Raw genomic sequence first — 72,089 nt, 5'->3', positions numbered from 1 at the left:
GTAGGACCCCCCTCCTCTCTCTCCTCATCCATAGTAGACTGGGGAAAATACGTTCCGTCCCATACGGTAAAAAGTTATAAAAGTATAAATGTAAGGGAAGAAACGGAGGTTAAAGTGTTTATAAAACACGTTAGTCAGGTGAAAGGTTTTCAAAGCGGAGAAAGAACAGCTCCTCGCTGCGACGAACCGTTCAGATGAGGAAGTAACTTAGCTGAACCGACCTCTCAGCACATATCACATGTTTTCTGGGAAAACGAATGTGTGTGTGTGTGTGTGTGTGTGTGTTTGTGCAGTGTGCACGCGCGCGCACACACACACACACACACACACACCGAACTGTTTGAAGGGGAAGTACTTGAGGAACCGAGAGAGAGCAAGAGAGAGAGAGAGAGAGAGAGAGAGAGAGAGAGAGAGAGAGAGAGAGAGAGAGAAGAGAGAGAGAGAGAGAGAGAGAGAGAGAGAGAGAGAGAGAGAGAGAACAGCAGAAGTAGAGAAGGAGGGGGATAGGGAGAACACAGACAGCAGCAGGGTCAGTGAACTAGTATATTCTGCATTTCTGGTGTGTCAGTTATAGATTGTGATTGAATATAGATATATCACAGATATTTTGAGCCACAAGCAAATTGAAATGCCACATTGTGACATTAATTCAAATCCGATCCAGTTAAACGTTAAGTACTACTGTAATTAGTTTCCATTGCAGTGACCCGAGTAACCACCAGATGTCCCCAGAACACGATAAAGACCGTTCGGATGTTCACACTCAGGGTTGTTTAGGCTGGAAGTGCGCCACATGTCCTGGACCGATCCAGAGGGGTTTTCCATCAACCAAGCTAAAGGCAAAGCCAGTCTTATTTCGCTTAGCCTTGCTACTTCCAGCTAGAGTTGCGTTCCATGAACCTGACTTAAGGGAATCTCCGCTAAGTAACCAGTGCAATTTAACCGACCAAACTAACCTGCTCGGTACCAGGCCAACTGTCAGACTTTCTGGAGCGGTGTTTCAGAGAAGTCCATCTGTCGGAAACAAGTGTATCATTAGAAGGTTCCGCCAAGCCTAGTCCTCAAGATTTTGTCATAAATGTACATATATGAAGTACAAACAGCGTATATTTTCACTGTCTAAGATTAAATGATGCAAATAAAATAATTAAATGAATTGTTATCTATTGTTATCGTGGATATTTTCTCAAGACATTTTTATACAAATGTATGTATTCTATCGAATTTATCAACCAGCAGTAGAGTGAGTGGTCTAGCATTTGCCCTGTAGAGCGGGTTTTTCGAGTTCAAGTCCTGAGTACGTCTTTGAATTCTTGGTGTTGAGTTACTTTTGTAATTTCCTTTATATCAGAGAAATTAGGCCTAACAATTGACTTTTTACATAATAAATATGTCTTACAATATCGCTAGGAACAAAATATAACTTGCAAAAACCCATAGTAATGTTAATGTTAATATTAATGTTCCTGTAGTGAAGCCTTTGTCACAATGACAAAGATACTGCTGCATGGGAAATTGTCAGCCACATAAATTCTATTCATGTGAGTTTCTCGGCAGGCTGCCAAGACCACCTCTGTTGAGATAAATACTATGGTCAGTCCAGTGGTTCATTTGAGCCGGATCCTGCCAGTACAAGATCCCGGACCTCTTAAGTTTGCCCTCCCTGTGTTCCGGTACTTATTTGGGCAGATCCGGTACCTCACATAAAAAAAGAAAAAAAATAATTTACAGAACAAATCCCAAGAATTTCATGTTGTTTATTAAGATTTAACGTATTTTGAAAGTGTCAGAGATCTGTTGACGCACTGAAAAGCTGCGGGCCAACAAACCACGCCCGACACTTCTGAAATTCGCCGCGAGAGGAAAAAACGGTTACCATGCATGACTACATGTGCGCCACGCACAAGTTAATAGAAATTATGATAAATGATATATCCCAGAGCAGGATTGTGAGCGTTTACAATAGCTCATGTCAATTTACAATAGGCTAAATGTGTCAGCATTGGCTGACTAGCTCTTTTTAATTATGATATTAATCCTGCGCGCCTCCTCTTTGCAACGGAATTTGTTTAAGATATAAAACCGTTTAATTGAACATATACACACTAAAACAGATATTTTTGTTTTTATTTAGAAACGAAAATTCATGTTTCCCGCAGTGTGCGTCTCTTTATTGAGCGGGTCGGCAGGAAGCAGGGTCACACTCTGCACAACCAAGTTGGTAAAAAAGTCACGGTCACGCACGACTCCGTAATCAACGCTTTCCAAGCATCCGTGGTGATGGCGACTTTCTCCGCTAAGGACAGGATCTCACGGAGGGAGGCTGCTGCTTCGCTGTTCATTTTCTCCAGCCGCACAGTCATAGTTTGGCGACATGGCACTGTGTAATCCGCCTCGAGAAATGCGTTCAGATCACGGAAGACTACATCACGTCTCTGGCAAAGGCTGCCGTATATAAAATAGCATGCATATGCATCAGTAATATTCTCAATTAAATTTACAGAGCATTCCCTACAAAGTATTTAGGTTAACTATATAAGAGACTAGGTTTAGTTTGTGTCTGACAGAGGGCGTGCCATCACGATGGTGGCCCTCCATCCTGATGTCAGTCAGCCATCACGACGGAAGATGACGTCGTCCATCGGCACAACCCTAGTAGGCAGTGTATATGTTTTTGTTCCATTACCTCTAACCCCCGTACTAAGTCACCGGATCCACCCCCCCTCTGCGTTCCGGGACCTCCCATTTTACAAATTAAGCACTGGGTCAGTCAATTTAGAATATTTAAAGAAATAGAAAAAAATGCCATGAAAAGTTCTTTGTTTTCCACAGTAATCCTTCCTAAACTACAAATTGCGTGGGGATTGAACCCCAGACGACCGGGTGCAAGTCCGACCCGCTACCTCGAGACTAGCTCCCTATTTATGCATCCATGGTCAATATTCAATTAAAATATGCAGTCAACCGATCGGCGAGTTTTTGCAAGATATCCTCCCTGTATTTATGAATGGTTACGGTGGTCCCTTTTTGAGATATTATATGCTTGTACTTGTGGTATTTGTGGGTATCGTTTACTTAGTTTAGAATGAAGAGACGGAGCTTCGCAGTATGTTGCTTTATTGCTGGAGAACTAACAGAATCCGCCACGTACACATCACATCCGGTACGTGCCTCTACTACCGTAATGACGTAAGCAGTACGTGCAAGCTTATGGTAAATATTAACATGTATTCAGACAACTGGCATGATCTGAATACTACATCACTTCTTTTTTTTTTTTAAACTTTAACTCAACGTTGTCTGTTACTTCCACTTCTGGTTACTTTGAATATTCATTAACTAACTAATTAACGTCCACTTGGTCTGTAAACAACAATAAACCATTAGGCAAACAACTGGATTGCTTCAGTCTAATGCATCACATAAATGCTTTCTCAAATATCATTTCACCTATGGAACATAGAATCAACTTTGCAAACACTTTCAAATACAAAATTTGTCTGGAGATAAATCTCATTTTTTTTCATTGCTGAACACTCTTTTCAAACTTTAGCAAATTCAGTCCATTTCACAGTCCATTTTTTAATTTATTTTTTTTTTTTCAGGCCGTATCAAAGTCCTTGAGGTACTGTGGAGGCAGTCGGTGCCTAGCAGGGTACCTTCCTAACACTGGGATTGTGTCAGCGGTGACTTCTCCATCCTCTACTTCTGTTACAGATGTGTCGCGCAGGCCATGGTTGAGCTTCTTGAAGAAGGAGGAGTTTCTTGTCACTCTGTGTCCAGTCCGCTCAGCTGTGACCATAGAGCCTTTGACGGTGGTCACTCTGTACGGCTTAGGATTGTAGGCTGTAGTAAGTTTATTGTGTCTGGGTTGAGAGCACAGCACCATGTCACCAGGTCGGAGAGGGTAAGGCGCAGCGTGACGGCAAGTGTCTGAGTACGCCTTCATTTTGGCTTTGGCCTTAAGGTATCTCCTGCGAAGATCCTCATCTGGTCTGATAGGTGTGCTCATTGAAGGCATCTTTGTGTGCATCCTGCGGTTGAGCAGCAACTCAGCAGGTGATGTTGTTGTTGTGCTGTGTGGTGTTGCACGGTACTCCCGTAGGAATGTGTAGAGATGCTGCTTCCAGGGGATGTTTTCCATGTGGGCAACACGGAGACACTTTCCAAGTGTTCTCATGAACCTCTCTGCAGTTGCGTTTGCCTGGGGCCATAGTGGCGTGATTTTCCGATGGTGAAACCCCATGTAGGCTGCAAACTTGCTGAACTGCTCACCGTTGAAAGGGGGGCCGTTGTCGGTCTTCACCGTTCTGGGGATGCCAAGCATCGAGAAGATCTTGTCCATGACAGGGATGACCGAATTTGCAGAGGTGGAGTGCATGACTTCCACTACAGGATACCGGGAGTACTCGTCCACGATAACTAGCAAATGTTCACCTGTCGGCAGTGGGCCGTAGAAGTCTGCACTGACATCTTGCCAGACTGTGTCGGGGAGTTCTGACATCTGCAGTGGTTCGTTGTGTGTTTCTGGTGTATTAGCTTGACATGCCAAACAGTTTCTCACCATCGCCTCAGCTTGTCGATCGATGTTTGGAAACCACACCCTCTCTCTCAGGAGTGCCTTTGTCTTTGTGATTCCCTGATGCGCCTCGTGTGCGAGCTGGAGGACCCTGTGCTCGAGTGCGGAGGGAATGACGATTCTGGAACCTTTTAGTATAATGTCATTTTCATGTAACACTGTGAGCTCGCTTTTCACATGTTCATATTGTCTCAGTACAGTGTCATTTGTGACTGTGTGCCACGTATTGTTGCGTATGAGAGTACTGACCTTTTGTAGTGTTTCATCTTTGAGTGTCTCACACTTGATTTCATCCAGAGTCATTGCTTTTGGTGTGCTGTTATGCATGATGAAGTTCACGTATTCTTCAGCTACTTTCGTTGCACGGGTGTTCTTGGTAGGTGCTTGTGCAGGGATTGGGTGACGGGACATGTAGTCTGCCGGATTATCAGACCCTTTTCTGTATTCTACTTTGAGGTTGTACGGCTGCAGTCGAAGTCCCCATCTTTCAATTCAATTCAATTCAATTCAATTCAATTTTATTTGTATAGCCCTTAATCACCATTACAGTCTCAAAGGGCTTAACAAGTCAAATATTTATGACACCCCCCTTTACCCAAGCCCCCACAAGGGCAAGAAAAAACTCCCTTGAAATTAGCAAGGAAGAAATCTTGAGAAGAAACGCATAGTGGGGGATCCTTCTTCCAGGGATGGTCAGGAGTGCAATGGGTGCCATAATTGACATACAGGTAAATACATGCACAAAAATGGTGATGTGGTGCTGGCCGGTTGACCATGAGGAGAGTCCAGGCATCCAGTCCAGTCACCGCAACATGCTAGAACAGACAGAATAGTGAATTAGAACGGAACAGTACATAGCGGGAATGTATACTGCATTAACAAAACACAAACAACCAGAGTGGTCTTCACTTCGCATTTTCACAATCGTTTTCACAATCCTATGCTCCAAATGCAAGATCGTAGAGGTGCGTTTTGAGCTTTCCTTTGAATAGCTCCACAGAGTCAGCTTCCCTGATCACTTGTGGCAGCCTATTCCATAGGAAGGGGGCTCGATAGGCAAACGCTCTCTGTCCTGCCGATTTCTTTTTAACCTTCGGCAGTGAAAGAAGGCCAGCTCCCGAAGACCGGAGGGACCGAGATGGACTATAAGGAATAATCAGGTCCTTCAGGTAGGATGGAGAAGATCCATGCACGGCTTTATAGGTTAGCAGTAGCACCTTAAAGTCCGATCTGAAAGTTATTGGTAGCCAGTGCAGAGAGGCGAGAATAGGTGTGATATGATCAAATCTTCTCGTTCTGGTCAGCAGTCTAGCTGCAGCATTCTGTACAAGCTGTAGACTTTTTGTGGTAGATTTTGGTAGTCCCGAGAACAGTGCATTGCAATAATCCAGTCTTGATGAAACAAATGCATGAATCAGTGTCTCTGCATCCGCTGCAGATAACATTGGTCTGATTCTTGCAATGTTTCTCAGATGGAAAAAGGGAATTCTAGTTATGCTTCTAACATGTTGGTTGAAGCACAGTTGAGGGTCGAACAGGACCCCAAGATTCTTGACTGATGCACTCTGTAGGATGGCGAGTCCATCCAACCAGAGTGAGACATCCTCAAACTCTCTCCGGTCCCGCTTCGAGCCGATAATTATCAGCTCTGTCTTCCCAGTGTTAAGCTGGAGGAAGTTTTGTGACATCCAGCCCCTCACCGCAGCTAGACAGGACTCAACCCTCTGGATCTGGGGCGAGTTCCCTGAATCCACTGGAATGAAGTGCTGGGTGTCATCCGCGTAGCAGTGGAAACTAATTCCGAAGCTGCGGATAACGTCGCCCAAGGGAAGCATATAGATTGCAAAAAGTAATGGGCCAAGGACCGACCCTTGTGGTAAGCCAAAGCGTAGTTTGCAGTGTTTTGATTCTGAACCCTCATGGAGCACAAATTGGGTTCTATCTGTGAGGTACGATTCAAGCCAACCAAGAGCCGTACCCCCGAAACCAACATAGTGCTCAAAACGGTGAAGAAGAATGCTATGGTCGATCGTGTCGAACGCAGCACTCAGGTCCAGCAGCACAAGCATTGAGCTTGTATTTTTATCCAAGGCAAGAAGGATGTCATTTACAACTCTTGTAACAGCAGTTTCAGTTGAGTGGAAATTCCTGAACCCTGAATGGAAAGGTTCGAAGAGATTGTTCCTCGTCAGATAATCGACGATTTGCTTTGCTACAATCCTTTCCTGTACCTTGGACAGGAAGGTCAGGTTCGATATAGGCCGATAGTTCCTGACTAAGTCAGGGTCTAGGCCAGGCTTTTTGAGTTGCGGTTTTATCACCGCAGCCTTGAAATTGGAGGGAACAATTCCTGTTGAAAGCGAAAGATTCATAAGCGAGAGGATAGTAGGCCCCACAGTTGGAAGAAGTTTTTTAAGAACCTTGGAAGGGAGAGGATCCAACACACAAGTTGTTGGTTTCGATGCCTTTATCACCTTTTCAAGTTCCACCAGAGGAATTGCCTTGAACTCCAAGAAAGTTGCGTCAGAATTCCCCATCCTACTAGGCAGGACCCCATCCTGCCCCACAGGATGTGTAGGACAAGCTGCACGGCAAGCATAAATTTCCTCTCTAATCGATTGAATCTTATTCACAAAGAAATCCATGAATTCACCTGCCATGATGGAAGAACTTACTGTCTCAGTCTGATTCTGAGTCAGACTCTTCACCGTGTCAAAAAGAAACTTGGGATTGTTTCTATTCAAGTTGATGATACGGGAAAAGTAGGCGTTCCTGGCAGTAGTCAGCGCACCCTTATAGGTGAGCAGACTGTTGTGCCATTCAAGATGAAAGACCTCAAGTTTAGTCGAGCGCCATTTGCGTTCAAGGATTCTGCAGCTTCGCTTCATAGTGCGCGTTTCTGCATTAAACCAGGGACCTGGTTTTTTCAATGATCGTTTTTTAATTACGAGCGGGGCAACTGAATCAATGGCAGCAGACAGGGCAGCGTTGAGGTCATCAGTAAGGCAGTCCACAGAACCCCTATAGTTACAAAGAGGAGCAAGTGAACGGGGTAACTTATCTGCCATCGCTGTAATGGTTGCAGGTGTGATGCGGCGACAGCTGAAAGTAGCCTGCTGATCGTTGCAGGTGCAGGATACCACCACCTGGAAATTGAGCAAATAATGGTCTGATAAAGCTGAGGTGTAGGGAGAGACCACTAGCTGTGAGATGTCTACACCGCAGGTCAAAACGAGGTCCAGCGTGTTTCCACCGATGTGGGTTGGGTGCTGGACGAGCTGTTTGAAGCCAAGCGTATCTGTAATGGACAGAAAAGCCCTTGCGAGGGCATCAGATGGGTTATTCACATGAATGTTGAAATCCCCAATGAGCAAAATATTGTCTGAATATGTAGCCAGATCAGCTGCAAAGTCAGAAAACTCATCAACAAAAAGTGAATACGGTCCTGGGGGACGGTATACTATAGCTGAAACGAAAGAGTCTGGAACTCGTTTCGCTTGTCGGGGAGCTGAGGAGCAGAACGCAAGCACCTCAAAGGATCTGAATGTATATCTTTTCTTTGGCTTTAAGTTAAGCTTAGAATTAGATATCAGGGCTACTCCACCACCTTTCTTAATTTCTCTAGATACTTGAGCGCTGACGTAATTGGGGGGAGTAGCTTCGTTTAGGGCTAGAAACTCATCTGGTTTTAACCAGGTTTCACAAAGGCCCAGTATGTCGATCTTATTATCAACAATTAGATCATGGACCAAGAGCGCCTTAGATGAAAGCGACCTTATATTCATGAACCCTATTCTGAGTGCTTCCATTTTATTATTTTCAGAGGGAGTCCGATTAACACTCAGCTCTGAAGCGATCAAGGGGATGGTGCGATTTCGACATACTGGTCGCGGCCCTTGCCTGCGGGTTTTACACCTCAAGACAGTGCGAGGCCGCACCACCGTACATATCCGAACAGCGTTATTTTCAGAGGGAGTCTGGTTAACACTCAACTCTGAAAAGATTGGTGCAATAGATACACCTTCCTGATAAACTGGATCAGCTAACCTGTTGCAAGCAGGTTTGCTAAGCTCCTGCAACCCAGCATGCTGTGATTGGATGAGTCACGCCTGGAAAAGACATCTGTCTATGTTTTTTGACATAATTGAGGCGCCTAACCCAGTAGGGTGTAGGCCGTCTCTCATGAGCACACCAGGGCGGCCCCACAAGGAGGGCCAGTTATCAATGAAACCAAAGCCCTGCTCCGAACTAAATCGTGCCAGCCAGCGATTTAGAGACAATAATCTACTATAGCGCTCATCATTACCCTTATCGGGTAGAGGGCCAGAGAGGATTAATCGATGCCGACACATCTTTCTGGCGAAGTCACAAAGCCTAGCTATGTTACTTTTTGTGACCTCAGTTTGTCTCGTCCTAGCATCGTTGGTGCCGACATGAACTACAATGTTGTCGAAAGTAGTGTCGGTGTTTGCCAGCACCCTAAGATTAGCTTCAATGTCGGGAGCCCTGGCCCCGGGTAGGCAAATCATTTTTGCTGGCGAGTGTAGTCTAACTTTACGTGTAACAGAGTCGCCTATGACTAGCGCTTTTACCCCCGAAAAGGACTTGCGAGGCAGGCTACTGACAGCACTCTGCCTCGCAGGTGGTGCTGCCGACAGAATTGCCTTGACGGAGTCGCTGCTAACGATAGCGTTAGCTCTACGAGTCCGCCTGGCGGGTCTCTTCTCTGTACTTTCTGGAGCATCTGTCTTCTTTATGCTCGCCACCCTTTCATCCTCCAACTGACATATACGTTTCTCTAACAGAGCAATCTTATTTATGAGAAAGGCGGAACAAGAGCATCCGGAATCCATGCTTACCGTGGTTGATGCAGACGGAGCTCCAGCGGGGGAAACAGCGAATACAATACAGAGTATGCAGAACAGGTAGTAGATATAAATGCCGGAAAATAGATACAAACCAAGATACAAACCGAGGTAGCAGGTCGACGCTAAGCGTCCTGCTAACCAAACCAAACAAACCAAGCCGGCTACCCGGAAGTTGCATCTGCGGCGTCACACAGCGTCTGCGGCGTCACACAGCAGCCTCGGGTCAGCCTGTGGAGAGAGAGCACAGGTTAGAGGCATACACTGAATAGGATATGATGAGGTGCGGGCGGGCGGCTTGGACCTCGGGTTGTTCCAGATGAGCTCGAGTGGCTTGTGATCCGTCACCATAGTGAACTTTTTGCCGTAGATATAGAGATGAAAATGTTCACAGCTCCATACGATTGCAAGTGCTTCACGCTCTGTCTGAGAGTAGTGCCTCTCTACATCACTGAGCGCTCGGCTTGCATATGCGATGATTTGTTTCTTTTCTTTGTTCTTTTGCAGAAGTATTGCGCCAAGTCCTACTGGACTAGCGTCAACAATGAGCTCTGTTTCCCTGTTCGGGTCGAAGTACGCCATCGTGGTATCACTGGTGAGACTCTCTCTCAGCGTGCTCAGCGCTGCGTCCTGTTCCGCACCCCACTGCCAGGGAGTGCTCTTCCTCGTGAGCTTTCTCAGCGGCTCCGTGACTGTAGCGAAGTCGGGAATGAAACGTGAGCAGTAGTTCGCCATGCCCAAAAGGCTTCTTACCTCTGCTGCATCCTTGGGTTTGTCGGCTTGGCGTATACTGTCAACCTTCTTCGGATCAGCTGAGACGCCGCCATCTGAGAATATGAACCCGAAGAACTCTAGTCGAGTCTTGTTGAACTCGCACTTCTTGCGGTTCAGTGTGATGCCGCGCTCTTTTAGTCGCTGGAACACAGCAGTCAGGGTCTTGTCGTGATCAGCCTGTGTCGCCCCGTAAACGATGATGTCATCGCTGAGATTCTTCACCCCGGCGATGCCCTGAAGTGTCTGATGGATGGCGTTCTGAAATACCTCAGCAGCTGAGGAGATGCCGAAGTTGAGGCGCTTGTACCTCCTCAGTCCCAGGTGCGTTGTGAATGTGGTAATGTACCTGCTGTTGGGATGTAATTCCAGCTGGTGGTATCCCGACGTCAGGTCCAGCTTTGAGAATACAGTTGCTCCATTCAGTTCGTGTATGACGTCGTCGATAGTGGGAGTCAGGTGGCGCTCTCTTTGGATGGCTGTGTTTGCCTGCCGCATGTCGACACATATGCGCACCTTGTCTGGATCCTTGGGCTTTGGTGGTGTTACGATGGGCGAGACCCAGGGCGTCGGGCCTGTCACTTCCTCGATGATGTCCTCGGCTTCGAGTTTGCGTAGCTCAGCTTCAACTTTCTCACGTACATGAAAAGGAACTCTGCGATGTGGCTGACATGTTGGTTGTATGTCTGGGTCGATATGTAGTGTGACTTGAAAGTCTTTGAGCTTACCGATGCCATCAAACACCTCGGGGTGGCTGTTCACGAGCTCATCCGCCACTGTGAGCCTCATTGGGGGAAGGCTGATAGAATGTACAATTTTGATCAACCCCAGTTCATCAGCTGTCTGGTAGCTGAGTAGGGAGCAGCCATCGCCTTTGATCACGTAGAACGTTCCATCTGTTTTGTTCTTATTCCTCGCCTCCACGCTGCCTGTGAACTTCCCCAGGATGGGCAGCGCGTCTTTGGATCCATAGGCTAGTATTCTGAGATCTGTGTGTTGGAGGCGGGGCTGGATACTCAGGTTATTAAATGTCTTTTCACTGATAATGTTTACTGCAGCACCGGAGTCAATCAGAGCTGGCACTGTGTCTCCGTTCAGCTTGATTTTTGTCAGTGGCTGCTTAGTGTCTTTATTGCTTTTAACAGTGTACGCATAACATTCATCACTGCTTGAGGATAACTCACGCTGAGCTGGTTCGTGTTTCTACCTGGTTGACTCTTTTCCTGTAGTCTTTCTTGTAGGTCCTTGTGTCTGTTTTCTGCTCAGTGTGTTGTGGTTTCGACCTACACTGTCTTGCAAAGTGGTTTTGCTTGCGACACGCTTTGCACTGTTCGCCTCTTGCAGGGCATTCGTTACTGTGTGGCCACTCGCCACCACAGTTCCTGCATAGGGTGTTGCTGCCACCTATTGGACGTTTTTGGTATGCCTCCTTCTGGGGTCGTCTATGCACTTGATTCACTGCCACAGCGAGACTAGAACCCTCTTCAATTCCTTTTGACTGTAATTCAGACAGTTCCATCGACCTGCCGTATTCAAGGAGTTCTTTTAATGTCTTATTTGTCTCCCTCAAACCGTATTTGCGCACCCTGGAGGACGTGCAGCTTTGAATGATCTGTGATTTTATTTCATTGTCTACATCACCAAACTCGCAGTGTTTTGCTAGCATTCGAAGTCTGGTATTATAAACATCTAAATTCTCACCAGGCAGCTGTGTGGCTTTCCTGAACACGTAGACCTCGTACTGGACATTCTTTTTCGGGGAGAAGTAGTCGTGAGTTTCGTCTTCACATCTCCATACTTGTCTCCTTAAAAGAGCGCCAGGAACGCCAGATTGCTTAGAGAAGCAGCGGCCGAGCTCGACATGGAAATACTGAAAATAGGTCAAATATTCTCCATCAGATGGGTTGCCAGTAGCTTTAAAACAGTTAAGGCAGTATGGAAAGATTTCCCAGCTCTAGCAAACCATTTCAAAACAGCCAGTGAGGACACATCACACAATAATCTTGAAAGGCAAAAATATAAGGGACTTCTGGAGCACCTTGCTAACTCAGGATTTGTGGAAGATTTGGCTGCCATGAAAGACATCCTGCGTGAACTCCAGGGCCTGTCTCTCAAGCTGCAGAAAAGAGAAATGTCACTTGTGGATTCAAGTCTCGCCATCGAACAAACTATTAATGTTTTGGCGACCATGAAGACATCTGGTGGGGGGAAATCAACCAAGAAGGCCGAACAGTCCGTCTCATTTGGCCTTTTTAAGGGCGCAGAGCTGAGTGAAGGCAGGGCGAAAATAAACAGGTCTCGGTTTTATGAATCAGTGATTGCGTCTCTAACTAAGCGATTACCAGAGTCAAATTTGGTCATGATGCTCAAAGCTCTTGACAAGCGTTTTTGGCCAAGAGAGCAGGAGGACCTGCTTTTGCATGGCGAACCAGAAGTACACAGCCTGGCGAAAGCACTTGGATTACCAACCAGGGAGGCCGTGGAGCAGTTTCGAGACTGGAAATTACAGGGCACTGCACCAGGGAAAACATTGGAAAGTATGCGCATAGCAAGTCGCACATATCTCTCAACGTCAGCTGAGTGAGAACGAGGCTTTTCCGCAGTTAATAACACGGACCACCAGACGCGCAACAGGTTGCGCGAAGACAGCCTGTCTTTACTCCTGTTTGTGGACCTCAACGGACCTCCTCTGGACAAATTCGACCCAGTTCCGTTTGTCAGAAGCTGGATTAAAGCAGGACATCGCCTGTCTTCTTCCTGGAAACCTGGACGGCAACCACAAGAAGTTGAGCCAAGGCATCTTTGGTCTTTTTTAACTTAAGGTGAGAGAGAGAGAGAGAGAGAGAGAGAGAGAGAGAGAGAGAGAGAGATATCGCGCGCGCGAGCGAGCACCCGCCGTGGTGCTTTTTGTGGGCTGTCTGTCAGCATCCGCCGTGGTGCTTTTTTCAATTTGAGCGATGGGCCTGTTTGCACGGTTAGACGAATGTGCTTTGTGTAGGCCTACGTATGTGTTCAATGACGTATCTGTCTGATCATATTTGCTGTAGATGGATGGTTAAATAATGTCACACTATCGGTCATACACTGCAGGCTCTCATTTGCAAGTGCACGGATTGCGTGCCAGTCTCCGATTTATTCAGCGGCATTTATTCAGTTGATTGCTCTGTAAGTGCGCCAGATTGGTGCCAAATATTGTCGTGTCTGCATTTTAATGCACTACTTTGCCTCTTGTTATAAAACAACGTGTATCCAAACAACTTTAGCCAATGCAACCTCCTATGTCAGTGTTGCTATGAATACTATTTCGGATTATCAAAAAGTGTTAGTGTGTGATGTCATGTAGGCTATAGACTGATTGTCTTGGCTCGCATTCATACAATATTGTAATGCTAGGCCTACTGCATACTGACAACATTTAGATCGGTATTGGGACCCCCCCGAATATGGACGGGTATTTCGCACACTGGTTAGAGATGTTGCACCTGACTGCGAGCCCACACACTGTGTCATTGACAGGGAAATGCTGGCTAGCCGAAAAATGTCGCCCGAGTTAAATGGGGTATTAAATGATGTAGTTAAAATAATCAACCACATAAAAGCACACGCACTCAACTCTCGTTTATTTGAACAGCTCTGTGAATAAATGGACGCAGAGCACAAACGCCTTCTCTTGCACGCAGATGTCAGATGGCTGTCAAGGGGCAGGTCATTGGCCAGATTGTTTGAGTTGCGAGAGCCGCTGCAGAGGTTTCTTACAGAAAAAAAGTCACCATTGGCAGCACATTTTAGTGATGAGCACTGGGTGTCCAAACTGGCTTACCTGTGTGACATATTCGGATTGCTTAATGAGCTCAACTTGACACTCCAGGGGAGAATGACGACTGCCTTTAAACTGGCAGATAAAGTTGCTGCATTTAAAGCCAAGCTTGATTTGTGGGGACGACGAGTGGACAGGGGAGTATTCGATATTTTCCAAAAATTAGTGGGGATTTTGGGAGAGACTGAGGCAGGGCCCATTCTCTCGCAGCTGGTGCGCGATCACCTTGTTGCGCTTTCAAATTAATTTGAACGTTACTTCCCATCCTCCAAAGATCCACGGCGAACAAATGAGTGGATCCGCAACCCATTTGTCAATGTCCCGAATCACTTCTCAGTGCAGGAGGAAGATCAATTGATCGAAATAGCTAATGATGGTGGTCTTAAAAAAGTGTTTGAGAAAACCTCTCTGGCGGGTTTTTGGATCAAAACCAAAGCGGAGTATCCCGAGATATCCGTAAAACCGCTGAAAACGTTGCTTCCATTTCCCACCACGTACCTATGCGAGGCCGGGTTTTCGGCAATGACTGCCACTAAAACAAAATTGCGCAATCGATTGGACATTTCAAACACGCTAAGGGTGTCACTGTCTTCCATCACCCCCAGATGGAACCTTCTTGTTGCAGGGAAACAAGCACAGGGCTCCCACTGATTAAAATGAATTGTAGCCTATTCTGTGGCCTCACAAACTCGTGTTGAGTTCCCTTACTGACATTTTGTGTTGTGCATGTTTACACTTGATAGATGTTACTTCAAGTTTAGTTCAATATATTTATGTTCATAGTTGTTCATTTTTCACTTGTTCAAGTTCACGTTCTTTTTTAAGAGTTTGTTACCTTCACTGTTCATAAATAACTGGAACTAGTTATTTTAAATGAATGCATGCACAACACTATATGAAAATATCTGATTCCTGATCTTAACCACTAACTACTTACCCCAAACTTAACCCTAAACCTAACCAATAGCCCTAGTCCCTAACCTTAACCCGAGTCTCTAGCCCTGATCCCTAACCCTAAACCTAAACCTATAGGTTTAGGTTTAGGGTTAGGGATCAGGGCTAGAGACTCGGGTTAAGGTTATAACCTTAACCTGAGTCTCTAGCCCTGATCCCTAACCCTAGCCCTAGTTGATCGACCTCGGGGGGGGGCCTCCCTCGGGTCAGGGTGTCTCGTGATAATGGCCGAAGCACTCGATGATCCCGGGATCCACGACTGAAGTGTCCTGCAATCTTCAAAGAGATTTTTCAACAAACATAAACAGGTTAAAAAATACATCGTTTTCTATCTAAAAATCTCAACTGGAATACGAAAAGCCTTTCTATCTGAAAATCCCGAGTAGAATACGAAGATCACTTCCAATCTTTTCCTAAATTTCGGGTCAAAATACATGTGGACATTAAGACCAAGAGTAACAAGCGTCAGCCCGTGCCTTGCCTTAGATCTCTATCTTAACTGCGGAGTCGGCGGACGACATGGGGAGATCTTTGGGATATTGAGTTACACCTGACCCTGCAACCACACTTAGGATTTGGCTGTGCAAAGCCGCTATGGCCTGCAGCATATGTGATGCCCGACTCCACATCTCGGGGGGGGGGAGTTGCACGGACTCGGGCTCGGGCTCGGTGCCGTTGGAAAGCCGCTCCTCCCTTTTGGGGGGGGCATGTCTGCCTCCCGTATGTCTGGCACCTTCCTGTGAAAAGATATTCACTGAAAACGAAGTGCACCGGCGTGCACTTCGGTTAAAACCCCTATTAGGCTATTGGCTTAAGGAACACCAGTTGAGGCATGTACTTTTCCCTGAACTTTGAAACATTGCAAATGTGCAAAAACATAATTATGTATTTACCATCTCGTACCTTTTTACTTTTTATTTTATAACACTTTATTTTATTAAAAATGTAAATTACGTGTCCCAGATCACGAATGAATCGATACAATGATGTGACGTGACAGTGTTGGGTATTTCCGTCAGACTGGGTTGATATATCATTTGTTCACTGTACTTTGAAGCAGTCAAATCGGCCTATTAGCCTACCGAATCACAGGTCTCTTCAACGGTTTAAATCCGATGCCCTTTTTTTCTCACTACCATTGAAGGACGGTGAACAGTAATTATTATTGGAAGATTGAAAAATAGTTATCAATAATTAATTCAAAATATCACTGAATCTGGGGAAGGGGAACATCTTCGTGGTGCTGTGGTACCCTCTGGTGGTCAGTAACGGGACCTCAGCTCATCTGTTGCATCCTATGTTATACATAACAGCATATCAAATATAATTCGCCAACATGTCGGACTGCTTCTATTCTATCCAGACAAAACCAGACATCTCAACAATGCACATCAGATTTTATTTGAATTTCTACAGGATAAATAAAAACAAATGTAATAAATACACAGATCTACGATACCTTACTGACGACGACTGAAGTTAAATAATTCAGTTAACAACATGATTTCTCTCAAACTATTTTTCTTCTTTTCATTTTTTGGGTAAAAACCTTCACTCATCCAAACATGAATATAAGTAAGATAAGATAAACAATTAACCGTTCATGTGCCCTTTTACCCTATAACAGGGAGAGCCATGCTTGGGAACCATTTTGCTTCTTCAAATGGTTGTTTTGGTGGAGACTCCGTGGAGTTTTTCATGTCTCTTTAGATTACCAGCGTGACTGACTTTCCACATTGTTTACAGCGGTTTCCCTCCCGTGTGGATGCGCTGTGTAGACGTGGACGCCTGGGCTGGTGTCAGCTGGGATTTCCCTCCTAGGAGAAAGAGAGAGCCATATATATTTTATTTTTGAGTGCTGCTTATGGCTGGTTTAAGCAGCCTCACCTGGCCAGAGTCAGGTGGTTTAGGCTTTGGAGCTTGATAAGGCTGCCTAGCCTAATCAGCCTAATCAAGCATACCTGAATTTGTGTACTTGTATAGCTTTTTTTAAACCTCCATGGTACTGTATATTTTGCATTTAGACCTTTTTCCAAGTAAGAATATTTTTCTGTTATGTTGTCATCTTTTGTTTATTATATTTAAATGTATGTCCAAGCTCTTTTGAATTATAATGATAGATGTGGCCACATAGAAACAAAACCCTGACAGAAAGACAGACTTGAAGGCAGACCTTTAGTAGAGCACTTGTTGTTCCACAGTTCATCAAATTGGTTTCCCAGATGTCTGGCATATTCATCCCCATACCATACCAAGAGCTCTTCTCCTGAAGTCACGGGTCTAATTGAGCGATACAGAATCCCCCCTTTGTGCTGGAACGCTATGACGTTCTGTTCCTCTTTATTATGAGAACAATTGACATACCTAACACACAGACAGGTACGTCAACACACCTTTACACTGTATCTTCTGCATATGTCATAGCGAATAGGGTGAATAGGGTCCTACCTCATCCAGTTAGAAACTGTCTCTCTTTCTCATCAATGAACTCAACATGTCTGCCCTTATAGATCTGGAGAAATTTGTTAATCAGACTCTATGCCATCCAATAAAGTCACACAAGCACACATACAAGACTAGATCAAAATAAATGAATACACACTGACCTCCCAGGAGAATCATCTCTCCAGAGCTCCGTTTTTATCTGTCCTGCGTCCTTCATAGGGTCCAAGGTGTGTTCCAACAGGAAGGCCCCCATCTCCACAGTAGAACACCCCTAGACCGGCCCCAGGGATCCCAGAATCTCTGATCTACCCCACATGAGACAGAGATGGAGAGAGGAGAGTCATAGAGTGAGAGGAATACATATAGAGGGAGGGAGTTTTTGCACTTCGGTTAAAGCCCCCTATCCTACGGCCCGTGGCTACAGCCTGCAGCATATGTGATGCCCGACTCCACATCTCGGGAGGGGGGGGGGGGGGGGGGGAGGTCGCACGGACTCGGGCTCAGCGCCGTTGGAAAGCCGCTCCTCCCTTTTGGGGGGTCGCGTCTGCCTCCCGTATCTCTGGCACCTTCCTGTCAAAAGATATTCAAGGGGAAGGAATATTTAGCAGACCGGCCCACAGGGAGAATCCGAGAGCTCCCGTCTCACCGAGTTTTCGGACTTCCTCCCGACTGGGGCGGGGGAGAACAGACCGACCTGGACAGTTCGCCAGCGCCCAGCTACAGGACGATGCCCTGAAGCATGCCTGGAGCCACGTCCTTGTCCATGAAGGATGAGCGAGGGATTCGGTGAGTTGCCTACCACACCCTCACTTCAGCACAAAGGGAGGCATGCTGTATCGGGTAGTGGAGAGGGGAGGGGAAGTGACAGAACAATTTCTAGTACTATGTTAGCAAGGCTATGTTCATGGCCCACTCCCACCTGCTAGGGGCCCATTTAGGCATGGATAAAACCAGGGAAAGGATTCTAGCTAGGTTCTAATGGCCTGGGGTGAAAGGAGACGTAGCCCGATGTTGTCAGTCCTGCCCCGAATGCCAGCGCACCGCCCCGAGACCCTCGGTACGAAACCCTCTGATCCCCATGCCGATCATTGAAGTCCCGTTTGACCGGATAGCTCAAGACATTGTCGGCCCCCGGCGCGACATACCGGTGGTCCCCATGGGCGAAGATCTCATCCTCCAGCACCAGGATGTCTTTTCGGAGGTCCCCGGGAGGACCACTGTGGCCCACCACGACATCAAGACGACGCCCGGCATCACGATGCGCGTCCCCCCCTACCGGGTCCCAGAAGCCCGCCGGAACGCCATCCGGGAGGAAGTCGCCCGAATGCTCCGACTCCGGGTCATTGAGGAGTCCCACAGCGCATGGTCTAGCCCCGTCGTTCTGGTCCCTAAACCCGACGGCACATTCCGCTTCTGCAACGACTTCCGGAAACTAAACGAGGTGTCAGACTTTGAGGCCTACCCCGTGCCCAGGGTAGATGAGTTGATCGAGCGGCTCGGGCTGGCCCGCTACTTCACCACCCTGGACCTCACCAAGCGGTACTGGCAGGTGCCCCTCACCAGGGCCGCTAGGGAGAAAACGGCGTTTGCAACCCCGGGAGGACTGTACCAGTACACGGTCCTCCCTTTTGCCGTCCATGGCGCCCCGGCCACATTCCGGAGGATGATGGACCAGATCCTTCGGCCACATCAGGCGTTCGCAGTCGCCTATATTGACATCATTATTCACAGCGCAAGCTGGGATATACACCTCAGACAGCTGCGGGCGGTCCTGGCGGAGCTGAGGAGGGCCGGGCTCACAGCCAACCCCACCAAGTGCCACCTGGGGCTGGAGGAGGCGTCGTACCTGGGATACAAGGTGGGACGGGGGAACGTCCAACCCCAGGAGAACAAAGTCGCCGCCATCCAGGACTTGCCCAGGCCCACCAACAAGAAACAGGTGACTGGTAGGATACTACCAGAGTTTTATCCCCGAAAGATCTGACCCGGAAGGCCCTGCCGGACCAGATAAGGTGGACGGAGGCAGTAGAGGGAGCCTTCGCAACCCTCAGAAGGGCCCTCTGATCCGAACCCGTGCTTCCGAAGTGGGGCTGGGAGCGATACTCTCTCAGGTTCGGGCGGGAGAAGAACACGCGGTGACGTACCTCAGCCGGAAGAGCCTACCCCACGAGAGAATCTACTCCACCGTGGAGAAGTAGGCCCTGGCCATCAAATGGGCCCTGGACAAGTTGAGGTATTACCTCCTGGGTCAGGAGTTCACGCTGGTGACCGACCACGCACCACTGAAGTGGATGGCCGGGGCGAAGGATGCCAACGCACGGGTGACGAGGTGGTTCCTGGCACTCCAGGACTACAGGTTCCAGGTGGACCAAAGACCGGGCAGGGAACATGCCAACACCGACGCTCTGTCCCACCGAGAAGTATGCCTTTGGACAGTCGAAGATGACCCGAGGCGTAAACCAGCGGTGGAGGAGTGTGGCAACCCGACCCCAACCCCCCGGGCTGGACGGCCCAGGGGAGAGGTTTTAGAGGGCGTGTACCGCCCCTATCCAGCAGGTGGAGCCAGAGCACGCCCCCTCCACCCTAATAATCGGCGAAACAGGGAACACCTGCGGCGGAGAGCGAGGAGGGAGTGGTAATCCTTAAAAGAGATTGTCACCTGTCCCACAAACAGAGTTGGAGCCGAGTGAAAGCGGACTAAACCCAGAGCTACGGATGTACGAGGATCAGGAAGGTGAACCGAGATGGCCCGACAGGCTCCCAGCGGAACGTTTCCCCGTCCAAGGACCAGCCGCCGTGCACCGGAACGCCCCCCCCCCGAGAGGATAGAACATTGGCCCCTTTTTCCCCTGACTCACGGAGTAGGAGTTTCATTTTTCGATTACGCGTAGCCGGCCCTGTTCCACGGGAACCCCTTGATTTCCCGAATAAATGCCCTCCAGGGCTGTAAACCCATCTTGACGTGTGATTTGTCCCGTAAGACAGAGCCACTCCTGGGCCCGGGTTGGGCACACGCACACGCACACAGGAGACGGTGGGGGGGGGGGGGGGGGGGGGGGGGGGAGAGGGAGAAGGCAGGGGGTAGAGACGGGGGGGGGGGGGGGGGAGAAAGAGGCAGAGTGCCTCTGTTTTTTTTTTTTTCGACAACCGACACAGACACTAAGGCACCCCCCCCCCCAACCAAAACCCAGGGAGGAAAAACATTTGTTGTTTTACTTATAAGTTCTGATTAATATATTATTAAGGTCAGGGGCGCAACTGCCTACTTTCTGGGGGGTATGCAGACACATAGCAGGCGCCCCCCACCACCACCACCATTATTTTATTTTATTTTTTACATTTAAAAATAAATTATAAATAATTGATTGGACTTATAAAACACAATACTTTTATTAATGACTTCCATTTTAAGATTCATATTACAGCAGGTGATCAGGTCAATCAAAAGCAAAACAAAAAATAATGTATCAGCAGCAATACATTCTCTGTACTGGACATCTGCACAACAGTTTGTGCTTTATGTAACAATGTTACCACTAAATTGTTACATGTCGTGCCTTTGCACTCGCCCATGTGTCAAGAATGGCATCAAATGAAGTAGACCGTGCCACACTGTTTTCAGTAGAGATCACTGCTAACTGGGACAAGCGATCATTGCTCATACTCAAGCGAAGATATGTTTTTATAAGCTTCAGCTTACTGAAGGATCTCTCTGCAGATGCAACAGTCAGAGGCATGGTCAGGAAAACTCTAAGAGCTACTGTCAAATTTGGGAACACCAAATCAAGATTCTCCTGTATGAGGAAATTTAACTTCTCAAGAGCCTTGTAACCCTTCAGTAGACGGCTTGCTGGGTATATCTCTTGAATGATATCTCTAGAAACATCATAGGTAGTCAGGGCATATCTGGTAACTGATTCCTCCAGCTCAGCTTTTGTCATGTGCTCCATTTTAGTGATGAATTCAAATTTCTCAGACACAAGATGAAAGTTGGAAAACCTCTCAGACAACTCTTGCAGGACTGTGTCGACAATGACATTGAAAATCATGCACTTAAAGTGCCTCTCGGGTTCATTTTCATGATGACCAGTGCTGGAATTGTCATCCTGGAACCTCTTTTGCTTCCTAAAACGTCTCTCTTTGAATTCTGGAGAAGCATCCATTTCAATGGCTATCCTGCGTGCAAGTGTCAAGTGTACCACCGCCATCCACCAGCCGGCGGCAGAGAGCAACACAACCCTCAACCCCATCAGCCGGATGAGGGACACCTGGCCGGAGGGAGGACACGTGGGTGCAGACCTCTAAAAGGGGAGCGGAGGACTGACTCGAGGAGAGCGGAGATAAGGACGACACGAAGGCGCCAGAGACTACGAGGCTCGCGGAGACCCTAGCTCAGCATTACCGTTCTTATTGTGTTGCACGGCTTTGAATAAACGCCGGCAACGGCTTTCACCCTTGCTGTCCGCCGGCTCTCCAGGCTGGGTCCCAACGACGACGTGGAGGCCTACCTTGAGATGTTCGAGCGGACCGCCCAGAGGGAAAGCTGGCCAGAGGAGCAGTGGGCCCATATCTTGGCCCCGTTCCTCACCGGGCCCGCCCAGCAGGCGAGCCAGGACCTACCGGCGGAGGCCGCCCGGCAGTACCCGACCCTCAAGCAGGCGATCCTGGCCTACTACGGCCACAACCTCGCGGCCCGCGCACAACGCGTTGCCGACTGGCGGCTCGACGGCCGGGACGCCGTCCGAACGCAGATCGCCCAGCTCACTCGGCTGGTGAAGCGGTGGCTGACGGCGGGGGAAGGGCCCAGCCCCATCGATCGGGTGATCATCGACCACACCCTCCGCCGGCTCCCGCTGGACGCGCGGCAGATGATGGCCCACCACCACCCCGACAACGTCGACGACCTGGTCCGGCGACTGGAGAATTGGCAGGTGGCCCAACAGAGCGCCCGAACCGGGACCACCCCACGACGCGCCGAGACCCGCCGGGACCCACGAGGACCCGCGGCCGGGGCCACGAGACACCTCCCCGACCCGCCGAGCTGGAGGCAGGAGAGGAGCGAGTGGAGGCGCTGCTATGGGTGCGGCCAACCCGGCCACCTCGCTCGCGACTGCCCGGGGAGCCGAGATGTGTCGATGCCGTCGGCCGACGCGGACCCGGGGGCGAACCGGCCCTGCATGCTGGCAACCTGCTGGGCGCAGGGGACGTCAGGGAGCCCGACCATACCGGCGCGGGTGATGAACCGGGACACGCAGGCCCTCGTGGACACCGGCAGCGTGGTCACTCTCCTCTGCTCCGACTTGGCGGGCGGGAAGGAAGGGGTTCCCATGGAGGTGGCCTGCGTGCACGGGGACACCCGGACGTACGAGACTTGCCACGTTGTTATGGGACCCCACGCGCGAACGCCGGAGCCGGAGAGAACCCCCCCGCAGAGGGCTGAAGGGAGCGCGACAGGCCTACGGGGCTACCAGGCTTCCGTCCTCCCCCGGAGGGCAAACGGAGGGAGACCAGGACTTGGCGGGGAACGGGCCCTCTCCACCGGGGTCCCCGATCCGAGCGGCGGGAGGACCCACCGGCGCCGACCCCCCGGAAACCCTCCCGGCCCCCTCCCGAACGGACCCCCCGGAGGCGCCGGAGAGTTCCCCCCTCACCGAGTTCTCGGACTTCCTGCCGGAACGGGGGGAAGGCTCGACCCGGCCAATTCGCCACTGCCCAGCTCCGAGACGAGGCGCTCAAACACGCGTGGAGCCACGTCTTGGCCCACGACGGACAGGCACGGGACTCGGTGAGTTACCCACCACACCCGCACTTCAGCACCAGGGGGGGGCTGCTATACAGGGTAGTGGCAGGAGAGGGCGGGGTGAGGGAACAACTAGTGGTCCCGCGACCGTACGTCAGCAAGGTGCTCTTTTTGGCCCACACACACCTCCTGGGGGCCCATTTGGGCATGGACAAAACCCGGGACCGGGTTTTAGCGAGGTTCTACTGGCCAGGGGTAAAAAGGGACGTAGAACGGCACTGCCAGGCGTGTCCCGAGTGTCAGCGGGCAGCCCCTCGAGCCACGGCCAGAAACCCCCTGATTCCCATGCCCATCATAGAGACCCCGTTCGACCGGATAGCCCTCGACAACGTGGGGCCCCTCCCCAAAACCAGCCGGGGGCACCGGTACATCCTAGTGCTGGTGGACTACGCCACCAGGTACCCCGAAGCCCTACCCCTACGCGCGGCCACAGCCAAGGCGGAAGCCAAGGAGCTCATGCTTCTGTTTAGCCGGGTGGGGATAGCCAGGGAGGTCCTGACGGACCAGGGATCGTGTTTTATGTCCCGTGTGTTTAAGGAACTGCTTAGCCTCCTCCAGGTCAAGCAACTCCGGACGTCAGTGTACCACCCCCAGACGGACGGCCTCGTGGAGCGTTTCAATAAGACACTGAAACAGATGCTGAGGAAGGCCATGGATGCTGACGGGAAGAACTGGGACCAGCTGCTGCCCCATGTCCTGTTCGCCGTGCGGGAGGTGCCCCAGGCCTCCACCGGCTTCTCCCCGTTCGAGCTGCTGTACGGGAGGAGACATGGGACATGTGCATCTCCTAACCGTGTGCATCTCCTAACCTGTGCTCTCTCTCCACAGGCTGACCCGAGGCTGCTGTGTGACGCCGCAGACGCTGTGTGACGCCGCAGACGCAACTTCCGGGTAGCCGGCTTGGTTTGTTTGGTTTGGTTAGCAGGACGCTTAGCGTCGACCTGCTACCTCGGTTTGTATCTTGGTTTGTATCTATTTTCCGGCATTTATATCTACGACCTGTTCTGCATACTCTGTATTGTATTCGCTGTTTCCCCCGCTGGAGCTCCGTCTGCATCAACCACGGTAAGCATGGATTCCGGTTGCTCTTGTTCCGCCTTTCTCATAAATAAGATTGCTCTGTTAGAGAAACGTATATGTCAGTTGGAGGATGAAAGGGTGGCGAGCATAAAGAAGACAGATGCTCCAGAAAGTACAGAGAAGAGACCCGCCAGGCGGACTCGTAGAGCTAACGCTATCGTTAGCAGCGACTCCGTCAAGGCAATTCTGTCGGCAGCACCACCTGCGAGGCAGAGTGCTGTCAGTAGCCTGCCTCGCAAGTCCTTTTCGGGGGTAAAAACGCTAGTCATAGGCGACTCTGTTACACGTAAAGTTAGACTACACTCGCCAGCAAAAATGATTTGCCTACCCGGGGCCAGGGCTCCCGACATTGAAGCTAATCTTAGGGTGCTGGCAAACACGGACACTACTTTCGACAACATTGTAGTTCATGTCGGCACCAACGATGCTAGGACGAGACAAACTGAGGTCACAAAAAGTAACATAGCTAGGCTTTGTGACTTCGCCAGAAAGATGTGTCGGCATCGATTAATCCTCTCTGGCCCTCTACCCGATAAGGGTAATGATGAGCGCTATAGTAGATTATTGTCTCTAAATCGCTGGCTGGCACGATTTAGTTCGGAGCAGGGCTTTGGTTTCATTGATAACTGGCCCTCCCTGTGGGGCCGCCCTGGTGTGCTCATGAGAGACGGCCTACACCCTACTGGGTTAGGCGCCTCAATTATGTCAAAAAACATAGACAGATGTCTTATCCAGGCGTGACTCATCCAATCACAGCACGCTGGGTTGCAGGAGCTTAGCAAACCTGCTAGCAAAAGGTTAGCTGATCCAGTTTATCAGGAAGGTGTATCTATTGCACCAATCTTTTCAGAGTTGAGTGTTAACCAGACTCCCTCTGAAAATAACGCTGTTCCTATATGTACGGTGGTGCGGCCTCGCACTGTCTTGAGGTGTAAAACCCGCAGGCAAGGGCCGCGACCAGTATGTCGAAATCGCACCATCCCCTTGATCGCTTCAGAGCTGAGTGTTAATCGGACTCCCTCTGAAAATAATAAAATGGAAGCACTCAGAATAGGGTTCATGAATATAAGGTCGCTTTCATCTAAGGCGCTCTTGGTCCATGATCTAATTGTTGATAATAAGATCGACATACTGGGCCTTTGTGAAACCTGGTTAAAACCAGATGAGTTTCTAGCCCTAAACGAAGCTACTCCCCCCAATTACGTCAGCGCTCAAGTATCTAGAGAAATTAAGAAAGGTGGTGGAGTAGCCCTGATATCTAATTCTAAGCTTAACTTAAAGCCAAAGAATAGATATACATTCAGATCCTTTGAGGTGCTTGCGTTCTGCTCCTCAGCTCCCCGACAAGCGAAACGAGTTCCAGACTCTTTCGTTTCAGCTATAGTATACCGTCCCCCAGGACCGTATTCACTTTTTGTTGATGAGTTTTCTGACTTTGCAGCTGATCTGCCTACATATTCAGACAATATTTTGCTCATTGGGGATTTCAACATTCATGTGAATAACCCATCTGATGCCCTCGCAAGGGCTTTTCTGTCCATTACAGATACGCTTGGCTTCAAACAGCTCGTCCAGCACCCAACCCACATCGGTGGAAACACGCTGGACCTCGTTTTGACCCGCGGTGTAGACATCTCACAGCTAGTGGTCTCTCCCTACACCTCAGCTTTATCAGACCATTATTTGCTCACTTTCCAGGTGGTGGTATCCTGCACCTGCAACGATCAGCAGGCTACTTTCAGCTATCGCCGCATCACACCTGCAACCATTACAGCGATGGCAGATAAGTTACCCCGTTCACTTGCTCCTCTTTGTAACTATAGGGGTTCTGTGGACTGCCTTACTGATGACCTCAACGCTGCCCTGTCTGCTGCCATTGAGTCAGTTGCCCCGCTCGTAATTAAAAAACGATCATTGAAAAAACCAGCTCCCTGGTTTAATGCAGAAACGCGCACTATGAAGCGAAGCTGCAGAATCCTTGAACGCAAGGATTCGACTAAACTTGAGGTCTTTCATCTTGAATGGCACAACAGTCTGCTCACCTATAAGGGTGCGCTGACTACTGCCAGGAACGCCTACTGTTCCCGTATCATCAACTTGAATAGAAACAATCCAAAGTTTCTTTTTGACACGGTGAAGAGTCTGACTCAGAATCAGACTGAGACAGTAAGTTCTTCCATCATGGCAGGTGAATTCATGGATTTCTTTGTGAATAAGATTCAATCGATTAGAGAGGAAATTGATGCTTGCCGTGCAGCTTGTCCTACACATCCTGTGGGGCAGGATGGGGTCCTGCCTAGTAGGATGGGGAATTCTGACGCAACTTTCTTGGAGTTCAAGGCAATTCCTCTGGTGGAACTTGAAAAGGTGATAAAGGCATCGAAACCAACAACTTGTATGTTGGATCCTCTCCCTTCCAAGCTTCTCAAAGAACTTCTTCCAACTGTGGGGCTTACTATTCTCTCGCTTATGAATCTTTCGCTTTCAACAGGAATTGTTCCCTCCAATTTCAAGGCTGCGGTCATAAAACCGCTACTCAAAAAGCCTGGCCTAGACCCTGACTTAGTCAGGAACTATCGGCCTATATCGAACCTGACCTTCCTGTCCAAGGTACAGGAAAGGATTGTAGCAAAGCAAATCGTCGATTATCTGACGAGGAACAATCTCTTCGAACCTTTCCAGTCAGGGTTCAGGAATTTCCACTCAACTGAAACTGCTGTTACAAGAGTTGTAAATGACATCCTTCTTGCCTTGGATAAAAATACAAGCTCAATGCTTGTGCTGCTGGACCTGAGTGCTGCGTTCGACACGATCGACCATAGCATTCTTCTTCACCGTCTTGAGCACTATGTTGGTTTCGGGGGTACGGCTCTTGGTTGGCTTGAATCGTACCTCACAGATAGAACCCAATTTGTGCTCCATGAGGGTTCAGAATCAAAACACTGCAAACTACGCTTTGGCTTACCACAAGGGTCGGTCCTTGGCCCATTACTTTTTGCAATCTATATGCTTCCCTTGGGCGACGTTATCCGCAGCTTCGGAATTAGTTTCCACTGCTACGCGGATGACACCCAGCTCTTCATTCCAGTGGATTCAGGGAACTCGCCCCAGATCCAGAGGGTTGAGTCCTGTCTAGCTGCGGTGAGGGGCTGGATGTCACAAAACTTCCTCCAGCTTAACACTGGGAAGACAGAGCTGATAATTATCGGCTCGAAGCGGGACCAGAGAGAGTTTGAGGATGTCTCACTGTGGTTGGATGGACTCGCCATCCTACAGAGTGCATCAGTCAAGAATCTTGGGGTCCTGTTCGACCCTCAACTGTGCTTCAACCAACATGTTAGAAGCATAACTAGAATTGCCTTTTTCCATCTGAGAAACATTGCAAGAATCAGACCAATGTTATCTGCAGCAGATGCAGAGACACTGATTCATGCATTTGTTTCATCAAGACTGGATTATTGCAATGCACTGTTCTCGGGACTACCAAAATCTACCACAAAAAGTCTACAGCTTGTACAGAATGCTGCAGCTAGACTGCTGACCAGAACGAGAAGGTTTGATCATATCACACCTATTCTCGCCTCTCTGCACTGGCTACCAATAACTTTCAGATCGGACTTTAAGGTGCTACTGCTAACCTATAAAGCCGTGCATGGATCTTCTCCATCCTACCTGAAGGACCTGATCATTCCTTATAGTCCTTCTCGGTCCCTCCGGTCTTCGGGAGCTGGCCTTCTTTCACTGCCGAAGGTTAAAAAGAAATCGGCCGGACAGAGAGCGTTTGCCTATCGAGCCCCCTTCCTATGGAATAGGCTGCCACAAGTGATCAGGGAAGCTGACTCTGTGGAGCTATTCAAAGGAAAGCTCAAAACGCACCTCTACGATCTTGCATTTGGAACATAGGATTGTGAAAACGATTGTGAAAATGAGAAGTGAAGACCACTCTGGTTGTTTGTGTTTTGTTAATGCAGTATACATTCCCGCTATGTACTGTTCCGTTCTAATTCACTATTCTGTCTGTTCTAGCATGTTGCGGTGACTGGACTGGATGCCTGGACTCTCCTCATGGTCAACCGGCCAGCACCACATCACCATTTTTGTGCATGTATTTACCTGTATGTCAATTATGGCACCCATTGCACTCCTGACCATCCCTGGAAGAAGGATCCCCCACTATGCGTTTCTTCTCAAGATTTCTTCCTTGCTAATTTCAAGGGAGTTTTTTCTTGCCCTTGTGGGGGCTTGGGTAAAGGGGGGTGTCATAAATATTTGACTTGTTAAGCCCTTTGAGACTGTAATGGTGATTAAGGGCTATACAAATAAAATTGAATTGAATTGAATTGAATTGAATTGAATTGAGGAGACCCCGGGGAATCCTGGACCTTGCCAAGGAGGCGTGGGAGAGCCAGCCGTCCCCCCACCGCACCAAGCTGGACCACGTAGAGCAGGTGAGGGACCGCATGGCCAGAGTGTGGCCCATCGTGCGGGACCACCTACGGCGAGCACAGCAGGCCCAGGCGAGGGTCTACAACAGGGGGGCCCAGCTGCGCACCTTACGCCCAGGAGACCTGGTACTGGTCCTGGTCCCCACGGCGGAATGCAAATTCCTAGCCAAATGGCAGGGGCCATGCGAGGTGGTCGAACGAGTGGGGGAGGTGAACTACCGGGTGTGACAGCCCGGGAGACGCAAGCCCACCCAGCTGTACCACATTAATATTCTGAAGCAGTGGAGGGGGGAGTGGACCCGCCAGACCCGACACCCCCGGCGCTGGCGGCCCGAGGCCAACTCCCGGTGGTTCCGGTAGGAGAGGACCTCAGCCCGGCCCAGAAGCAGGACCTCGATGAGATGGTGTTGCAACACCAGGACGTGTTCTCGGAGATCCCGGGGAGAACAACGGTCACCCACCACGATATCCGGACGGCGCCAGGGGTAACGGTGAGAGTCCCCCCCTACAGGATCCCAGAAGCTCGGCGGGAGGCCATCCAGGAGGAGGTGGCGTGAATGCTCAAGCTCCAGTTCATCGAGGAATCACGCAGCGCCCGGTCCAGCCGAGTCGTCCTTGTGCCCAAACCTGACGGGACGGTCAGGTTCTGCAATGACTTCCGGAGGCTGAACGAGGCCTCAGAGTTCGACGCCTATCCCATGCCCAGAGTGGACGAGCTGATCGAACGACTCGGGCCAGCCAGGTACCTCACTACCCTGGACCTAACCAAGGGGTACTGGCAGGTGCCGCTGACCTGGACCGCCCGGGAGAAGACGGCGTTCGCGACCCCGGGGGGCCTATATCAGTACTCCGTCCTCCCCTTCGGCATCCACGGGGCCCCGGCCACGTTCCAGAGGATGATGGACCAGCTCCTACGGCCGCACCGGGCCTACGCCGCTGCCTACATCGACGACATAATCATCAACAGCGACAGCTGGGATGTCCACCTCCGGCAGCTGCGGGCCGTGTTGGGGGAGCTACGGAGGGCCGGTCTAACCGCCAACCCGGCCAAGTTCCGCCTTGGGCTGGAGGAGACGGCCTACCTGGGGTACCGGGTAGGGCGGGGAAACGTCCGGCCGCAGGAGTGCAAGGTGGCCGCCATCCGGGACTGGCCCCGCCCCACCTCGAAAAAGCAGGTGAAGTCATTCCTAGGGCTGGTAGGGTACTACCAGCGGTTCATACCCGGGTTCGCCACGCTGGCCAGCCCCCTCAATGACCTGACCCGGAAGGCCTTGCCCGACCGAGTCCGGTGGTCCGAGGCGGCCGAGAAGGCTTTCGGGACCCTCCGGGAAGCCCTATGCTCGGAGCCGGTGCTCATAACCCCTGACTTTTCTCTCCCCCTCATTGTGCACACAGATGCTTCGGAAGTAGGGCTGGGGGGAGTGCTGTCCCAGGTCCGGGCCGGAGAGGAGCACCCAATCACCTACATCAGCCGGAAACTCCTGCCCAACGAGAGGAACTACTCCACGGTGGAGAAAGAGGCCCTGGCCATCAAGTGGACCGTGGGTAAGCTCCGGTACTACCTGGTTTGTCGGGAGTTTACCCTGGTCACCGACCACGCCTCCCTGAAATGGATGGCCAGCGCCAAGGACACCAATGCCCGGGTGACGAGGTGGTTCTTGGCCCTCCAGGACTTCCACTTCAAGGTGGACCACCGACCGGGCAAGGAGCACACCAACGCCGATGCCCTGTCACGCCGGGATGCCTGCCTGGGTTGGGACCCAGCCAACCGGGGGCTTCATCAAGCAGTGAAGGAGTGTGGCATCCCGGCCCCCACCGGGAGGGTCCGGGGGCTTGTGGTGGAGGGCGTGTACCACCGCCATCCACCAGTCGGCGGTAGAGAGCAACACAACCCTCACCCCGATCAGCCGGATGAGGGACACCTGGCCGGAGGGAGGACACGTGGGGGCAGACCTCTAAAAGGGGAGCGGAAGACTGACTCGGGAAGAGCCGAGATAAGGACAACACGGAGGCGCCAGAGACTACGAGGCTCGCGGAGACCCTAGCTCAGCATTATCGCTCTTACTGTTACACAGCTTTGAATAAACGCCGGCAACGGCTTTCACACTTGCTGTCCGCGCTGTTCTTCCAGATACCGGGCACTTGGAGAAACGGGCTGCCACATTGCGTGTGTTGTGTGTATATATAACCTTAATAGTAGCATGATGTGTATTGAATATGTGTATGAATTGCAGAAAGTGATGTAAGCTATGTGGCCAGAGCCCGAAGATGTCGTCCAGGAACCGACAGTATGAACCCAGCCATGTAGATGTTCTCATAGCTGGGGGGAAACCTCTTGCCCATCGCCGTCCCGTGTGTCTGGAGGTAATGCTTGTTGTTATAAACGAAGTCCTTCCTGCAGGTTGATGGTCAGTGACTCCAACAGGTGACTGGGGGGGCTGTCGGGGGTCTGGGTACCGGAGGAGTGCAGAGCGGAAAGCCCGCAGGCCAGAATGCATGTCCATGTTGGTGTAGAATGAATCTAGATCAACTGTAAATAAAAAGGCTTGTGTGTAAACCGGTGTGTTATTCAGTGTTTGGATGAGGTGGTAGGTATCTTTGATAGCTGGGGTGTTTCCGGGAGATGGGCTTGAGGTGGTACTCTATAAACTCAGCTGCTGCAGAGGACTCGCTCCCACAGTGGGAGATGATTGGTCGCCCCGGCGGCACTAAGAAAGGGACCGTCCAGGACCCGGGCACCTTGTGGATCTTTGGAAGAAGATAAAACAGGCGTTCGCGTGTCTGGACCGTCTAAGTATATTTTCTGTCTATGTGTGATGTATTTACGTTTATGGAGGTCAGTAAATATATTGCGAATTTGATGTTGTGTGGCCAATTGGAGTAAATCCTGTATGGGTCTGTAATGTAATGGATTCCCTTACTGTCTGTGTGCTTCTAAGAGGTATTGTTGTGTATCTAAGATGACTATTTTGGAGCCTTTGTCTGCAGGTTTAATGACTATGTGTTTGTAATTAGGCAGGTGTCCAGTGCCGTATATTCTTGTTCAGTAGGGTTGGGTGTTTCTAAAGTGTTGTTGAGTGGTTATGTATGGCTGTGTGTTTATTGGTACGGAGGAGTGTGGTGAGGTTCTCCGACAAGGTGCCTGGCAGTGGTTCCCAGCTCCCTGAAACGGTGGAATGGGCCCACCGGGACGGCCATGGAAGGGTTCTATTCATTTAAGTGACCGGTTGTAATGGTGGACAGGGTGGGGATGAAACAAAGGCCCCTCTGCAGCAGCTGAATCTCCGTTCCTGACAGATGGAAGACGGTGGATAGGTTTAGAATATTAGATTCCTGTTGGGACGTAGCCCCCGCCCGAAGTTTAACTTAGCCAGCCGATGTTGTGGTATGTGTGATGCAGTGTCCGCTGTCCAATGTATGACTTTGCTGATCGATCTTTGCTTGCTCTTAGCGATGGCGGTACCAGACGTCCAGCTGAGGTAGTTGAGCGGAGGGATCGAGCTGGGGTGTGTGGCTTTACTAATGCTTGGAGGTAGGCAGAGGCAGTTCCATCGACTGCCTTGTATGCCAGTACCATAATCTTGAATCTGATGCGAGCTATTACAGGGAGCCAGTAGAGGTCTCGGAAGAGGGGGGTTACATGTGAGAACTTTGGTAGGTTGAACACGAGGCGCGCTGCCGCATTCTGGATGCGCTGCAAGGGTTTAATCGCAGAGGCAGGGAGTCCAGCCAGGAGCGAGTTGCAGTAGTCGAGGCGTGAGATGACCAGTGATTGGACTAGAAGCTGAGCTGCTTCCGTTGTGAGGAAGGGCCGGATCCTGCGGATGTTGTAAAGTGCAAATCTGCAGGATCGTGCCACCGTAGTGATGTTTGCGGTGCAGCATAACTGATTGTCCAACACTACACCAAGGATTTTGGCAGTTGGAGAAGGAGATACAGTGATGTTCTCAACAGTGACCAGTAAGTCCATGTGTGGGCCATCTTTCCCTGGTATTAGGAGGAGCCCACTCTTGTTGAGGTTAAGCCTCAGGTGATGGGCAGTTGTCCAGGTGCTTTCTTCTGCCAGACATTCAGATATGCGTGTTGCAATAAGGGCTTTGTCAGATGAGGGAAAAGAGAGAAATAGCTGAGTGTCGTCAGCATAGCAGTGATAGGAAAAGCCGTTGGATGTAATTACAGAGCCCAGAGATCTGGTATAGAGGGAGAACAGAAGAGGCCCCAGTACAGAGCCTTGAGGGACACCAGTATTAAGCGTGCAAGATTTGGACAAGGAGTCATTCCATGTTACCTGATAAGTGTGATACATCAGGTAGGATGTGAACCAGGAAAGGGCAGATTCAGCTATGCCAAGTTTGGCGAGGAGGATCTGGTGGTTCACAGTGTCAAATGCTGCAGACAGGTCAAGGTGAATGAGAACTGATGAGAGGGACGAGGCTCTGGCCGCACGGAGGGACTCAGTCACCACGAGGAGACTGAGTCAGTCTCAGTGGAGTGTGCTTTTTTGAAGCCTGACTGGTGAGGGTCAAGCAGGTTGTTAGATGAGAGATAGGAGGACAGTTGGTTAGCGACGGCACGTTCCAATGTTTTAGAGAGGAATAAAAGAAGAGATACCGGACTGTAATTCTGGATGTCAGTGGTATCAAGGGATGGTTTTTTGAGGAGAGGGTTTATTCTGGCAGTCTTGAAAGACGTTGGAACAATGCCAGAAGCGAGGGAGGAGTTAATAAGTGCGGTGAGAAATGGCAGGATGTCGTTTGACACAGCCTGGAGGAGGGAGGAAGGTATAGTGTCAAGGGGGCAGGTGGTGGCATGGTTAGATGTTATAATTCTATTGACCTCGTCTGAGGTGAGAGGGATAAATTGGGTAAAGACAGAGGTGGGGGTGGAGGGAGGGAGGATGGTGGCAGTGATAAAAGAGGAGCTAATGTCCTTTACTTTCTGGGTAAAGTAGGTAACAAAGTCATCAGCAGTGAGGCAGGAAGGAGGAGGAGGCGAGGGAGGGTTGAGGAGGGAAGAGAACAAGGAACATTTAACAGATTAACATCCATAAAACTGTGCACATAAAGTGAAGCAGCACGCAACTGACACCCCCAAGCGCACAAATAATGTCTTAGTTCTCGTGCTCGCAAAGTGTTTTCCTTATCGCTATGATGTTTATTCTCCTCACAACACAATATACATAATATTGGAATAAAACTTCCAACTACATGCAAAATATCGCTTTAGATTAACTGATGACATGTATTACAATACAATGCATAATATACATAATATTGCAACTAAAAGTAATATTAATATACAAAACGACTTTTCAAACACTGCAAAACAATCATCTTATCGTTCTACATTTTACACCTAATTTGAATAACCACAATTTCTTCATTATGTAATAAGTTGAAGATGTAAGTTATTTTAATCACAGTTCGTAACCTGTTCTCTTTATTTTGTGTGAAGGCTGAAGGGCTGTGATGTGTCAGAGAGATGCTGTGAAGCTCTGGCCTCAGTTCTCAGCTCCAACTCCTCTATTCTGAGAGAGCTGGACCTGAGTACCAATGATCTGCAGGATTCAGGAGTGAAGCTGCTCTCTGCTGGACTGGGGAGTCCACACTGTACACTGGAAACTCTCCGGTCAGTTTTCAGCCTCTTCAAACTGGGTCTTGGGGTTGTTTAATATGTAAGGGATGGTCCACGACTAGTTGGACCATTATCTAAAAATGAACTTACAAAACGGTATGCATGCTATATGTTATGTAACTCTGCCCCGCTGATGTGAGGGTTAAGGCTTGGTAGGAAATAACGAGTTCTATCACTTCAACTAACTAAGACTTTCTCACAAACAAAGCTGTTTCCCATATGAGATGTCCGCCCACGGCCGGTCAGTCATAAATTCGTTTGAGCATGTGGTCAACAACAACTAATCTAAAACACGAGGTTGAGGTCAGCACTGTTACATCTGGCACTGCTGCGTCAGTGCAATGTGTTTTACGGTAACGTGCGATTCACGTGACCGTACCTGTTTTCCGCGAGTTGCGTTTTGGTGAATAAACGGAGAGCACGCTCCAAGTAAGCTCTGGCTTCAGTCTCCGTTATTCAAACATAACATTGGCGACGAGAGATGGCTGATTGCTCCCTACCACCAACCTCCCCCTTCCTGGCCCTACCGGGACAACCAACGGTGCCGTGGCCTCGCTGGATTTCCTCGTTCGAAAAATATATTCTAGCTGCCGGCTTAGAAGATGTTTCGACAGTAAGGAAACGTGCACTCTTGCTGCACTGCCTAGGAGCGGAGGGACAGCGCGTGTTTGGAACTCTCGGCAACGCAACAACTTACACAGATGCCGTGGAGCTGCTAAAAGCACATTTCGCAGCCCCACAAAGTGCTCTGCTCCGTCGCGTCATATTCCGACGGAGGCACCAACGGTCGGGTGAGTCAGTGACGCAGTTTGTGGCGGATTTACGAGGTTTAGCTAGCTTGTGCAAGTTCGGGGCCTTACAGGACGAAATGATAAGGGACCACCTGATACTGCACACGAACTGTGACAAAATAAGGGAAAGACTCCTACTGGAAAATGATGATTTAACATTAGCAGGAGCTCTACACCTTGCAGTTCAGGTTGAATCTGCTCTGGAATGTGCAGCTAGTTTATCCACCTCTTCCAACTCTCTAGCACTGGCCAAGGCAGCGGGCCCACTAGAGTCACGGGTGCCCCTCCTCCACGTGAGTGTAGACAGCAGCGAGGAGAACATATTACTAGCCTCTCAGTCACGTGACCGCCCACACCAGCCATGTGGGAATTGTGGCTCTTCTGCGCACAATTCAAGAGCTCAGATCTGTCCTGCCCGTGGTAAAACCTGCTCCAACTGCGGGAAACTCAACCACTTTCACAAAGTCTGTAGGTCTGCCCCAGCTAGAGCCTCCCAGCCACCTACCACAATCATCCACAATGTTAGCTCAGGACGAGCGCCATTTAAAACATGCTCGTTGATGGTTGGTGATGTTACTCTACCGCTCCTCCTAGACACTGGAGCCACGGTGTCCCTCCTGAACTTGGCGACTTACACACAGTTTTTCTCCCACGAGCCACTGGGGCAGCCCACCACCACCCTGCGTGGCTATTCCAACTCAAAGATTGACATCGTGGGCTCCCTTCAGCTGCCTGTGAAATACGGAGAGAAGACACTGCCACTCTTCAGGTTCAATATTGCACGCCACGGGACCAACCTCCTTGGCCTCGACCTTTTCAACAGCCTCGGTTTCACTCTGCTAGACACCGCTGGCTCAGAGATTCACACTGTTACCATCCCCTGGCAGCAACAGTGGCCCATGCTGTTCAGCGGTGTGGGCTGCCTCGATGTTTTCGCCCACCAGCCCTTGTTAGACCCGCAGGTGACGCCTGTCATCCAGCCCCTCCGCCGCTCTCCTCTGGCCCTCCGCAATGACATCTCCTCTGAGCTACAGAGCATGCTCGATGGCGACATCATCGAGCAGGTGAATGCATCGCCCTGGATCTCCAACATTGTGGTGGCAAAGAAAAAGTCTGGGGGGCTGCGACTCTGCGTGGATCTAAGAGCAGTAAACAAGGCCATCATCCCAGACAAATACCCTTTGCCAACGATAGAGGAGCTCACCGCCCAGTTCCACGGGTCCACCACTTTCTCCAAATTAGACCTCCGCCAGGGTTACCTCCAGGTGCCATTACACCCTGAGAGCCGCAACCTCACCGCGTTTATCACCCACAAAGGGGTCTTCCGTTACAAACGCATGGCTTTTGGTCTAAGCTCTGCCCCCAGCTGCTTCCAAAAGATAATGGCCTCCATCTTCGCTGGGATCCCGGGTGTGGCCATCTACCTGGACGATATCGTGGTTCACGGGGCCACTGTCGAGAGCCACGACGAGCGCCTCCACAGAGTGTTCAGTGCACTGGCCAAGCACCACCTCACACTCAACGGCGAGAAGTGTGTCTTCGCTGCCCCGGCCATTGAGTTTGTGGGGTTCCGTCTCTCGGCTGATGGCATATACCCTCTCCACTCGAACACAGAGGCCATCCACCGTGTCCTGGAGCCCACCTCAGCCACTCAGTTGGCCTCCTTCCTGGGTATGACAGCATTCTACCTACGTTTCCTGCCACAGTACTCGGCCACGACTGCACCACTGCGACAGCTGCTGAAACATGGTGAGCCCTGGTTCTGGTCGTCTGCCTGCTCGGACGCTGTGCGCCTCCTGAAGTCCCAGCTCACCACACCACCGGTCCTGGCGCACTTTGACCCAGCCAGCCCCACCCTCGTCACATGTGATGCCTCTGCCATGGCCATCGGTGCTGTGATGTCCCAGCTGCAAGGGGGTGTGAAGAGGCCGATCGCCTTCGCCTCACGGGCTCTCAGCCCCACGGAACAGAGGTACTCGGTAGGGGAGCGGGAAGCCCTAGCGTGCCTCTGGGCATGTGAGCGCTGGCACATGTACCTCTACGGACGCGCATTCACACTGAGGACGGACCATCAGGCCCTCACCACCCTCCTAGCCACGTCTGGCACCGGCCACAAACCACTCCGTCTCCATCGTTGGGCCGACCGCCTGCAGCAGTACAACTTCCGCCTGCATTTCACGCCGGGTCGGGACAACGTGGTGGCTGACCTGCTGTCACGTGCAATCCCCAACTCACCCCCAGATCCATATTTTGCCCCCGGTCAGGACCAGGCCGAGCACGACCTCGTCCAGCTCCTCTACACACCCCTCCAGGAGACAGTGTCACTGAGGGAGATCCAGGACGCCTCAGCTGACGACCCCACCCTCTCTTCACTCTCGACCTACATCAGACAGGGCTGGCCGGTGAGGGTACCAGATGAGATGCTCCCCTACTCCAGGGTCAGGGACGAACTGTCATGTTGGAACGACACTTGCATCGCTCGTGGGCTCTGCACTGTGGTCCCGAGTGCCCTTCGGGCGCGTGCCCTTGCTATGGCGCACGAGGGCCACTTGGGCATAGTCAAGCTCAAACAGCGGTGTCGCGACGTGGTGTGGTGGCCAGGCATCGATAGGGAAATCGAGACCCTGGTCAAGGACTGCACTGCTTGCCTTCTTAGTGGTAAGACCAGGGCCCCAGCCCCACCCCCGCCCATGCAACCACTGGACTGGCCATCCAAACCCTGGGAGCACCTACAACTTGACATCTGCGGCGAGCTGCATGGAGTACCGCATCACCAGAGGTTCCTCGTCGTTGTCTACGACCTCCACTCTAAGTGGCCAGAGGTAGCGCCTGTGGGCTCGGTCACAGCCAAGGTGTTGGTTGACATTCTCGACTCTCTGTTCGCGCGGTGGGGCCTGCCCAAGAGGATCACGACCGACAATGGTCCCCAGATGGTCTCCCACGAACTGTCCTCTTATCTGGAGGGGAAAGGAATACGCCACATTCGCACAGCATTCTACAACCCGGCTGCGAATGGGGGGGTGGAACGGCTGAACCAGTCATTGAAAAATGGCGTCAGGGCCCATCTGGCACAAGGGTGCACACTCACCACCAGCCTCCTCCAAACGCTGCTGCATTACCGGGCCACCCGACACGCCACCACAGGAGTCTCCCCAGCCTCCCTTATGCTGGGGCGGGAGCTCCAGCTGCCTCTGGATAGGCTCCGCCCTACAGCAGTTTGGGCCCCAGCCCACCCGGTTCGAGCCGCCGTCGACACACGCCAGCGTCGGATGAAGGACTGTTTCGACAGGGCCCGATGTGCTAAGCCACCTGCCATCGCTGTTTTGGACTGGGTCAGGATTCGTCAACCTCATCGGGACAACAAGCTCCAGTCGTTTTGGTCGGACCCGGTCCAGGTCAGCCAACAGCTTGGCCCGGCTACATTCAGGCTCGCCGACGGCACACGCTGGCATACTAACCGCCTGGGCAAGGTACACGCCCCCCCGAGCCCAGACCTGGTGGTGCCCGCTGCTAGAGTTCTGCCGGCTGCATGGTTAGAGGCTGCACCAATCCCAGCTCCTCCGGCCCAGCCCGACGGGCCAGTGGTTGTTGCTGCACCTGAACCCCGTCCAGCTCGGGCACGCGGCAGGCCCCAGCACCTGCGTGACATTGTGACTGAGTATCACTCCTAGTTCTGTGAGGGGGGGGGAATTGTTACATCTGGCACTGCTGCGTCAGTGCAATGTGTTTTACGGTAACGTGCGATTCACATGACCGTACCTGTTTTCCGCGAGTTGCGTTTTGGTGAATAAACGGAGAGCACGCTCCAAGTAAGCTCTGGCTTCAGTCTCCGTTATTCAAACATAACAAGCACGCCATGACCCCAGACTCTCTGGCACTGTGTCAAGACTTGGAGGTGTTTTAGATGCTTTCTACTATTAGATATATAGGCCTATTAATAATCATAGTTTGCCATAAAAATGTAATCGTTAATTTCTTCCATAAGGGGTTAACTACTAGTATGTTATGTTTGTTATATGTTATGTAGCTCTGGCCAGCTGATGTGAGGGTTAGGGGTTGACCTGTTAACTACTAGTATGTTATGTATGTTATGTGTTATGTAGCTCTGGCCAGCTGATGTGAGGGTTAGGGGTTGACCTGTTAACTACTAGTATGTTATGTTTGTTATATGTTATGTAACTCTGGTCAGCAGATGTGTGCTGAGGAGTTGTCATTAGCGTAGACATGGGGATGAGGCTTTAGCTGTGCTGTGATCTGAATATAATGTACACCTCTCCATAGAACATCACTGGCCGTGGTAAAGTGAATCATATTGAACATTAAAGATGGACTTTATTCACATCACATTAGTTTGGTGTAGTGCTGCTCATGTCCGATGCCTTTCTGTTGCTCTTTTGCCTGCTGACAAAACTCTCCCTTGTTCTAAACAATGTTAGAACCTGTGAAGAAACGGTCTCAGCGTACCAAACACAGCGGACTTCTCCTGAGGCTAACCAAACTATATCTCATTGAGTTGTAGCTATTGAGAAAGGAGCATTTGTTAAAGATCCTGTTTCACATCCAAGTGAAGGAAGTTCTGATGTCTGTGATGATGTCATCTCCCCACTTCCTCTTCCTGTTCTCCTTGTCCTCCAAATGGAATGAATACACTTTATAAATGTGGTTACTTTAGTATGAACTGCTCTCAACCAGAATAAATATAATAAAGTATGTGTGTGTGTGTGTTTGTGTGTGTGTGTAGCTTGTCTGGCTGCCTGGTCACACAGGAAGGCTGTGCTTCTCTGGCCTCAGCTCTGAGCTCCAACCCCTCCCATCTGAGAGAGCTGGACTTGAGCTACAATCACCCAGGAGACTCTGGAGCTGCGCTGCTCTCTGCTGGACTGGAGGATCCACGCTGGAGACTGGACACTCTCAGGTATGGAGTGGACAGCTCACCACTCAGGGACAAAGTCTTCTACGAGGATTCAAGCCGCTGCTAGATGAAGTGGTTTGAAGAGGCAGCTGTCACTCATGTTGTGTAGAATTTGATGAGACGGCAGATGATGAAGGTGAATGTTTCAACATGCTGCTCTCACTTTGTTTCCCCCCCAGTGTGGAGCACGGTGGAGTGTGGAGGCTGCAACCAGTTCCACAGAGATGTGAGTGTCGCTTTAGTTTATGTATATATATTTATATATACATACATTCATATATACATACATACATACATACATACATACATACATACATACATACATACATACATACATACATACCGCTGTGTTTTTTTTGGAAATAGTTTGCAGAGTCAGGATCTCTTTAACTCACTGTATTTGGTAAAGGTTTGGACTAGTCTCTATGAAGCAAAAGGAGGGGAATTGTATAGGCACGCGTGGAGATGCACTTAGTAGGGCATCTGAAGGATGCGTTACCTGGAGTTACCAATGAACTTTAACTTTAATTATCTTAAACACAATGTGTCCTATTGCTTAGAAAATATACAGCACTTGACTCCAATATAGTACCTATCATATGATATTTTTTTTGTCTTTCTATGTTAATGTTTGAAGAAGAGCGAAGAGAGCGATCACAAAAATAGTCTGAAAGAGAATAAAGAGAAGAAGAGCGCAGGAGAACAGTACTAGTGATGATGATGATGATGATGATGATGATGATGATGATGATGATGATGATGAGGATGAAGAGCGGTTCAGCAGCTCATCATGTCTGGTTGTCCCTCAGATGCCTGTGAACTCACACTGGACCCCAACACGGCTCACAGACTCCTCTCTCTGTCTGAGGACAACAGGAAGGTGACGGGGGTTGAAGAGTACCTGTCGTATCTGGATTACCCAGAGAGAATTGACTCCTGGCTCGAGGTGTTGGGTAGAGAGGCTCGGACTGGCCTCTGTTACTGGGAGGTAGAGAGGGAAGGAGCTGTTGAGATAGGAGTGACATACAGAGGAATCACAAGGAGAGGACGGGGTGATGACAGCAGGCTTGGACTGAACAACAAGTCCTGGTGTCTTGAGTGTTCTGATGATGGTTACTCTGCCTGGCACAACGGTACAGTAACAGCCCTCCCTCTCCCCGCTGGCTCCACCAGAGTAGGAGTGTATCTGGACCGGCCTGCTGGCTCTCTGTCCTTCTACAGAGTGTCCCCAGGTGGAGGAGGGTCCTCAGACACACTGACACACCTCCACACCTTCTGGTCCTCCTTCACCCAGGAGGACCTCCTCCCTGGGGTTGGGGTATGGGAGTGGGCCTCAGCGTCTCTGTGTTGGTTGTAGAAAAAAAAACGTACGGGGGCTGGGGACCAGCATCTCTGTGATCTCTCAGCGGGGGGATTAGGGTGGGGGCCCTCAGTGGGGGCCCCTCAGTGGGGGCCTCAGCGTCTGCGTTGGTTGTAGAAAAAAAAAATGTGCGCCCGTACATACACACAAACACACACACACCTACACACACACAGACACATACACAAACACACACACAGACACACATGCACACATACACATACACACAGACACACACAAACAACCACACACACTAGCAAGAGGATGAGAGGCTCTCTCTCTATCTCTCTCTCGCTCTCTCTCTCTCTCTCTCTCTCTTTTCTTTCTCTCTCACTGTGTGTCTGTGTCTGTGTGTGTGCGTGTCTCTCTCTCTCTCTCTCTCTCTCTCTCTCTCTCTCTCTCTCTCTCTTTTTCTTTCCCTCTCTCTCCCTCTTCTAGACAGTATAGTATGATAAACCATGAAAAGACTTTTAAGATCTACCATGGTTAGAGAAGCACATTTATTATTTGAAATGTATATAAAATACCTATTGATGGTAAATATTTGTATATTTTCAGACGTCACCAGTTTTGGTCTTAAGGGCTCTGATATCATCATTTTTGTCATAATCCTGATTTACAACCTGATTTAAAGCAGATTTTATATTTTATTAATAATAAGCAAGAGGTCTGCGGGATAATGTTGCACGTTGTTAATTACTTAAGACTAAATCTTGATTTTTTAGATTTTTCGTGTTCTGTTGAGAACCAAGCGGCCGCAGAACATGTTCAGTTATTAAAGATATGTCCAAACCTGTTGATGATTTGTAAAGTCTGCTGCTTCTATTGTTTTACTAACCATAGACTGTAACATCTTTGTCCATGTCAGGTGACGAACATGTGACTTTATTTCGTAGACTTATATTACGCCGCGTGAAAGTCAGCCTCACGCGCTATAAATCTAGAAAATTAACAATTAACTTCTCCCTCGAAATGGTGTCCATCACGGGTCACTGTCTGAACAGTGTCTCATCCCTCCACCACTAAAGCAACTCTCTGTTTCCTTTGTCAGACTCTTTGAGTAAGTCCTTTTTTTAAGGGACTATTTTTCTGTAAAGGGACACCCCCTATCGCCTATTGACAGTACTTCAGGTAGGACGTTCCTCCCTCAGCCTCCATTGACTCCCATTCATTTCCCCGAAAGTCACATAATCCTGATTCACGACCTGATTTAAAGCAGATTTTATATTTTATTCATAATAACCAAGAGGTCTATGGGACAATGTTGCATGTTGTAAATTACTTTAAACTGAATCTTGATTTTTTTGTGTTCTGATGGTAAACAAAAGGCCGCAGAACATGTTGTTGTTTTAGTCCTTGTGTTTATTCTGTACATTGAAAGGGACTATTTTTCTGTTGTATTTATTAATGAAACATAATTGCAATAAACAACTCGGTGGATCCAACTGAATGTTCTTGTGTGTTGAGCCGATGATTTCTTGTTTTTTTAGTGAATAATGCTTCAATAAGTGCCTTAAGAAAAATAATATTGTGGCGAGCAGCACGGGAAGGACGAGACGGGAGCCCAGGTTGAACAATTAACCAGTTCCGTGCCCCATACACCGCACGACTACGGATTGCCTTTATTAACCACCCGACCGTAACAGAAACACGGGACACCTGACCAACACACACAACACTCTCACTAATGGTCCCGATCACACTACACATCACACAACAATGGAACAACACACAATTAACACACAACATCCCGAACCCATTAGCCCCAACAACAGAACAAATCAACAAAACCCCCTTTGTCAACTGACTACTCCAACTCCCAGAATCCCCCGCGGCTCCGGAACATGGCGCCCACACCCGTGGTCGCCACAATATATTAATTAGGGCTGTCAAATTAATGCAGATTAATCACGCTTCTATAGTGCCCTTTGACCCGGTGCGTCATTTGCGTTGAAACAAAATGGAGGCAGACGAGAAGACGCTGCTCGGCCCCGTGCACGGAAAGTTCAAGTTTAAACTCCCGGACGGAACTGTAGATAGGAACACCGTTATCTGCAATCTCTGTAGTAAGGAATTTTCCTATCACCGGAGTTCATCAACCCTTAAATATCACCTCAACGCAAAACGTTTGGTAGCAAGCTGGCAGGTACGAGCTGCCACCGCCCCTGAAGCTGGCGCTAGCAGCCAGCCTCGTCAAGCCACACTCGACTGAGATGCATTGAATCCTGAGTGAGATGGAAATGTTATTAATTTGATCTTTACATGCACCGTATGTTAATGAAAGACACTCATCTGCCATCATTTACTTGAATTAAATCATTTTTGAAATACCGTCTCGGAAAAATGTAAGTATGAGATTAATTTAGATTAATTAGAGCCTGTAATTAATTAGATGATGTTTTTTAATCGCTTGACAGACCTAATATTAATCAGAAATTATAAATAAAACCACAAATGTTTTTCCTCCCTGGGTTTTGGTTGGGGGGGTTCTCAGTGTCTCTGTGTCGGTTGTGGAAAGAAACCACAGACAGACGGCCGGACACACTCTGTCTCTCTTTCTCTCTCCCCGTCTCCCTCTCACTCCCCCCCCCCCCCCTCCCCCCCGTCTCCCGCGTGTGGGTGTGTTCGGTGTGTGTGTGTGTGTGTGTGTGTGTGTGTGTGTGTGTGTGTGTGTGCGCGTGTGTTCGGCGTGTGTGTGTGTGTGTGTTTGGTGTGTGTGTGTGTGTGTGTGTGTGTGTGTGTGTGTGTGTGTGTTTGGTGTGTGTGTGTGTGTGTTTGGTGTGTGTGTGTGTGTGTCTATTTAAGTTCTTGTGTGTGTGTCTAGCCTCGTAGACAGGTGGGGGGGGTCTCTCTCTTCTCAGCGGGGGTGTGGAGGACTTCGCCCTGGCCCCGGCCTCCGCCCGGACCCTCAGGGTGAAGGCCCCCAGACAGCTGGGGACGGGCCCCATGTCCCTGCGCCGCTCCCCTGTGTGGTTCCACACCGTCTGGAAGTCCTCCAGGCCCCTAGGGGGCGACAGCACAGTACAGGGACTTCAGCTTGGATAGAAAAATGTAAACTATATATATATTTGGTATATATATATATATATTAAACTAGCAACAAAACTATGTTGCTCAAATGTAATATTACATTGGAGGAACAAAGCGTAGTCTTGTGGTGGACTCTATAGACATAATTCACCATACTGTGTTATTGACATGTTTTGTTCTGTGTTATAGGGACGCTGTCTCTTTAAGATCACGTGACTTGTGTGTTGACATGCCGGTCGGCGCGATGTTTGAATTTAACAGTTTTATATTTATGACAAAATTAACGACCTGCCATTGCTTGTCGACGTGAGTAATTGTCTCTTCACTTCTTTTATCGCAATTTCTACAGTCCATAGACAGAACGTCTTACCTGGGAGAGTTTGTGGACGGCGACGCCGTTAAAACAGAAGGATGGGGGGAGGGGGGGATATCAATATCGCAAGACATTACGAGGATGCGGGATCGATCTTGCGGTTGTCTTTCAACGTGCCCGTGTGTGCGTGCGTTTGTGCATGTGTGTGTGGTGTGTGTGTGTATGCGGTGTATATATGCGTGCTCCCCCCAACCCACTAATCCCCCACCCCCCCCAACGCGTAAAACCCACTTATCCCCCCCCTCAACGCCTTGAACCCACTTATCCCCCCGCCCCAACGCGTTAAACCCGCTTATTCCCACCCCCCAACGTGTCAAACCCACTTATCCCTCCAAGGTAGGACGTCTTCCCTGGATGCTGCACCTTAAACTTCCCTTAAAGTCCCTTCTCCCCCTGAACCCAGACGTCTTCCCTGGAAGGTGCCCCTTAAGGCCCCTAATCCCCCTGAAACCGGACGTCTTCCCTGGAAGGTGCCCCTTAAGGCCCCTAATCCCCCTGAATCCGGACGTCTTCCCTGGATGCTGCACCTTAAGTCCCCCTGAATCCGGACGTCTTCCCTGGAAGGTGCCCCTTAAGTCCCCCTGAATCCGGACGTCTTCACTGGAAGGTGCCCCTTAAGTCCCTCTGAATCCGGACGTCTTCCCTGGAAGGTGCCCCTTAAGGCCCCTAATCCCCCTGAACCCGGACGTCTTCCCTGGAAGGTGCCCCTTAAGGCCCCTTATCCCCCTGAATCCGGACGTCTTCCCTGGATGCTGCACCTTAAGTCCCCCTGAATCCGGACGTCTTCCCTGGAAGGTGCCCCTTAAGTCCCCCTGAATCCGGACGTCTTCACTGGATGCTGCCCCTTAAAAGTCCCTCAAAGCCCCTGATCCATCGCGGACCCCTCCCTCAGGAGACGTTGAGGTAGGTCTCCTTGGTCGTGGGGCGTTGCCTGCCGCACTGCCTTTGAGCAGCGCGGCGTAGCGGCCGGCGGTCTGCTGTCGAACCAGCACCACCCCGGGGGGCCGGGTCCAGCTCAGCCTCAGGGGGGGGTCCACGTCCACCAGGCAGTGGAGTCTCAGCGGCTCCCCGTTGAGGACCACCACCGGGGCCCGGGGGGGGCGGGGCCACCCTGAGGGCCACACTGCGCCGCCGCCCCCGCCGTACGGGGGCCACGGCGTCCCCCGGGAGCAACCCCCCCCCCGGGGCCACAGGGTCCCGGGGGGGGGGGGGCGCGCGGTCCAGCAGCAGCCTCATGCCCCCGTCACCGTGACGACGGAGGGTCCGTCGGAGGGCGGAGTCAGCAGCACTTCCAGCGCCGTGGTCGTCCTTGGCGACGGCCCCCCCCCCAACCCAGCAGGTGTAGGTCCCGCCCTCCACTGGACCTGGTGCACCACCACGGCGCCGTTGCCTAGCAACTCATACTTCCCCGGGACGGGGGTCATGACCCGGTGGGTGGGGGAGATCCAGGAAACCCCCACGGGGGAGGCGGAACTGCCGAAGGTAACCGTGACGACCCGGGGGTCCTAAGGCGTCAGTAGACCGCTACTTTGACCTTTGGCCGCAACGTTGACCTTCACCCTGACCTTCATCAGTGGGAGAGAGGAGAGGGGGAGGATGGGTGAGAGAAAGACAGAGCGAGAGAGAGAGAGAGTTAACCTACAGAGAGACAGCCAGTTAACTTGCAGACAGACAGTTAACCTTCAGACAGACAGTTAACCTCTCTCTCTCTCTCTCTCTCTCTCTCTCAGTTGTTCAGAGGATGACTGGTTGTGAGTGGGATGATGAGGATGATACTACTGATGGTAATGAACAGTATGGTTACGGTGGAGAGGACTTCATAGCGTTGGACCTAAAGACCCTGACCTGGGTCGCTCCAGTACGTCAGGCTGTCACCACCAAACTGTAGTACTGTGTTGATTGGCTGAAGAAGCACCTGAGCTATTGGAAGAGCACTCTGCAGAGAACAGGTAGAGTCACATGACCTGCTGGCTATGAACGACTCATGTCTGGTGGATGAACTGATACACTACAGGAACAGACTGTACACCTGTCTCTCTCTCCCTACCCCCCTCCTTCTCTCCCCCCTCGCTCTCTCTTTCTCTCTCTCTCTAACTCTAGAGTCACATCCTTGTCTTCATCCTCGCTGGTGTCGCTGTTGTTGCTACTGCTGTTGTTGGAGTCTTTGTGTACCAGAAGAGGAACGGTGAGTGGATCGAACTCTCGAGGAGGACAAACACCTGATCTCCACCTGCTTCTACTTCCTGTTCCCTTCCTAGAATCTGATTGGTTGTCTTCATACACTGGTGGTCTGGTGGTAGAAACCTCTCCACTTCTGAATGATGAACCTTCTCCAATGTCCAAAGTGATGTTGTTGCATTAAGAATATGAAAGTATAATAACATGAGGATATTCACCACTGTTACAACACTAATCATTTCTCTTGATCCTTAGATTCAGACAAGTGTCACAAACCAATTGGTGAGTAAAATGTGTTTTATTGCAGTTCTGCTCTTATGATTAATGCTACTACCAATACAGAGACCATGGTGACTTGTCTAGCTCACTGGACTATACAGCTCTATAGATCTAGATACATCTAGCTCACTGGAATATACAGCTCTATAGATCTAGAAACATCTAGCTCACTGGACTATACAGCTCTATAGATCTAGATACATCTAGCTCACTGGAATATACAGCTCTATAGATCTAGATACATCTAGCTCACTGGACTATACAGCTCTATAGATCTAGATACATCTAGCTCACTGGAATATACAGCTCTATAGATCTTTATACATCTAGCTCACTGGACTATACAGCTCTATAGATCTAGATACATCTAGCTCACTGGAATATACAGCTCTATAGATCTAGATACATCTATCGCACCGGACTGTACAGCTCTATAGATCTAGATACATCTAGCTCACTGGAATATACAGCTCTATAGATCTAGATACATCTAGGTCACTGGACTATACAGCTCTGTAGATCTAGATACATCTAGCTCACTGGACTATACAGCTCTATAGATCTAGATGCATCTAGTTCAATGGACTGTACAGCTGTATAGATCTATATACATCTAGCTCACTGGACTATACATCTCTATAGATCTAGATACATCTAGCTCACTGGACTATACAGCTCTATAGATCTAGATACATCTAGCTCACTGGACTATACAGCTCTATAGATCTAGATACATCTAGCTCACTGGACTGTACAGCTCTATAGATCTAGATACATCTAGCTCACTGGACTATACAGCTCTATAGATCTAGATACATCTAGCTCTCTGGAATATACAGCTCTGTAGATCTAGACACATCTAGCTCACTGGACTATACAGCTCTATAGATCTAGATACATCTAGTTCAATGGACTGTACAGCTGTATAGATCTAGATACATCTAGCTCACTGGACTATACAGCTCTATAGATCTAGATACATCTAGCTCACTGGACTGTACAGCTCTATAGATCTAGATACATCTAGCTCACTGGACTATACAGCTCTATAGATCTAGATACATCTAGCTCTCTGGAATATACAGCTCTGTAGATCTAGACACATCTAGCTCACTGGACTATACAGCTCTATAGATCTAGATACATCTAATTCAATGGACTGTACAGCTGTATAGATCTATATACATCTAGCTCACTAGACTATACATCTCTATAGATCTAGATACATCTAGCTCACTGGACTATACAGCTCTATAGATCTAGATACATCTAGCTCACTGGACTATACAGCTCTATAGATCTAGATACATCTAGCTCACTGGACTGTACAGCTCTATAGATCTAGATACATCTAGCTCACTGGACTGTACAGCTCTGTAGATCTAGATACATCTAGCTCACTGGAATATACAGCTCTATAGATCTAGATACATCTAGCTCACTGGAATATACAGCTCTATAGATCTAGATACATCTAGCTCACTGGAATATACAGCTCTATAGATCTAGATACATCTCGCTCACTGGACTGTACAGCTCTATAGATCTAGATACATCTAGCTCACTGGACTATACAGCTCTATAGATCTAGATACATCTAGCTCACTGGAATATACAGCTCTATAGATCTAGATACATCTAGGTCACTGGACTATACAGCTCTGTAGATCTAGATACATCTAGCTCACTGGACTATACAGCTCTATAGATCTAGATGCATCTAGTTCAATGGACTGTACAGCTGTATAGATCTATATACATCTAGCTCACTGGACTATACATCTCTATAGATCTAGATACATCTAGCTCACTGGACTATACAGCTCTATAGATCTAGATACATCTAGCTCACTGGACTGTACAGCTCTATAGATCTAGATACATCTAGCTCACTGGACTGTACAGCTCTATAGATCTAGATACATCTAGCTCACTGGACTGTACAGCTCTGTAGATCTAGATACATCTAGCTCACTGGAATATACAGCTCTATAGATCTAGATACATCTAGCTCACTGGAATATACAGCTCTATAGATCTAGATACATCTAGCTCACTGGAATATACAGCTCTATAGATCTAGATACATCTCGCTCACTGGACTGTACAGCTCTATAGATCTAGATACATCTAGCTCATGACTTCACCTCCTCCCGTTCTGCTCCATCCCAGGTTCTTCTGACACCAGCTCTGAGAACACTGAGGGGCAGAATCGGGCTCCTGAGGCCCAGCTACTAAACCTGGGCTCCCGTCTCACCCTTCCTGTGCCGCTCGCCACATTGGTGTCAGAAGTGTGATTGGCCTGCGCACGCCGAGAGAGGAGTGGGATTGACGTCGAGCCCATGGCAGCCACCAACCGACGCCGACGCACCCTGCGCTGTGGGAGCGCAGCGCCCCCCCGTGGCCCCGGAGGGAGAACTGGCAGCTGTCCACCTCCCCCTGGTGGAAAAGACGGCGGTGGAGCTGCCGAAGTTCTCCAACTATGCAGCTGGAGCCGTACCTGGCCCAGTTCCAGCTCGCTGAGTGGCACAACGGCTAGGGCGCCGGAAAGGCGGTCGTCCACCTCGCCCTGGCGCTGGAGGGGACAGCGGGAAAGGTTCTCCTGGACCTAACCCCAGGAGACCAGCAGGACCTCCAGGCCCTGACCAGGCCGTCGGAGGGGCGGTTCGGGGAACGGGTCTTCAGTGACAAGAGCCGGGAACGACCGGCCAGCGGCTGCCGCCAGGAGGGAGAGCGCCTGGGGACATCTGCCGCGGATGTCCAGTTCCACGCCGGGAACCCCGGTTCAGGGAGGACCTAGCCCTGCACGCCTTCCTGCGGGGTCTTGCGGCGGAACGTCTGGGGCAACACGTCTTCTTCCCCCGACCCAGCCAGCAGCCTTCCACGGAGGAGGATGGCCAGGACCGGTCTGGTCCGGCCAAGCACCGCTGCCGTCGCTGTGGGGCGCTCGGCCGTGGCAGCCCTCTCCCGTGGCCCTAGGACAGCGGCCTTCCGGTCCGGGCGGGACGAGAACCGGAACACGAGGCCGCGGGACCTGGAGCCGCCGCCGTGTGGGCAGCTGGGGCTGGGGGAGGGCTGCTGGTGGACGGGGCGCGCCACCCCTCCTCGTCCCAGCCGCCGGCGTGGCCGTCGACGGGCCAGACGTCCGAAGGCGGCGGAGGACGTGGTCCACGAACGGCGCTCCAACGGCCCCCCTATGACGGAACCCAGTGGAGTCCCGACCACACCCCCAGGGCTCCTGCTGACTCTGGGGTCTGGCAGACGAGGGCCCACGCCGCCCGTGATTGGAGACGGGCGTCTCAGACCACGGGCGTGGACACCGGATCGCTAAGGATTCTGGGGGTTCTACTGTTCTAGGGGTTGGACCGTTTCGGGGCCCTCCTGGGTCATTAGTGGTTGGTAAACTAATCAGGGTTCATGGGTTGGGGTTCATCGATGTTGGGGTGTGTTTGTGACTCTTGTGCTCATGTTGTGTTCATTGCACCATTACTGAAAGTGTTAGTGTCGTTGAATGGTGGCGTGTGTTTTAGTGTGCACCGTGCTGGTGTTATTAAAGGCAGTTCCGTTGTCGAGCGGTGTGTGGGGCGCGGAACTGTGGCCGACTGCTAAACCTGGGCTCCCGCCTCATCCTTCCCCTGCTGCTCGCCACAGTATATTATTTAGAGTTATGGTAGCTAGAGAATTGCATTGCTACATAGGCTACAACAATCAAGCTAGGCTGCCTTAGCTTTAATGCTCTTTGTTGTATTTTCTGTGTTCTTTGGGGAGTTGGATCAGATATACTTGGGTTATTCTTTCAATAAAATATCTGTGATAGATCATGAATATGAATAACTTTGAATCTTAACAGTAGGTTGATCATTTTTAAGATTCCTGCTCTGTAGAATGCTACGTGTTAGACTGTGGGCTTTGGGGATCGAACCTAAAAACTTTCAGCCTTGAGTCAAGCGTGGTTCTTAATCACAAGTCCGTTGGTGACTTTAAAGGTCCTTGGGACAGAATGAACTGTTGTTATATTTGCAGTCCGGTATTATGATTACATTATTCAGACAGGAATCTTCGTTAGTGGAGACATTTAAACGTCATCTTGTACTGGGTCTTGTACTCTGTTTGCCCGCATCACAGATCTGGTTGTGATGTCATACCACACGAGGAAGTCCATATATGGTCCTGCCCTCCTTGAGAATGAGACACCCTATGAATCTGCGTCTAGGAAAGACCACCCTGCCTCTTGTCCAAAGTTAACAGAGACAATGCCCTCCTGTGAGAGGAAAAACACAGCTCATATAAAAGCAGACTCTGGGAGGAGTATGAACTGGGAGGAGAACTGGTCCAACTGGTTGGACATCATTTCCTTGATATGAGTCAGACGGTGTGTTGTGTCTCACTTCATCACAGCAGGAAGACGGCTAAGGTACTGTAGTCCACTCTGATCCATGATAGATCATAAATGTGAATAACTTTGAATCTTATCAATAGGTTGATAGTTAGTTTCCTGTAAAACCACATGGTTAAAAACGCTAGTTTGTCAAAACTACTATTGAATAATTTTAAAGATTCCTGCTCTGTAGAATGCTACGTGTTTGACTGTGGGCTTTGGGGATCGAACCCTGAACCTTCCAGCCTGGAGTCAAGTGTCAGGTTGACGTTAATAATGGCTTTTTCTTCTTGTGTCTGCTTGTGTCCTTGGGTGACTTTAAAGGTACTTAGGACAGAATGTACAGCTGTTATATTTGTAGTGCAGTATTATGATACCTTTATTTAGACAGTAAGAAGGCCATCTTGCTTTGTGAAGGTGTTTAAACGTCCTCTCTTACCGGGTGTTGTTCTCTGTGGGCCTGCCTCACAGATCTGGTTGTGATGTCACCACATGAGGAAGTCCATGTATGGTCCTGCCTTCAGAGCGGTTTAACCAGCACAGGGAGCAGTTGGTATGATATCCGCTCGGTGAACTTGATCTTATCACACATTTTGTAGCCTTTTGAGACCTTCTGCGTTGAATGATGATACGTTATTAAAGAGTATATGAGAAACGTCTGGGATTGAGGAGGTCTATGAATCTGCGTCTCCGTCTTCTCCAAAGTTAACAGAGACAACGGCCCCCTGTGAGCGGAATACACAGCTCATATAAAAGAGAGTAAACAAACGCCGAGTGGCAGTAGAAACAGTATGGAGTTGTGTTTGTGTCCAGGTCTCCAGTCTACTATGGATGAGGAGAGAGAGGAGGGGGGTCCTGCCTCTAAGACCACTCTGTCTGGGGAACATGGCCGCCGGAGCAAAGCTAAGAGGTAAGAAGAGGATCTCTCTGTCTGTGACTGTTGTCCATCTCAGAGCTCAGCAGTGATACATCATGACTCCATCATTAGTCTGAGTAAAAGCTGTGTGTGTGTGTGTGTGTGTGTGTGTGTGTGTGTGTGTGTGTGTGTGTGCGTGTGTATTGAAGCCCTGAGAAGAAGCAGAGAGCAGACTCCCCTGGACCCAGCTGTGTCTCCATGAAGAGTGACCACTCTATGGATATACCATTGAAGTTTAAAGATGGACGCCCCTCCAGAGAGGAGAGGTAGGGGGTTTCAAACAGACAATAAAAACAGACCAGTTGGTTGTTATCAGACTCTACTGATACTGATATCTAGAAGTCTGGGGAAATATAATTGTGTTTGTGTGTGTGTGGGTCTGTGTGTGTGTGTGTGTGTGTGTGTGTGTGTCTGTGTCTGTGTTCCCCACAGGCACCAGGAGAGGTCAAAGGTTACCAGCACTCAGTCTCTACAGCAGCATCAAACAGAGCTGATCAAAGTGTGTAAACGTCCACCGAGACGTTTGACTTCAGCTCTCCATGGACATTAGAAAGCATCTCTTGTCCAGCGGGACGTGGATCCAGGACAGATGCTTCTGATGTCTCAGTGAGATCAGAGTAAAGTTCTCCTTGATGTTTGTTCTGTTCCAGAGGGCTGAGGAGAACGCACACGCTTTCCTCGACAAGGAGCTGAAGAAGCTCTGGAGGGATCTCTTCTCAGATTACCCACAATGCTCAGAGGGTCAGAGAGTGGAGGAGGAGGAGGTGGATGGTAAGAAGGAGGAGCAGAGGAGGCGCGCCATAGAGGGAGTGGTGGACATCACAAAGCTCTGCCTGATGGAGATGAACCAGGAGGAACTGGTCGACACACTGTGGGGCGGTAAGAGGCTCTTATCTTGAAAACAGAGAAGAAATACACATTTTGATGAGCAGTAGGAGATTATTATTTGTTCTGTTCAGACTAAATGACAATGTGAGACTTATACATTTCATACTTCTATGTGGAGACAATCTTTTCTCTTTGGGGTTAAATGGTTTGATCCAGTATGTGGGGTTGTTGTGGGGTATCAGGTTAAATGGTTTGATCCGGATATGTAGGGTAATGGTGGGGGTCTCAGGTTAAAGAATGTTAAACATCATCAATACCAGCACCAAATCCCCCGACCAAATCACCCCCATTCTCGTCCAACTACACTGGCTCAGTGTCCAACACCGGATTGACCTTAAAACCCTTCTGCTCACCGACAAAGCCCTCCACAACGTGGCCCCCACTTATCTCCCCGACCTCCTCCAGGAGGACAGGCCCTGCCGCTCCCTTCGTCATCCTCAACTGGTCTTCACCGTCCCGACCTCCCGCCTCAGCACCGTGGGTGCTAGGGCTCCCAGCACCATGGGTGCTAGGGCTCTCAGCAGCGTGGGTGCTAGGGTTCTAAGCACCGTGGGAGCTAGGGCTCACAGCACCGTGGGTGCTAGGGCTCTCAGCACCATGGGTGCTAGGGCTCTGACCTGAACTGAAAGACACGCCCTGACAACATTAAAACTCTCCTCAAAACACATGTGTTCCCACTGGCCTGCTCGCTGTAATGACCCCCTACCATGGGTTCCCCTCGTATCCCCGTTGTGCTGCTGTTCTTACCCCCTCCTACCTGGGTCTCCTCACTGTTCTTACCCCCTCCTACCTGGGTCTCCTCACCGTTCATACCCCCTCCTACCTGGGTCTCCTCACTGCTGTTCTTACCCCCTCCTACCTGGGTCTCCTCACTGTTCTTGCCCCCTCCTACCTGGGTCTCCTCACTGTTCTTACCCCCTCCTACCTGGGTCTCCTCACTGTTCTTACCCCCTCCTACTTGGGTCTCCTCACTGTTCATACCCCCTCCTACCTGGGTCTCCTCACTGTTCTTACCCCCTCCTACCTGGGTCTCCTCACGGCTGTTCTTACCCCCTCCTACCTGGGTCTCCTCACTGTTCTTGCCCCCTTCTACCTGGGTCTCCTCACTGTTCTTACCCCCTCCTACCTGGGTCTCCTCACTGTTCTTACCCCCTCCTACCTGGGTCTCCTCACTGTTCTTACCCCCTCCTACCTGGGTCTCCTCACTGTTCTTACCCCCTCCTACTTGGGTCTTATGTCTTGGTTTGATCATGCTGTTGGCGATGCAGCTCCTGCTGTTCTTGACTCTAGATTGTTTTATGAATTGTAATGGGACCTTGGGTGTCATGAAAGGTGCCTTATAATAAAATGTTATTCAATGTAATTATTATTATTATTATTATTATTATTATTATTATTATTATTATTAATATTAAACGTAAGCTGCAGATCAACAGCAGAATAACTCTGTGGAAGAGATGCAACACTATCTTGTTATATCAGCATGTCATTTTACACCAATTCACTATCATTATTATTATCATTAGAACAATCATATTGCTGTGGAAAAAACAAAGTCCTGAACATTTTGAATATGTAACATGCAGTTTTTGTCACGACCAGCTTCTCCGACCACAAGTTATGAAGCCACATTAACGTTAAACATTATACTGGTGACCAACAGCAGAACAACTCAGTGGAAGTGATGAAACCCTGTCTTGTTGTATCAGCATAGCAAATCACTTTACACTGATTCACTATCATTATTACTATCATTAGAACAATCATATTGCTGCGGAAATAATAGTCCTTACCATTTTGAATCTGTTACATGCAGTCCTTCACAACCAGCTTTTCCGACCACCAAGTAATGAAGCCACTAAATATCATGAAGTTGGTAATTTAACAGGAAATATTGACCTGGTTCCACTGATCACCATCCACTAACTAACTGATGTCATCTGTTGTTTTCTCATTTAGGATCTGATGCTGTCGATTGCAAGCATAAAATCAAGTCTCATTTGAAGAAGAAGTTCAGGTGTGTGTTTGAGGGAATCGCTAAAGCAGGAAAGCGAACAGATCTGAACGACTTCTACACAGAGATCTTCATCACAGAGAGAGGCAGCGGAGAGGTCAACAAGGAACATGAGGTCAGACTTATTGAAACCGCTTCCAGGAAACCAGCCAAGGAAGAAACACCAATCAGATGTGAAGACATCTTTAAACCCTTACCTGGAAACGATCAACCAATAAGAACAATGATGACAACTGGAGTGGCCGGCATTGGTAAAACCGTCTTAACACACAAGTTCACTCTGGACTGGGCTGAAGGGAAAACCAACCAGGACATACACTTCACATTTCTCCTCACTTTCAGAGAGCTGAATTTACTGAAAAGGAAAGAGTTTAGCTTGGTGGAACTTCTTCATCACCTCTTTAGTGAGACCAAAGAAGCAGGAATCTGCAGATTCGACTGGTTCCAAGTTGTCTTCATCTTGGATGGTCTGGACGAGTGTCGACTTCCTCTGGACTTCCAGAACAACCCGATATGGAATGATGTCACAAAGTCCACCTCGGTGGACGTGCTGCTGACAAACCTCATCAGGGGCGACCTGCTTCCCTCTGCTCGCATTTGGATAACCACACGCCCTGCGGCAGCCAATCAGATCCCTGCTGAGTGTGTTGACATGGTGACAGAGGTGAGGGGGTTCTCCGACCAACAGAAGGAGGAGTACTTCAGGAAGAGATTCAGAGAGGAGACGCTGGCCACCACAATCATCTCCCACGTCAAGAAATCAAGAAGCCTCCACATCATGTGTCACATCCCAGTCTTCTGTTGGATCACTGCTTCAGTTCTGGAAGACATCTTCAAAAAATCCCAGATCGAAGAGATGCCCAAGACCGTGACTCAGATGTACAGCCACTTCCTGAGGGTTCAGTCCATACAGGGGGACAGGAAGTACCATGGGAGGGCTGAAACAGATCCGGACTGGAGTTTAGAGAGCAGGGAGATCATTGTTTCTCTTGGAAAACTTGCTTTTAACCAGCTGGAGAAAGGGAACCTGATCTTCTACGAGGCAGATTTGGCAGAGTGTGACATCAATATCAGAGCAGCCTCAGTGTACTCAGGAGTGTTCACCCAGATCTTTAAAGAGGAGTGTGGGCTGTACCAGGACAAGGTGTTCTGCTTTGTCCATCTGAGCATCCAGGAGTTTCTGGCTGCCCTTTATGTCTTTCTGTCCTTCATCGATACTGGTGTCAATCTGCTCTCAGAAGAACCACCAACCTCCAGGAAAGATAAACTCCTCTTCTACCAGAGTGCTGTGGACAAGGCCTTACAGAGTGAGAACGGACACCTGGACTTGTTCCTCCGCTTCCTCCTGGGCCTCTCTCTGGAGACCAATCAGATTGTCCTACACGGTCTGCTGGGACAGAAAAAAAGATCACTGACCACTCAGATTAAAACAGGTCTGTTGCGACTGACAGGAAGCAGCTCAAAGACCAATAAGGGAACAGTGTCTTACATCAAGGAGAAGATAAAAGGAGACCAATCTCCAGAGAGAAGCATCAATCTGTTCCACTGTCTGAATGAGCTGAACGACTGTTCTCTAGTGAAGGAGATCCAACAGTACCTGACATCAGGAAGTCTCTCCGGAGAATCTCTCTCCCCTGCTCAGTGGTCAGCTCTGGTCTTCATCTTACTGACATCAGAAGAGGAGCTGGACGTGTTTGACCTGAAAAAATACTCTGCTTCAGAAGATGGTCTTCTGAGGCTGCTGCCAGTGGTCAAAGCCTCCAAAATATCTCTGTAGGTTCACTAATAACATGTATTACAATACACACTACACAATATAAATACAACTGGAATATAAGGTTAAAATAATATGAAAAAGATTTCTGTAGGTTCATTACAACATGTATTACTATTCTGCTCATAACAGAATAAACATACTAGTTATAATAATATACAAAACATCTCTGTAGGTGTCCTATTAACGTGTAATGTATTATAGTATACATAAGAGAATATTCAGAAAAATAGAATATAGGAGTATTCATTTATACATCTAATTATTTAGTTTTTTTTTTGTTAAACTAATAACATTCCTTCATTATTGAATAACTTAACGATGTATGTTATTTTAATCACAGTTCCTGACATGTTCTCTTTATTTTGGGTAAAGGCTGAAGGGCTGTCATCTGTCAGAGAGATGCTGTGAAGCTCTGGCCTTAGTTCTCAGCTCCAACTCCTCTAGTCTGAGAGAGCTGGACCTGAGTACCAATGATCTGCAGGATTCAGGAGTGAAGCTGCTCTCTGCTGGACTGGGGAGTCCACACTGTACACTGGAAACTCTCAGGTCCGTTTTACCCAATGGTCAAACAGTTACACCACAAGGTGCAATATCAGAAGACATTTAACAGATTTACCTCCATAAAAGTGCACACATAAAGTGAAGCAGCAAGCAACTGACATCCCTAAGCGCACAAATGCTTTCTTAGTTCTTGTGCTCGCAAAGTGTTTTCCTGATTGCTATGATATTTATTCTCCTCTAAACACAATATGCATAGTATTGGAATAAAACTTCTAATTATACGCAAAACAATGCTTTAGATGAACTAATAACATGTATTACAATACATTACATAATACTGCAACAAAAACTAATATTAATAGAAAAAACGATTTCCAAACACAGCAAAACAATTTTAAATGGACTGCATTAATATAGCTCTTTTCTAACCTTTGGCCACCCAAAGCGCTTTACAATATTGCCTCACATTCACGCACACATTCACACACCGACCGCGGAGTCAGCCGTGCAAGACGACAGCCAGCTCGTCGGTAGCAGTTAGGGTCAGGTGCCTTGCTCAAGCACACCTCAACACTCAGCTAGGAGGAGAGGGGATTGAACCAGCAACCTCCTGGTTACCAGCCAACCCGCTATACCTCCTGAGCTACTGCCGCCTCTTCACAACAAATTTCATATAGTTATACATTTTACACCCAATATTGAATAACCACAATTTCTTCAATATGTAATAAGTTTACGATGTAAGTTATTTTAATCACAGTTCCTAACCTGTTCTCTTTATTTTGTGTGAAGGCTGAAGGGCTGTGATCTGTCAGAGAGATGCTGTGAAGCTCTGGCCTCAGTTCTCAGCTCCAACTCCTCTAGTCTGAGAGAGCTGGACCTGAGTACCAATGATCTGCAGGATTCAGGAGTGAAGCTGCTCTCTGCTGGACTGGGGAGTCCACACTGTACACTGGAAACCCTCAGGTCAGTTTTACCCAATGGTTAAACAGATACACCACAAGGTGCAATATCAGAAGACATTTAACAGATTTACATCCATAAAAGTGTGCACGTAAAGTGAAGCAGCACGATACTGACATCCCCAAGCGCACAAATGCTGTCTAAAGGTACGGCCACACTGAACGCTTCATGCTCATTAAAGGCGTAGAAAATCCGCATTTTTGCAATGGGAACCATTGGTTTTTGGGGCGTAGATGCGTTCACGCGCTAAAAGCAGCGCTTTAGGCGTGTTAGACGCATTTTACGCACCTAAATAACGCGCCCAGTGCACCTACGTGCCCAACGCACCTATGTGCGGAGTTCAAAAAATTGAACTTTTTACGCTCCTACGCGTGACGCTTAGCCGCGATAGCCAATCAGCGTTGAGCTTGACCCGACGTCACTGGCAGAGTGACGGAGGACAGGCGCTCCGCAGCTGATATGGAGCGCCTGTAGTTGGTGTCCTGACGGGAGATCCTGGCACCAACCCGGGCTAGCAGGTCATCGAACATGGCCCCAGTCAACCCAAAAAACCGCTGGAACCGGCCGTCATCCAGGCGGAGTTCCTGGAGGAGGTGGTGAAACTCACCCAGCTGTGAGCGCCTACGGAGGATGTCATGCACCCAAACACGACGGCGTTTGGGTTTCCTACTCTCCTCGAACTCCCACAACAAATACAGCGCAGCGATGGTGGTGATCTCAGCCATGTTTGTGGAGCAAATGAAAAGTAGCGGGGTAAAATAAGTTTTGGGCCGGATCATCTAGCTCCGTAGGCGCGTTGAACCATTTTTGTGAAACACAATGATGAAGCGGCAGGTTAGGCCTTATCAAACTCGCGTAACGCGTTCAGTGTGGCCGTACCTTTTAGTTCTCGTGCTCGCAAGGTGTTTTCCTGATCGCTATGATGTTTATTCTCATCCCAACACACTATACATAATATTGGAATAAAACTTCTAATTATCTACAAAACATCGCTTTAGATTAACTGATAACATTACAATACATAATATACATAATACAACAACAAAAAGTAATATTAATATACAAAACGACTTTTCAAACGCTGCAAAACAACTATCTTATTGTTATACATTTTACACCAAATTTGAATAACCACAATTTCTTCATTATGTAATAAGTTTAAGATGTAAGTTATTTTAATCACAGTTCCTAACCTGTTGTCTTTATTTTGTGTGAAGGCTGAAGGGATGTAATCTGTCAGAAAGATGCTGTGAAGCTCTGGCCTCAGTTCTCAGCTCCAACTCCTCTAGTCTGAGAGAGCTGGACCTGAGTACCAATGATCTGCAGGATTCAGGAGTGAAGCTGCTCTCTGCTGGACTGGGGAGTCCACACTGTACACTGGAAACTCTCAGGTCAGTTTTACCCAATGGTCAAACAGTTACACCACAAGGTTCAATATCAGAAGGGATTTAACAGATTTACATCCATAAAAGTGCACACATAAAGTGAAGCAGCAAGCAACTGACATCCCTAAGAGCACAAATAATGTCTTAGTTCTCGTGCTCGCAAAGTGTTTTCCTGATCGCAATGATATTTATTCTCCTCAAAACACAATATACATAATATTGGAATAAAACTTCTAATTATATACATAACATCGCTTTAGATGAACTAATAAAATGTATTACAATAATATACATACAACTGCAACAAAAAGTGATATTAATATACAAAAATGGTTTTCAAACACTGCAAAAGAAATGGACTGCATTTAAGTAGCACTTTTCTAACGATTGGCCACCCATAGCGCTTTACAATATTGCCACACACACACACACACACACACACACACACACACACACACACACACACACACACACACACACACACACACACACACACACACACACACACACACACACACACACACACACACACACACACACCGACGGCGGAGTCAGCTGTGCAAGGTGACAGCCAGCTCGTCGGTAGCAGTTAGGGTCAGGTGCCTTGCTCAAGCACACCTCAACACTCAGCTAGGAGGAGCGGGGATTGAACCAGCAACCTCCAGGTTACCAGCCAACCCGCTATACCTCCTGAGCTACTGCCGCCCCTGTACAACAACTTTCATATAGTTATACATTTTAGACCCAATATTTAATAACTACAATTTCTTTATGACGTAATAAGTTGAAGATGTAAGTTATTTCAATCACAGTTCCTAACCTGTTCTCTTTATTTTGTGTGAAGGCTGAAGGGCTGTGATCTGTCAGAGAGATGCTGTGAAGCTCTGGCCTCAGTTCTCAGCTCCAACTCCTCTAGTCTGAGAGAGCTGGACCTGAGTACCAATGATCTGCAGGATTCAGGAGTGAAGCTGCTCTCTGCTGGACTGGGGAGTCCACACTGTACACTGGAAACTCTCAGGTCAGTTTTACCCAATGGTCAAACAGTTACACCACAAGGTTCAATATCAGAAGGGATTTAACAGATTTAAATCCATAAAAGTGTGCACGTAATGTGAAGCAGCATGCAACTGACACCCCCAAGCGCTCAAATAATGTCTTAGTTCTTGTGCTCGCAAAGTGTTTTTCCTGATCGTTATGATGTTTATTCTCCTCACAACACAATATACATAATATGGGAATAAAACTTCTAATTACATACAAAATATCGCTTTAGATGAACTGATAACATGTATTACAATACAATGCATAATATACATAATATTGTAACTAAAAGTAATATTAATATACCAAACGACTTTTCAAACACTGCAAAACAACTATCTTATTGTTCTACATTTTACACCTAATTTGAATAACCACAATTTCTTCATTTGGTGATAAGCTGGAGATGTATGTTATTTTATTCACAGATCCTAACCGGTCCTCTTTATTTTGTGTGAAGGCTGAAGGGCTGCGATCTGTCAGAGAGATGCTGTGAAGCTCTGGCCTCAGTTCTCAGCTCCAACTCCTCTAGTCTGAGAGAGCTGGACCTGAGTACCAATGATCTGCAGGATTCAGGAGTGAAGCTGCTCTCTGCTGGACTGGGGAGTCCACACTGTACACTGGAAACTCTCAGGTCAGTTTTACCCAATGGTCAAACAGTTACACCACAAGGTTCAATATCAGAAGACATTTAAGAGGTTTACAACCATAAAAGTGTGCACGTAAAGTGAAGCAGCACGCAACTGACATCCCCAAGCGCACAAATGATGTCTTAGTTCTCGTGCTCGCAAAGTGTTTTCCTGATCGCTATGATGTTTATTGTCCTCACAACACAATATACATAATATAGGAATAAAACTTCTAATTACATACAAAATATCACTTTAGGTTAACTGATAACATGTATTACAATACAATGCATAATATACATAATATTGTAACTAAAAGTAATATTAATATACAAAACGACTTTTTAAACACTGCAAAACAACTATCTTATTGTCATACATTTTTCACCCAATTTGAATAACCACAATTTCTTCATTATGTAATAAGTTGAAGATGTATTTTATTTTAATCACAGTTCCTAACCTGTTGTCTTTGTTTTGTGTGAAGGCTGGATGGCTGTGATCTGTCAGAGAGATGCTGTGAAGCTCTGGCCTCAGTTCTCAGCTCCAACTCCTCTAGTCTGAGAGAGCTGGACCTGAGTACCAATGATCTGCAGGATTCAGGAGTGAAGCTGCTCTCTGCTGGACTGGGGAGTCCACACTGTACACTGGAAACTCTCAGGTCCGTTTTACCCAATGGTCAAACAGTTACACCACAAGGTTCAATATCAGAAGAAATTTAACAGATTTACAACCATAAAATTGCGCACATAATGTGAAGCAGCACGAAACTGACAACGCCAAGCGCACAAATGCTGTCTTAGTTCTCGTGCTAGTAAAGTGTTTTCCTGAACGCTGTGATGTTTATTCTCCTCACAACGCAATATACATAATATTGGAGTAAAACTTCTAATTATATACAAAATATTGCTTTAGATTAACTGATGACATTGCAATACATAATATACATAATACTGCAACAAAAAGTAATTTTAATATACAAACGACTTTTCAAATGCTGCAAAACAACTATCTTATTGTTATACATTTTACACCAAATTTGAAAAACCACAATTTCTTCATTATGTAATAAGTTGAAGATGTAAGTTATTTTAATCACAGTTCCTAACCTGTTCTCTTTATTTTGTGCAAAGGCTGAAGGGCTGTGATCTGTCAGAGAGATGCTGTGAAGCTCTGGCCTCACTTCTCAGCTCCAACTCCTCTAGTCTGAGAGAGCTGGACCTGAGTACCAATGATCTGCATGATTCAGGAGTGAAGCTGCTCTCTGCTGGACTGGGGAGTCCACACTGTACACTTGAAACTCTCAGGTCAGTTTTCAGCCTCTTCAAACTGGGTCTTGGGGTTGTTTAATATGTAAGGGATGGTCCACGACTAGTTGGACCGTTATCGAAAAGAACACTCAAGACTGTATGCTTGTTATATGTTATGTAGCTCTGGCCAGCTGATGTGAGGGTTAGGGGTTGACCTGTATGTTTGTTATATGTTACGTAGCTCTGGCCAGCTGATGTGAGGGTTAGGGGTTGACCTGTTAACTACTAGTATGTTATGTTTGTTATATGTTATGTAAGTCTGGACCGCTGATGTGAGGGTTAGGGGTTGACCTGTTAACTACTAGTATGTTATGTATGTTATATGTTATGTAACTCTGGTCAGCAGATGTGAGCTGAGGAGTTGTCATTAGTGTAGACATGGAGATGAGGCTTTAGCTGTGCTGTGATCTAAATATAATGTACACCTCACCATAGAACATCACTGGCCGTGGTAAAGTGAATCATATTGAACATTAAAGATGGACTTTATTAACTTCACATTAGTTTGGTGTAGTGCCGCTCATGTCCGATGCCTTTCTGTTGCTCTTTTGCCTGCTGACAAAACTCTCCCTGGTTCTACACAATGTTAGAACCTGTGAAGAAACGGTCTCAGCGTACCAAACACAGCGGACTTCTCCTGACTCTAACCAAACAATATCTCATTGAGTTGTAGCTATTGAGAAAGGAGCATTTGTTTAAGATCCTGTTTCACATCCAAGTGAAGGAAGTTCTGATGTCTGTGATGATGTAATTTCCCCACTTCCTCTTCCTGTTCTCCTTGTCCTCCAAATGGAATGAATACACTTTATAAATGTGGTTACTTTAGTATGAACTGCTCTCAACCAGAATAAATATAATACAGTGTGTGTGTGTGTGTGTGTGTGTGTGTGTGTGTGTGTGTGTGTGTGTGTGTGTGTGTGTGTGTGTGTAGCTTGTCTGGCTGCCTGGTCACACAGGAAGGCTGTTCTTCTCTGGCCTCAGCTCTGAGCTCCAACCCCTCCCATCTGAGAGAGCTGGACCTGAGCTACAATCACCCAGGAGACTCTGGAGCTGCGCTGCTCTCTGCTGGACTGGAGGATCCACGCTGGAGACTGGACACTCTCAGGTATGGAGAGGACAGCTCACCACTCAGGGACAGAGTCTCCTACCAGGATTAAAGCCGCTGCTAGATGAAGTGGTTTGAAGAGGCAGCTGTAACTCACGTTGTGTAGAACGTGATGAGACGGCCGATGATGAAGGTGAATGTTTCAACATGCTGCTCTCACTTTGTTTCCCCCCCAGTGTGGAGCACGGTGGAGTGTGGAGGCTGAAACCAGTTCCACAGAGATGTGAGTGTCTGTTTGATTCATCACATCACACACTAATTACTGAGATGGAAAGTCCATCCACACAGCAGGAAGTGAGATCAGATCCTACTGGGAATGAGGATGATGGCTGACATCAGGTATCTTCCATATATTAATACTGTCCAATCATCATGAAGATAACATCTGGGCTCGGGGGAGGGGGGGGGGGGGGGGTGAAGGCGGAGTCTGAAGCAATAGCGTTACTATAACATCACATGACCCCCCCCCCCCCCTCACATGTCATGTTCAGGAGAACAGTACCAGTGATGATGATGAGGATGAAGAGCGGTTCAGCAGCTCATCATGTCTGGTTCTCCCTCAGATGCCTGTGAACTCACCCTGGACCCCAACACGGCCCACAGACGACTCTCTCTGTCTGAGGACAACAGGAAGGTGACGGGGGCCGGAGAGGACCAGTCGTATCCGGATCACCCAGAGAGATTTGACTCCTGGCCCCAGGTGTTGGGTAGAGAGGCTCTGACTGGCCGCTGTTACTGGGAGGTAGAGTGGGAAGGATGGGTTGAGATAGGAGTGACATACAGAGGAATCACAAGGAGAGGACGGGGTGGTGACAGCCTGCTTGGACTGAACAACAAGTCCTGGAGTCTTCATTGTTATGATGATCGTTACTCTGCCGTGTACAACGGTACAGTAACAGTCCTCCCTCTCCCCCCCGCTGGCTCCACCAGAGTAGGAGTGTATCTGGACCGGCCTGCTGGCTCTCTGACCTTCTACAGAGTGTCCCCAGGTGGAGGAGGGTCCTCAGACACACTGACACACCTCCACACCTTCTGGTCCTCCTTCACCCAGGAGGACCTCCTCCCTGGGGTCTGGGTATGGGGGCGGGGGTCCTCAGCGTCTCTCTGTCGGTTGTAGACACACGCACGCACGCACACACACACACACACACACACACACGAAGGGTGCTGGGTAGGGTCCTCGGGGGTCGGCGGGGCCTCAGTGTCTCTGAGTGGGAGTTGGGGGGGGGGCTTGGGGAGGGGGGGAGGGTGAGACACCCAATTACCAACTGGTCTCGCTCACTTCTCTCCTGTTCAAACTCAACTGGCAGAACCCTTGAGTCATGTGTGAGAGCATAGAAGAGGCCTCAGGTGAGCTCTGCTGTGTTGGAGATGAGCTGCTCTGGCCTGATCAGGATGGAGGTGGGATACAGACTGATTTACATGTGTGGGATGGCTCAGCGGGTTGGGTGGCTCTATGTTTTCTCAGATAGTCCAAATGGCTCTGCCGTTTGTCCTTTCCGTTATTATGCTCTATGTGGTCATCGAGTTATCTCCCTGTGTGTTTCACCGGATGACCGACCCCCCAACCGACCCCCCCGGGGACTGACCCGATCTTGTTGCCCCCCCTCAGGGTAGCTGTGTTAGAGAGCCCACCCCGTCCCAAGGTCTGGTGCCCCAAACTCCCCAACGTTTCTAAGGCTAAGCCTTCCTCTGGGCCCTTTAATGTTGTTAGACTAACAGAACCACTTTTCTGCTGGGGACAGAGAGAGCTGTCAGAGAAAGGTGGAGCTTCACCGCCCAGCAGAGGGAGGTGTCTGGACAGTCCATTTCCTTTATTTTACAATTTTAAATCTGTTTTGGTTTAATCATGAGTAACCTAATGAGTTTTTTCTTTTTTAATTAGCCTACACCTGGTTTACTTGTGGTTGATGAGTATACTTTTTTATGTTTGCTATTGCCTTTTATGCTTCATTTTGTTGACTTAGATTGTTAACAATTGTTAATTGTTTACCAGTAGATACACTGAATTGTCATTTTAATGGGTGATCTTTAAACTATGTTAAATATGATGGAGAGGGAGGAATGTAGAATGTTGGTGTATTTTAATGCCTCTCTGTGTTCACATCTCTTAGTCTAGGACCAGGCCAGTGCCTCTCCTACTGTACGAGGTGTTATTTCCAACATTCCATTCCATCATTTGTGATGTCCCAACAAGGACGAACCAACCCGGTCGTCTTGGACATAGCCAGGGCCATATACCTTATCAAGGGAGACACTGTTATTTTGTTATTCACGCTTTCTTTCCTATAATACTGGCCTCAAACCTTTGGTTCGGTGAGAAGAGGGATCGACAGCCAAGGAGCACGTCTGAGACTGTACCTCACCTCCTACACTGAGACTATCCCACCTAAATCTGTACCTGTGCTGTATTACATCCTCCAATAAACCTGCTATTCAACCCTCTGACCCAACCTGGCAAGTTGATTTGATTTCCACTTCAAGAATTACTACTACGAGGGAGAAATACACAACGCAGTCTTTACAAACAGTTTAGAAATGAGCAGAAATCGAACACATATAGATCTGTTTCACCTTCACCTCATTTATAATCTTTCTATTTTTTTTGGCCTAAGGGAAGCTTTTTTTGCAGTCAGTTCAGCTGAACATTTAACTGTATTACAGTAACAAATAAGTTACATTTTTGAACTTGTGCACTGATTTAATCATTAAATCCCCTGAAAAAACATTCTCTTACTGTAGTGTTTTTCATTTTACTTATCAGTGCAATAACTGTACTGTGAGTTTTGCCAAAATTGGTAACATTGGTGTATTTTCAGAACTCCAACAATGTTGCAGTATCAACTATAAGTGTAAAGCATGACTCTGGGATTGTGAGTTTAGCCCATTGAAGCTCATTGGATAGACAAATATGCATTGTATCCTATCGAGATACAATTGTGTCAATGCAATATTGATGTGATATATTCACAGTATTGTATTAAAATATGGCAAGTATATTCATACTGTATGTACCACATAATTGCAACTTTAAAAAAGACGTTTTTTCTAAACAATTGTATACATTTGAATATGTAACATGGCCTCATAAAGTCAAAACAAAGGTAAACAGTATTTTGATGGAAGTGTTTTAAATGTATCACACAAGTGTTTAATTGATGCTCTCTAATAGATATTCATATGATCACTGTGTTTCTCGTTTTGGTGGAAAAAAATCTGTTTTGAGATGAGAAAACATGGTATTGAGTGCTGTGGTTCATTTTGAAAGAGATTTGAGGAGTTTTGACAAAATGGTAAACTCTTTTCAGATTTGTCCTTAGCGTTTTGAGAAATTGAGCTATAGTTTCAGAAAACGTGTTTAAACAATTGAGAAAATCTGTCAGAAAAGCTTCCTGCTTGTTCAGAACACCGCTGATTGACTCCTAGAGCCCTATTTTAGCGGTTTGAAACGCAAGTGAGAAGCGCAAAACGGAAGTAGCTTTGTGGGCGGGGCTCTGCCTCTGTTGCTATTATAATGGTGGATACATTAGTCTTGCGCCCGACGCAAATCTAAAAAGGGTTGCCCTGAAGTAGCCTCATTTCCCGTAGGTGTGGTTTGGGCGTAACGTGCAATAAACCAATGAGAGCGCCGTCTCCCATCCCCTTTAAGAGCCATGAGCACATTTGAACCTGATGAGTTGATATTTTCTATTTCCCCTCTACCTGCTCTGACCCGGTCTCTCTCTCTCTCTCTCTCTCTCTCTCTCTCTCTCTCTCTCTCATCCTCCCAGCTGGAGCAGGATGAATGGGGGCCCTGACTTTGGCCCCGCCTCCTTCGTCCCCTCCTGGGGCACCATGGTAACGGGGGCGTGTCACTTCCTGTTCACCTTCAACGTAAACCAATCAGCACCAAGGAGCAGGAGGACTGCACCGGGCTGGACCTCAGGGAGCTGGGGAGACCCCCCAGGACCAGGACCAGATACAGGGGGGTTAGATAGTCTTCATCTGGGGGGGGGAGGTACCAGGACCAGATACAGGGGGGTTAGATAGTCTTCATCTGGGGGGGGGAGGTAGCAGGACCAGATACAGGGGGGTTAGATAGTCTTCATCTGGGGGGGGGGAGGTACCAGGACCAGATACAGGGGGGTTAGATAGTCTTCATCTGGGGGGGGGGAGGTACCAGGACCAGATACAGGGGGGTTAGATAGTCTTCATCTGGGGGGAGGTACCAGGACCAGATACAGGGGGGTTAGATAGTCTTCATCTGGGGGGGGGAGGTACCAGGACCAGATACAGGGGGGTTAGATAGTCTTCATCTGGGGGGAGGTACCAGGACCAGATACAGGGGGGTTAGATAGTCTTCATCTGGGGGGAGGTACCAGGACCAGATACAGGGGGGTTAGATAGTCTTCATCTGGGGGGGGGAGGTACCAGGACCAGATACAGGGGGGTTAGATAGTCTTCATCTGGGGGGAGGTACCAGGACCAGATACAGGGGGGTTAGATAGTCTTCATCTGGGGGGGGGGAGGTACCAGGACCAGATACAGGGGGGTTAGATAGTCTTCATCTGGGGGGGGGGAGGTACCAGGACCAGATACAGGGGGGTTAGATAGTCTTCATCTGGGGGTTAGGGCCCCCTTGGGGTCCGCCCCGGGGCGTGTGTGCGGTGGGAGCCCCCCTGACCCCCCCCAGAAGGTGCAGGCTCTGGGCTGGTACCTGGAGGAGCCCCAGCTGGCCCAGGTCTCCACCAACCTGCTGGACTACCAGGTCACAGCCCTCCACCCCGTCTACGAGGCCGTCTGCGGCCGCGCTCAGGTCAGGGCTCCTCCTGGGGCTGTGCTGCCATGTTCCAGTACTGGGAGTACTGCACAGCGTCACTGCATTGTGTAGTCCAGTGTTGTGTACTGGACGGCCTCACCTTAGCAAGCCAACTGAAACCACTGTAGATAGAAAACGTATTCTTTCCTCTTCATGTTCCCCTTCCTGTCTTCCTCCCAATTTACTTCCTGTCCTTCTCCCCATGCACTTCCTGTCCTCCTCCCCATGCACTTCCTGTCCTCCTCCCACCCAAGAGGGAGACCACGCCCACCTCAGAGAGGAGGCCAAGCCCACCTCAGAGGAAGGCCCCACCCATCTTTGAGCTGCTGGGCCATCCGAGGTCACAGAGTTTTGGTCGACCAATCATGTTGCCGGGGGCGGGATCTGTATGAGTGGCATGGAACTGGAAACCAGCGGAGAGGCAGAACCAGTCCCAGTATGAGAGCACTTAACCAACCCTACTGAATGACTCTATGGAGACCTGACCTTATGACTAGTGGCTAACTAGCTGTGGCTAACTGGCTATGGCTAACTGGCTGTGGCTAACTAGCAGTTGCTAACTGGCTGTGGCTAACTAGCTGTCTCTCTCTGCAGGTCATCAGTAAACAAGGACTGGACTCTCTGGGACTGTCCAACCCCAAGGAGAGAGTCATTGAGTAGGTTATAGTGCGCACACACACACACACACACCACACACACACACTCACATAGACACACACACATACACAGTGTGGCATCCCGCCCCTTAAACCTCGACCCGGGCGGGTCCGAGAATCAGTGGTGGACGGGGTATACCGCCGCCACCTACCAACCGGTGGCAGTGAGCACCACGTCTCTCCCCCCAATCAGCGAGATGGGGAACACCTGGCCGCAGGGAGGAGAAAGCCCCGGAGCCATCTTAAAAAGGACCACAGAGCGGGAGACGGGAGAAGAGCGACACAAAGGGATTACTCGACACGCCCGCGGACTAGAGGCTCACGGAGACCCTAGATCGAGTACCTGTATTTCTGATTCTTGTTGAATAAATGCAGAGTGCGGCTTAACCCTTGTTCAACGTGTGATTCGTACCTGAACCCTGGCACATTGGGAAGCGGGCTACCACATGTGGTGGAGAATGCAGGCAGTCTGAAGGACCCCACTACACCACCAGTCCGGCATGCAGAACCCGGACGGAACCGCGGCGACGGCCGCCCAGCAACAGCAGCGGGAGACCTCGGAGAGCATTGCCCTGCTCCGCGAGGCCGTAGTGCGGCTCACCCAGCACGCCGTCCGCCCACCCCGACCGCTGCCCCTGCCAGCCGGCTCACCAAGCTGGGGCCCGACGACGACGTGGAGGCGTACCTGGAGGTCTTTGAGCGGACCGCCCAGAGGGAAAGCTGGCCAGAGGAGCAGTGGGCCCATATTGTGGCCCCGTTCCTCACCGGGCCCGCCCAGCAGGCGAGCCAGGACCTTCCGGCGGAGACTGCCGGACAGTACCCGGCCCTCAAACAGGCGATCCTGGCTACGGTCACAACTACGGTCACAACCATAGTTGTGACCGTGCAACGCGTCCATGACTGGCGATTCGACGTCCGGGGCGCCGTACGGACGCAGATCGCCCAGCACAGTTGACTGGTGAAGCGGTGGCTGGCAACAGGAGAAGGACCCAGCCCTATCGACAGGCTGATAATAGACAACACCCTTCGTCGGCTCCCGCCGGACGCCCGACGGGTGCTGGCACACCACCATCCCGACACAGCTCAGGTTGCCCAGCACCTGAGCGCAAGAACCGGAACACCCCACGACTCGTCAAGACCCGCCGAGACCAATGGGGACACACGACCGGGGCCCCGGCACCCTCCCCCGACCCGCCGAGCGGGATGCAGGAGAGTCGCGAGGGGAGGCGCTGCTACGAGTGCGGCCAGCCCAGCCATCTCGCCCGCTACTGCCCGGGAGACCGAGACACGTCGATGGCGTCGGCCTACGCGGACAAGGGGACGGGCCGACCCTGCATGCTGGCGACCTGTTGGGCGCAGGGGACGTCCGGAAGGCTGACCATACCGGCGCGGGTTATGAATCGGGACACGCAGGCCCTTTTGGACACCGGCAGCGTGGTCACCCTCCTCCGCCCCGACTTGGCGGGCGGAAGGGAAGGGGAACCCGCCTGCGTGCACGGGGATACCCAAACTTACGAAACCTGCCACGTGGTCGTCCGGACCCCACACGGGGTGTTCACGGCTCGGGCGGGGATCGTACCCCACCTCCTGGTGCCGCTACTGATCAGAAGGGTCTGCCCGATCTTCCACCGGCTGTGGGACCCGGCGCGAGAAATCCGGAGCCGGAGAGAACCTCCCCGCGGAGGGGCGAGGGGAGCTCGGCAGGCCTATGGGGCCACCAGGCTCCCGTCATCCCCCGGAGAGCTGACGGCGGAGGACCAGGAGTCCGAGGGGAACGGACCCTCCCCACCGGGGTCCCCGCTCCACACGGGAAGAGGACCCTTCCGGACCGGGTCACCGGAACCTTCCCCCGACACCCCGGAAACCCTCACGGCACCCGAGCAGCTAGATCCCCCGGAGGAGCCGGAGAGTTCCCCCCTCACCGAGTTCTCGGACTTCTTGCCGGGGAGGGGGGAAGGCTTGGCCCGACCCGGCCAGTTTGCCACCGCCCAGCTCCAAGACGAGGCCATGAAACATGCCTGGAGGCACGTATTGGTCCACGACGGACAGACCCGAGACTCGGTGAGTCACCTCCCGCACCCACACTTCAGCACAAAGAGGGAGCAGTTAGTGGTGCCCCACACATACGTCAGCAAGGTGCTGTTCATGGCCCACACCCACCTCCTCGGAGCCCATCTGGGCATGGACAAGACCCGGGAACGGGTCCTCGCGAGATTCTATTGGCCGGGGGTAAAGAGGGATGTCGAGCGTCACTGTCAGGGGTGTCCCGAGTGCCAGAGGGTAGCGCCTCGGGCCACAGTCAGAAACCCCCTTATCCCCATGCCGATCATAGAAACTCCCTTCGAACGAATAACACTGGACATTGTGGGGCCCCTTCCCAAGACCAGCTGGGGACACGATACATCCTGGTACTGG

General features: G+C 49.4%; 2 protein-coding genes across 6 annotated transcripts in view; one reads left to right on the top strand and one right to left on the bottom strand.

The window, feature by feature from the left end:
- Window positions 1–139, bottom strand: part of LOC307085188 (NACHT, LRR and PYD domains-containing protein 3-like) — a gene marked incomplete at its 3' end in the record, with an annotated part of 12,833 nt that extends 12,694 nt beyond the window's left edge. The window contains exon 1 of the mRNA XM_079749877.1: window positions 1–139. This exon is cut by the window's left edge and continues 51 nt beyond it. Coding sequence (XP_079606003.1) covers window positions 1–32 — 32 coding nt within the window. The 5' untranslated portion in view covers window positions 33–139.
- A 51,571-nt stretch (window positions 140–51,710) lies between these two features.
- LOC307085277 (uncharacterized protein) lies at window positions 51,711–66,673 on the top strand. 5 transcript variants are annotated; one of them, XM_079749996.1, is made up of 16 exons: window positions 51,711–51,727; window positions 52,505–52,601; window positions 52,757–52,873; window positions 53,040–53,106; window positions 53,258–53,486; window positions 55,455–57,282; window positions 57,659–57,832; window positions 58,580–58,753; window positions 59,968–60,141; window positions 60,980–61,153; window positions 61,637–61,810; window positions 62,293–62,466; window positions 62,939–63,112; window positions 64,047–64,220; window positions 64,397–64,443; window positions 64,784–66,673. In XM_079749996.1, the coding sequence occupies exons 2-16, from the start codon at window positions 52,519–52,521 to the stop codon at window positions 65,335–65,337; spliced, it is 4,317 nt and encodes a 1,438-aa protein (XP_079606122.1). In that variant the 5' UTR covers window positions 51,711–51,727; window positions 52,505–52,518; the 3' UTR covers window positions 65,338–66,673. The 5 variants fall into 5 exon arrangements, with proteins under 5 accessions (XP_079606122.1, XP_079606121.1, XP_079606120.1 ...); XM_079749995.1 differs by having other exon boundaries at window positions 51,715–52,244; XM_079749994.1 differs by having other exon boundaries at window positions 51,715–52,601.
- Window positions 66,674–72,089: the final 5,416 nt, after the last annotated feature.

Source organism: Pollachius pollachius (genome assembly GCF_949987615.1).
Source record: "Pollachius pollachius genome assembly, chromosome: 13".
Lineage (NCBI taxonomy): Eukaryota > Metazoa > Chordata > Actinopteri > Gadiformes > Gadidae > Pollachius > Pollachius pollachius.
This window is presented reverse-complemented; position numbering and strand designations above follow the sequence as displayed.

Coding starts and splice junctions, on each gene's coding strand:
- LOC307085277 (XM_079749994.1), top strand. CDS start 52,483: ATGGAGTTGTGTTTGTGTCCAGGTCTCCAGTCTACTATGGATGAGGAG. Junction 53,487..55,454: donor GGTCGACACACTGTGGGGCG/GTAAGAGGCTCT, acceptor TTTCTCATTTAG/GATCTGATGCTGTCGATTGC. Junction 58,754..59,967: donor TGTACACTGGAAACCCTCAG/GTCAGTTTTACC, acceptor TTTTGTGTGAAG/GCTGAAGGGATGTAATCTGT.